This window comes from Lygodium microphyllum, chromosome 2, assembly GCF_053477565.2.
Source record: "Lygodium microphyllum isolate KBCC chromosome 2, Lygodium_microphyllum_v1.1.10, whole genome shotgun sequence".
Lineage (NCBI taxonomy): Eukaryota > Viridiplantae > Streptophyta > Polypodiopsida > Schizaeales > Lygodiaceae > Lygodium > Lygodium microphyllum.
In genome coordinates this window covers 129,377,085-129,449,173 of record NC_141136.1, presented here as the reverse complement: position 1 = coordinate 129,449,173, position 72,089 = coordinate 129,377,085, and the positions used below count along the sequence as shown (strand labels likewise).

Here is a 72,089-nt window from a genome sequence, read left to right as displayed (position 1 = left end):
ATTGATTTCCTGGTCATCATCTCTCATCTTCTATCTTTCTCTCTCTTCTGCTCATTCTCCTCTCTCCTCTTAGTCTTATTCATTATAATAATGCCAAGTGGAGATGGATGGAGCCAAGTTTAGGCTATATTTAACTATTGTACATGAGTTTACATCCAAGAAAACTCATGTAACATGAGGAAAAATGAACTCTCTTTAGATGAGAAAGGGGAGAGTTGGTACAAGAAGGGAAAGTGGAGTAGCAAAAGACAAAGTGGCACAAAACAAGCATCTCACCACATCATGAGATGTGACAAGTGGTGGGACACTTGGAAGCTTGGTTGACAAGTGTCTTGATAATTGTCTATTCTCTATAGCCTTCCTTTTTAGGCTAAAAATAAGAATATAAATAATTAAATTTAGTAAGCACTTTCAAAACACAAAACTTACTATTCTTAGAATGTCATCCTACTTTTTAGGACCAACATTTTTAGGCTAATTCAAGGCCCCTCCTTGGGATTAAGATAAGAAGCTAAAGTGATCATGGTTGATTGTGAATTAAATTGTATACTACAAGAGCAAGTGTAGTAACACATCTACGGCTCTCTAGTGATTTAAACCTATCATTGTTTTCCTTGGATGCATGAAAAGGTAATATAATCTATTTAAATATTTTGAGTTTGGCTAGATCCAATGCAAAATACAAGAGAATGGGCTATTGTAAATGACTACAAAACATTCCCAAAACTCAGTCAAAAACAAGGGCAAAATAGGAGAGAGTACCAAAGTATACAACTATCCTAACCACAAGTATACAAAATAGGAGAGAGTACCAAAGTATACAACTATCCTAACTACAAGTAATAGATTGCCATAGCAATATGACCAAGACCACTATGGACAAATAATCAAAACATACAAAACTTCCACTACCAGGAATATTTGGGTAACAATTGGGATATCTAAAAGAAACTAGCAATGAATAGGCATGCAATCGAAACTAAAGTTTGTCATAAACTCAAAAGAGTTAGTAACCAATACATCCCATCGGCATAGACATCATGAATGTACGAGATCTCAAGATCAAGTACAAAGATCCATCAAATACAGAATTGACTGAGTAAAGAGTAATGAATCTCAATACATAACCAAGACGCATGAATACATCATTGAATCCTGTTGATAGATGTAAGTGCCGATGTCCAAAGCATGTAAATCAAATCAACCCACTAGTAGTTGTAACTACATCCAAGAGCATCCAAGAGATCATGTACATAAGGCAAGAGTCCCACTATCTCAATAGACCAAGCTTAACTACATAGACGATCCAGAGCTCTAATGCAAGATATCCAAGTAAATGCAAATATCTCAAAGTGCATCAACTAAAGTGTATCCAAAGTGTAAAAGAGCAATGTAAGGCATGAAATGCCCAAACAACCTCTTTGAAGTCCCCGAATACACATTGGAAGCCTTTGAGAAGACAAAGACTCAATGCATACCTTGGGATGAATAAGATATGGTTGCCATGAAACATTGAGCTAAAGCTTTATCACAAGCTAAAGTGAATGATGAAGGAGCTCCTCAAATGGTAGGCTGCTCTAATATTAGTTGAAGGCTGAAGCCCAAGTGGAAGCACGAGCAAGGGAAGCAAGAGAGATATAACCTATGGTGGATGGAGTAAGAGAGGAAGAGAAAGAGAGAGACAAGATGTGGAAACTCTAATAATCACAATGTACGACTGGCCTTCCTGTAGAGGCGAGCATAAGCTCAACTGCTAAGACCCAGAGACCGCTTATTGTTCAAGTGTTTCAAGGGAGCACTAATGGCTACCTCTCACATAGCTGACGCGCTATCCTTCTTAACGAGTGTAGTGAGCTCACCTTGATGCCCGATCGAGTTTCTTTCTCTTTCATGCACTCCGATAGCTCCAGGATTCTCTTGCATTGTTCCAAATGAGCTTCTTCATTCACTTTTTTATAGGGGCTACCTCATTGTGCATTGCTTTGTTTCATCGGCATGGTGACATTGTCGCATAAGATGGGGAGTGCATTGCATGCATGATGGGGTCTCCAAGGCTGGTGGTTGGGGCTTTGTTTGTACCTGAAAAGAAAAGAAGGTGCACTACCTAGGAGTATGTTCCATTGTCATGTGGTGCATTGTGTGCATGCTAGTGGGACTGGGAGCAAGCATGGGCGTCACCGCTCACATGAGGACTTAGTTTGTGCATAAGGGAGGTGCGGTGCATGTAGCTTAGAATGACATGTCTAACCATAGGCGAGTGTTACTTTTCTAGGTGTGTCCTGCCCTTGATGTGCCCTAAGCGTGAAGTGGGGGATCAAAATGAGGCTAGGGGGTTAGGGACGGAGCCGACTGACCGAAGCCACTAGACGCTCCTAACTTGAGGACCCCTAGGTGCAGTGACTGTGTCGATGTGCAACTTGCGGTGGCGACATGTAATATCTTTTTTTTTCTTTTTTTTGGAATAATAATAAATTTACATAGTTGTGACAGAAGTTTAATCTTCGTCATCGCAGTGAGGTGAATAAGGGGGCTTAATAGATTTATTTAGGAATCGATGGCTTTGGAGAAACCCCTTGAGTTTTAGGTGGACTTGAAGGGTGATGGTGGAGAGGAATGGATGGCTGCAATGGGTGAAGCGGCTATCATTCATGTCCTCTAGTAGGGCTAAGAAAAATGAAGGAAATAGAGTAGCTCGCATCATTAGTCGGACCATTGCACAACTATATATAGCATTGGGATCAAAATGGAGTACTGGCAGGCTGTGCTCCTAAGGGGTGGGATCTTGCCTAAGGAGTATCCTAAGCAATCTAAGGTAATTACAAGTAGTAATAAAGGTCAGGTCAGGACATAAAGAGAAGTCATTAGTGAATTGGATCAGGGTATCATACAAGTTTTCTGGTGTGAAGACGAGGGCATCTTCATATGTAGTACAATGAGGGTTATAGATCATAGGGAAGTCATAGCGGCCCTGGACACTGGAGTCAAAATCCACTCTGACCCTTCGAGGGTAGGACATGAAGATTGGGTCATTCCACTCAAAGGGTTGAGTGTTGCAAAAGGCCATCCAAGTGTCCAGATTGGTGTCACATACTCTTCTTCTCCATGTAGGTTGGCATCCGTAGCCACGCATAGACCTTGATACTTCAAAAACTTTATTTTGCCAAAATTTGGCATCTTCAGTGGCCCAAAATGTGGGGTTTTGCGCTCTCTCCTCTAGCCACTTCTGCCCAAGCCTGCCTCTGATGTTAATCACCTCTTCCACCACCTTGATGGGTAAAACCCTATGCAAGGCGATAGGGAATTGAAAGTTAAGGTCAAAGGGACTCCTAGCCATTTCTTGCCTCTCCCAGATTACAAGGTCAGTGTGGAAGTTTGCTGGGGTGTCATCCTCACATGGTGGGATAGGTGCCTGGGGTGCCTTTGCTCCCTTGGCATTCCATTTTTTCATTGTCTCCTCCACCAATTGTTTTCTTTTTTCCCTCAGTGCTGCCTTTCTTTTTGCAAAAGTGTCCACGTGTTGCTGCTCTTCAGGCCGTGGGGAAGGAAATGGCGGGACAAGATCTTCTTTGTGTGATCCCATTTCAAAGGCCACATCCACCTCCCTCTCTAGGCTTGGCTCCTGTTGCTCTTCTTCGAGGAATCCAAGAGCATCCACTTCCTGTGGGATTAGGCATGCCTGTAAGAGATAGTGGCATTGCTCTTCCAGGTGTGAGCCAACTCACTAGGTTGTGGCGGCATCTGCAGTCCTTCTTTCAGGGCTCTACAAGCCATTCCTAGTTTCTTCTTCACGGCCACCATGGACTCTCCCTTCTCTTCCTGGGTGATGTCTAGTAGGGTATTCAAGAAGGCGCATTGTTGCATTTGGAAGCTAATCTGGGCGGCCTCTCTCTGCTTTCCGCAAGTGTTTTGTCTTTCCCTTCTTGAGCCAGGCAGCGTGCCATGGCTCTTACCCTCTCTTTAGTGTGGATTGTCCACTCTGCAGCCCTCTTCATCATCTCCTTGGAGCTCTCCCCCTGCTTGCGTGCTAGGGACGTTATGATCAACTCCCGTTCTTTCCCCATGTGAGTGAGCTCCTCCTTCTCAAGTGTTCAATCTCTCTCTCCAACCTCTCCTGCTCATCTATTTCTAGGAATACTCTGACTATAGGTCTTTGACCTCTCGGTGATGCTCCTCTTGTTCCTATTTCCTCTCTGCTTTTCTTTTGGCCAATTCTTCCATGCCTGACTGGACTCTTTGTAGTTGGGCTTCCGAATCCCGGTGTTGCAGTATTAAGGTTTTATATTCATGTTGTAGCACCACTAGTTCTTGGCTTTCATCTTCAAGTTGCTGCCTCCAGGTTTTCTCATTTTCTTCCTTGGCGCTGAGGTTGGCCTTTAGCTCACTTATCTCTTTTTTGTATGTGGTGACCTGTCGAGTTTTTTCCAGTTGGAAGGCCGCCACTTCTTCTCGGCTTCCAAATCAACGACTGCTATTCTTTTTTCCTCCTTGGCCTTTTCTAGTTGGGAGAGTAGCTCTACGACGTAGTCATCGTAGTTAGCGGGTGGCGTCACATTTGTGGGGATGGGAGTCATGGAGGCCGCACCCTTTGCCACTTAGGGCCCTCCCTTGATTTGGCATCTGCTGCTGTTGTCGCTCTCTTCTGCCCTACAGTGGGGCTTCTGTGCTCTTTGACTGAGCTAGCTCTTTGTTGACAAAATATTACACCAAAGCCATAAGGTTAGTGGCATCTACCATGGGTGGGGTGCTTTGTGTAGGCGTTGTTGTTGCGGGGGTAGGCACCGTGAGGGGCGCAAATGGAATCGATGGGGGCTTTTCCTTTGCCTTTCTGCACCATAGTTGGAGTGCCTTCAAACACCTGAATACTGGGGCTTGGGCCCTCCTCCCTCCTTGGGCTCAAGGTGTCCATCTCGCCCTGCTTGTTCTACTGTTACATTGATCTTTGCTTGGCTAGCTCAATGTCTTTCTCTTCCTTCTTCCTAAACTCCTCTTGTTCTGCGGCTTTTCTATTCCTCTGCTCTTCTTAACTCAATCAGAGGTTTTCACAAGTCAAATTTCTCCTTTATCTTCCCCTCTTCCTCTTGCTTTTTCTTTGCCGTGTTCTTTTTAGGCGTCCTTGCCTTCCTCTTGCTGGCTTGAGCTTTTTGCTCACCCTCTTCTTCATTGACCATCCTCTCACTTGATTGTTCTTTGTCTTGTCGAGGATATGACCTATCAAGTGTTTCATCCAATCTCTCTTCTCCGTCTTGCACCTCTTTCATCGCGTCTTGGATAAGGGTAGTCAAGACTCCTCCCCATACCCTATAAATGAGGCCTTGGCTGAGGGCTTTTTCCTGTCAGTTTCCTTCGATGCTGGGGATTCTCCACCTACCACTCTACTTCCAAGGGCTAGTGTCCTGGCTAATTGATCTATGGTTTTTTTGACATAACCATTCCAATCCACTTCATGCAGTGAATGAGCCACCATGCTCTCCAACACGGGTAAGCTGATCCTATGCATGATCAAATTGTATCTTAGGCTAGAGAAGAGGGTGTGGATCACCTTTGCTTGCAATCTGACCTCCGCATCGGGAATGTCTTGGATGCTTATGCCATCATTTGTTAAGACACTTTCCTTCTTCATCCCCAACATAGCATAGATGTCTCTTTTATGCCTCCTCTCCACCTTTGGTTCCAACCCCAATGCCTTCTCCACTAAGATCTTACTGAGCGGGACCTGTACCTCCTTGATTCCTTCCCTACTTGCCCCTACTTGCCAAGGACACTATCCCACTCTCCTTATCAGGGTCCTCAGGAATTCCACACACCTAGTCTGGTCAGGCTCTTGTCCAAACTTTTTGATATACGTGGCAAGGTTGCATTGATCCACGATCCTCTTGATGGCCTCCTCGCTAGTCATTACCCCTTCGATGTTGTGGATGCTCCTAAACCTGAGCTGGTTGTACGCCCGATTTTCAAGGGATAGGCCATACTTCACTATTTTCTCTTCCGTGAAGGGTAGGCGATGGGCTCGGTATTGCTGCAACATCTTCAACTCCTGTCATAAGCCATGGTCTGCTATTAGTGCTCTTCCAATTAGTTACTCACTGAAAGAAAAGACTTCATGCTTGGCAGTTTAACTTAGTTTTAGTACAGAATCAAAATTTTTCCTCCAAGTAGTCTAAGTCTATTGCTTTCAAATTTTATTGCCAATTCCTCAGTCACAAGTTGCTTCGTCCTACCATTGAGGCCCCTCATGTGTGATTTTTCTTTATGGTTTTTCTTATGTGTTTGGTTTGTTTCACCTTACCTCCCCCGCTTTGAATTGAGAAGAATCCTTCCTAGGATTAAAGGGTTATAGGATGACAGACATTCTGTACATAATCCGCATACTTTACCTTTGCATGAGCCAAGTGTAGACATTCTGATTATACTCGAGATTAGCATAGCTATCCATGTCAAAAGGGCGGATGCCTACATGCATAATGTAAGTGAGGACGTCAAGCAAGAAGTCCATTCGTAATCGACCCCTAGAAGAACACATTGAGGGCTTTTTCCTGTCAGCAAGAAGTCCATTCAACTAATGACATGCAACTCTTCCTCAGTGAGGATGCAATCTAAATATGGATGTCCCTCAATGTGTTCTTCTAGGGGTCGATTACGAATGGAATTCAACACCCTATAGGAAGTTGGTGCAACATAGGTTGGGTCATATTCAGATGCCTTGATTGTGTGTCGCTGTTCAACATTGGTCATTATTTGGCATCCCTCTTGCTCCCATTGCATATGTAAATTGTACCATTTCTACAAGAAGGAGAAGTCGTGGTCGATAAGCTGTTTCAACTTCTCAATTTCTTGGTTTGTGGCCATGATTATATTCTTGCTAAATGAGGAAATGAGACGCCACTTGATTTTCTACTCTTGGGATATCTCAATTGCAATTAACTCCTGAGCTTATTTGGAATCCTTAATGAATACAAATTTTAATTTCTCCCAAGAGCAAGGGAGTATTCATACTTCTGTTGCTATAGGTTCTTCCAAGAGGCCTAAGTCTAGTCGATTGTAGCTTTTGGCCAAGGCCATGAAAGTAGCGTCCAAGTGTCAAAGGCAAGCAAGCAAGTCGTCCCCCATATTCTCAGCTAAGTCTGCGATCAAGGTTAGAATTGATCGTCACTCATAAGAGGGTCGAAGGCCACTTGGTGGTTGAGGCTTAACAGGACTAGAGAGTTTAGCAGTTAATAGTCACAGTTTGGGTTTCTCTTTAGGTTGGAGCTTGGCCTCACATTCGATGGGTTTGGTGGTAGTTGTGATTGTCGTGCTACTAGATGCATTTGATATTTGCAGTGTATCATTAGTGCTAGAGCTGGGCATTTTGCTAGTAGCAGGCTACGATTTTGGATGATAGATTGGTTCTATGGACTTAGCGGCCTGATTCTCTTGTGGTTTGAGTGTCTTTGGCATGATGTTACATGTGGTCAAGCTTGAGGGTGGCGCTTGAGTAGGGCCTTTGGTTGCTTTGGCTTTAGGCAGCCAAATCCAGGTGTTACCTGTATAGTAGCCTTGCGCTCGCAATAAGGCCTTGGGGACCCATCATGGCTTGACTGTACATTGATGTTTATACTTTCGACTTGGCTTCCTAGGTTTTGGGTTTGGATTATTAGCCTAGTGAGGCTGTGAGTTTCTATTCCTAGATTGCACTCTCTGTTTAGGTACCCACTTGAGTTGGGGTTCATGGGCATCAACGTTGGTTCCGATGGGTTGCTGTCATTGATGCTTGGTAGGTTGTGACAAGTCCTGACCTCCCTCCATAGTCTTGATGGTGGGTTCCTCTACCGGTGGCTTCTCAGTCTTGGAAAGAGTGGCACCGCCCTTGTTGAAAGTTGTAACAATGCGAACGTTGCCCATGGCTAGGTGGATACACTGCACAACTGATAGTCGACATTGCAACGAGTTTGCTTCTTGAAAGTTTGTTGTCCTAATAGTGATTTCATGCTTGCATTCTTAGTGTTGGGCAACACATAAAATATTATCGGCACGCTTTCAGAATTGATAGAAACTACAACCTTGCAATTTCCTAACAGCGTGTAGGGTTGGCCTCCATATAAGGTCTGAGATTAGCATTAAAATCAGCTACCTCATCGATCAATGCATTGACAGTGCATGTGTGTTTAGAAGTGATCGTCGTCATGTGTAGGTAAGCTAGGTGTAGTGCTTCCTCATCCTCACCATCCACCTCAGTGATAGTGGCTACTCGTACATGGACAAGGGGTGCTAGAATTGGGGGATCATGCAATGGGTGTGTGGGAGGGAAATACTTCTTTATGTGACTGCCATTAAAGAAGCCTATGCCCTCACCCTCTAGGGTTTCTAGTTCAACATTGCCAGTTTGGCTGATGGTTCAAACCTTAAAAGGTCCTAGCCCCCAAAACTTCAACTTTTGCTTATGTCCTTTGACTGAGTATAGTAGTACTAAGTCATCCTTGTCCGATTTCTCCTCATTCTCTTGGTTTTAACAATCCTCCTCTTGTTGGTCAAGGATTATAGTCCAATTGTATCTCAAGTTTAACTCGTGTATCATGGACCATCACCATTCAAACTCGTCCAAGAGGTCTTGAAGTGGCTTAAGATTCGTTGCTGGATTGCCAGTCGACTTGTCGGTCAAGTACCCTAGAATCTCTAGGAGCTCGCGTCTATTTGTTGGACTTGGAATGCAACACAATTGGGTCTCTCATGTAGGCTCTCGGTCATCATGTAGACTAGCACACTAAAGTGTGTCCTTGAGCTTACTAATTGCCTTGATGGTGTGTTCATATTCCTCAGTGTCTGAGAATGGCAGATCGATGGTAGCAAGAACATGCATCCAGCCTCACTCCTCCTCAGAGCACGAGATATACTTAGTGAGGGCCCCATAGGATCCCCTAGTCTGGTGTCTATCACCCTTCAGCATGGTGGAGATAGCATCTAGATTGACTGGCGTAGTCTTCCAAGTGTCCATCTCTACTCTTACAACCTCTTCTCGATTTCCTAAGAAGACGAGACCATTGTTCCAGTCTTCTATGACTCTCACATTGCACATCTAGGGTCAGCCTAGCAGGATGACCTAGTCCACTCCCTTCATGACTATTCAATCAACAGAGAATTGGATTCCTGCAATCTTCATTGGAAAATCTTTCAACACTCCGAACGGTTTCACTTTCATTCCATTTGCCAGTGTGACATTAAACCTAGCAGTCCCGACCGGCCCGGTTACCCCAAGTTTGGAGTACCGCATGGCTTAGCACACTCACTCTTGCCCCTGTGTCCATGATCTCCTCTCTGGTGACATCCCCCAGTGCTAAGACTGGTAGGATTGCATGCATTTCTGTGCCTTCCCAAAAGGCATTGACGTGCAAGGATTTAGGCATAGTCTGCAGCGTCAGACTTAGTATTTGGGTTTCTACATCATGCTCAAGCAAGTTTGTGGAGATTGGCTCATTTGATTCTTCAATCCACTGCTTTAGCTCCATCCATAGCATTGGGTGTTCCCTAAGCAGGTCGCCTAAGCTCAGAGTTACCGGGGTGGTCACCAGTGTATTGAGGAGGTTGCTGGTCACTTACCTCTCTCCTAGGTTTGTGGTTCTTGGCCAATGGCCTTGGCTAGTCTGCTGGCCCGGAGCATCTAGACTTTGTCTAGGTGGCCCAACTTGTGGTGTCATTGCCTCCCTTGCTTTTGGTTGCAGAAGAGAGATTGGGGTTGCTTATGCTTGAGAGATCATCGATCTTGTCTTCCAATATAGGCTAGGCGTCTTTTAGGTGCTCTGGGCCTCCTTCACCCATTCCTTCACCTTCCTGATGGTTTTGAGTTGGCACTTCGGGTTAACGTACTCCCTAACCTTAGCATTTCCCTTTTTAGCCATCCAAGGATCCAACGTCTCTTCTTCTACATCAATGCCTTTCCCTCCAACCGGTAGTGTCGTGGCACTTTTGGTTTTGAGAGTGGCCTTAACATCCGGTCTCTTCTACCTTCATCTCCGACTCTTCTTTCGAACCGAGGTTGCGTCAAGGTTGCTAGGCCCTCGCAATGATATGCAGGCCTGCTTCGTCTGTGCATGGGTCATGACATGCAATGGGATAGGTGTGGCCTCCTCATCGAGTGTCTCCACACCTAACAATCCTAATGGAACTGACGGCTCATTTGCTGAACTAGAGGATGGCCTCCGCCTAGGAATTTTGACAAAGAGATGAGTGATTCCACACTCAGCGCATCTCAAGTCCGCCTTATCTCTATTTGCTTGCTCCCTCTTGGGGCAGTGCAAAGAAATATATCAAGGTGACCTCAAGTCCAGCACACGACTGGTTCTTAGGTTTGCTCCCCTAGGCCTTTGCCTCTCCCTCTACCTAACGCCATCACCAGTTCTAGTCGATCGTCCATGAGGATAATGTTGCCTTCCTCATCGTACAACACATATGGGTTTACATAAGGCTCATCGCCGCTACTAGTCTCGTCCACATAGTGAAGTGGAGTATCACTTGGTGGATGGGTCACGTAGGGTCCATGCAGTCTAGGGATACCTGTAGGATTAATTTCCATCCTAGGGATGGTCCGTTTAGCATCATTAGGTGTCAGGAGAGCCAATAGGGCTCCCCTTCCAAAGAAGTTCGGTGGCCTGTTTGCAAGGTAGGGTTGACCGTAAGGCTGTGGGTATGGGAGCCTTCGAGGTAATCGATAATGCATGGTGTAATGGCCAAACCTATCGCAATTAGCACAAGGTCATGACCTAGGGTTCTGACACTTAGCTGGCAAGTGGTTTCTGTCGCAATGCACACATTGGACATGTGGACGTGTTGGTTGTCTCATCATCTCCTATAGCTTGGCTATGTCCATCCTTATCTCTAATAGCTCTTGTCCTGACTCAGTGCCCTTCCCTTTATCCTGAGTGCTTGGGTCTACTCTCTCACTCGGCATTGAGGCCCTCTCGAAACTCATGGTGCTAGACTCTTCTTGATTTGAGCCTCTAGAGGCTCTTTCCTTGAGCTAGTAATCCACTCTAATGGCTTCTTCAAAGACCCTCACCAGTGCATCTTGCTGCAAGATGGAGTTGCCAACCAGGGCTTTGTAGAGCTCTTCGCTTCATATTTCGTTGATGAACACCGTGGATATTTCCCTTTCGATTGGTCTCTCACTCATGGGAATTCTCTTGAAGAGGCTCCTCACATGGGTCACATAATCTGGAATATCCTCTTTCTCTTTCTGCTTGACGTTCATAAGTCGCACTAACAGGTTATTGGAGTATCCAGGTTCGAAATATCTCTTAATGAAGAAATCGGCATGCTCTGCAGTATCTAGACTTGTGTACCAGGTCCTGACCCTTGTCGCCTAAGCACACTCCAAAGGCTTGGGAGTGTTGAGCAGGATCAGTGAGGACGTTGGCCTCGCAGGCCTCCTCAAACTACTCTACAAAGCTATATGGGTCATCAGTTACTTGGTAATTGTCCAGCTGCTTTGCTACAACAGGGATTTTTGATTAACTCTTAGAGCCTTGGTTGACTCCCAATCTTGTCAATAGTGATGTTTCCAATGCTACAGCACTTTTTTCTATGGTCGTGTTATCTAGCAGCCTCTTTGATAGGAGCTCACTCAGCGTGATATCTCCTTTTAGCGCTCTCTCACTCTGTGACTGATTCCTACCTGCTAAGGCTAGCACTCTCTAGATCTCTCGCATTTCTAAGCTCTGGCCTAAGTTTCTTGTTTGCTGATCTTGGTTGTACGCAGCTAGGCCTTGCAGAGCCCTGCGGGCCAGTTTTTTTTTCTCCTCTAGGTTTGCTATGATGTCCTTTATCGGTCTTCCGTGGAGTTCTAGCCGGGTTTGAGCATCATATTTGTTCACTAACTGTTGGACAACCTCAGGAAAGTCTCCTAGGTTAAGCTCCTCATTGCTTCTATGGCCTAAGCTACCCTCCTCTGTGTCTAGGACTTCCTGTTCTACCAAGTTGTCAATCAAGTCGATGATGCTGGGTAGGTCCACATCTATGGTATTGTCTATCCTGGTTGTGTTTAGATTTCTAGCCGTGTTCTCTGCTTAGTCCTATTTTTGGGGATTCGATCTCCCTTCTATGTCTTTGGGTCTTCTCTTATTGGTGGGTTTCTTCAAGTTCTTAAGTCCGGGTGTGTTCCTTGTTAATTACAAATAGTCCTCAACTTACCCTCACTCTATGCATGTGTGCGTGTGTGTGTTCTTTTTTGTGCACTGTGTGAAATCAAGGTTTTAGCTTTTCTCAATTGTGATTTGAGGGTTGGAATTCAGAGTGAATGAGAAGACAAGTGCCTAGATGACTCTATCACTCTCATCGTGGGTTTAGCCAGATAGGCTTGGATTCCCAATTTTTGGCTTGTCCCCACTGATTTATAGGGTTCTCTGCTATTCCCTCCCCTCCGTCATGATTCATTAGCACTCTAAGACTCCCGTTGATGCTATTGTCGGGTTGAATTGCTAGATGGTTAGCTAGTGTCATCTCTATGCCCAAGTCTCGTTGATCCCTTTGCTCCTTGTGCCAAAAAGGCTTCTCGAGTGTCTGTATGGTCTTCGGATGTTCGAATAGTCGGTGTCTAGGTGGTCTCGTTCAATTTTCAAAAAATTTTGGGAAAATCAAACTCGGCCCAATAGGTCCGAGTTGCAAGGGCCAAATGTCTAATTCGGCCCGTCCGAATGGCCAAGGGCCCGAACCAGAAAGGGTTGAATGCAACTGGCCTGAATGTAAACTTTGGCCAGTCCGAATGTGGTTGTCCAAGGGCCGAATGGCCAAACGTTGAGGGCCGAATGGACACGATCGAGGGACGAATTTTCAAGTGTCTGAGTAAGATGGGCCGAATGCCAAGTTAGTCCGAATGGTTGATTCGAATGGGCCAAGTAGTGGGCATCCGAGTCAAGTGGGCTGAATGGCCAAATATAGGAGGGTCAAGGGCCAATTTTAGAATGGGCCGAGGGCTGAACTTTGACGTGTCTGAGTCGATTGGGCTGAATGGCCGAACGGGAGTGGGCCCAAAGCCGATTCTGGGACTTGGCCTAGAATCATTGTTGCTCTCGGATGGGGCTAAACACTTCGTGTTTTCTCCGAGCTAACACAAAATTCACCATGCCGAGTGATTGTGGCCTTCACACTAGTCGAGCACCTCCAAATCCTACCTACACATGAAGGAGAAGGTGTGGGTATACCTATAGTGGGCAATGAACTTGTCAACAATGCAATTGAAGCAAGTCCACACAATGAAGATCTCTCTCACTCTCACACTCTCTCTCTCAAGAGCCTTCTCTATAAAATTTCAAAGACCTTAGATTCAACCTATACTTTTGCCCTTCACTCCATCAAAGCTTGAAATTTTGATTAGCTTCTAGCTCCTTTTATCTTCTCATAATTAGAAAAGCATATAAATAGAAAGTGTTGGGAGCCTTCGGGTGGTTGGCCAAAATTCTTCTCTTTGGCTCTTGATGAGCTCTTGACATGGTGAGAAGGTTAAGCACAAAGGTCTTGTCACCCAAAAAAGTTCTTACAAAGAAGAAGTCATTGCTCTAATACTAATGCAAATGCTAGAAAGAATATGAGAATGACAATACTTTGAACTTAACCAACTTGATCGGTTATCACCATAAAAATTAGAAGATGGAGGAATTGAGAGAGAGATTAATAAAGAAAAAGAAAGAGAGATGGCATCACATTGAGGAGAACTGGCCCCCTCCTCTTTATAGGATTTTATTGAATCAAACCATCGCCACCAATTGCCTAAACCATGTGCAATGGGCTGACTTGTTGTAATTTTGAAAAGTAGAGTTTTGAGTTTCTAATTTCAGCATAAACTAGACAGAGCAAGCCGATTTCCTTCTCTTGTGCTTTGATGTGTTCAAGTTGAGTAGAAAGAGATTCTTAAATCAGTACTAGATAAGCATGTGTCTAAAACATCAATGCTAGAGCTTGTTCAAAATGAAGGCATAGACCTACAATATATAGATGTGGGACTTGGGTGCTCAAAAGTGAAAAGTAGAGACTACAAATGACAAATGTTTGCTGAAAATGATAATGTTGAGAAAAATGACAAGTGTAGGGACATTTTCCTCTTGCAAAATGACAAGTGTATGACATTTTTCTCTTTTAAAATGTCACATGTGCTATTCTAGATGTCACATATCTCTCAAACAGTCTAGAATTTGAGTATTGAAGATAAAATTATTTCTTGCAAGATTCTAGATTCTTTAACATGAATAAATTTCCATTTGAGTCAATTCCTAAATTGGTAACCTCCTAACTATTAGGAGTCATTTATTTTAGATCTGGAGAGCTTAATCGTACAGGTTCATTGGTTCATGGTTTGTTTCTTTGATCATGAGCATTTGATTTTGGAGTCCCTGAAACCACTCATTATGTAGGCTTCTAATCAATGTGACCACTCGAGTTAAAAAATATTTAGTCATCCATGCTTTCTAGTCACTCTAACTACCGACTAAACTTTTGTTTCTTCTTGGTCGTCTCATCAATGACAATCCAAATATATTTACAAGACCTTCTAACCATTGGCCACCCTCCTTGAATGAAAATATGAGTATCTAATGTGTTTTTAAAATACTCAAGTAATATACAAATCACATTTTAAGGTCTATGAACAACAAAATATTTTGAATCATTGAGCCAATACATCATGAGAATAGTTGATATACAAAAGATTGGTTACATGCTAGCACAAAAGAAGGAAAATGGGACTCTTAGAAGCACATTTTTTGTGGCCTATTTGCTTTGGGGTCTAAAGTCACTTCATATTGTTGTCATTAGAGGTATGATCTCTGATAAGTTTTCCTTGTCATAAGGACTAGCTCTTCCTACCCCATCTACACTTTCCTCTCCCTAGGAATTCATGATGCCTCTCCATTTGATAGATGAGGATCCCCTCTCAATTTAAGCATTAATAACTTTCTAGTCTCCTAGCTTCTTCTATATATGATCACCATCTCTTCCCATTCTAGGGAAGTAGTTATCAAATTGTTATAATATCACTTTGAGAGATTTTGGGATCACTTAGATCCCTCCACCATCAAAAGGACCTTGATATTTATTAAGGGTTGTGGCTCACCAAAGGCTATGCTAATCCTTGATTAAAGGTTTTTTTCATAGCCTAAAACCAACCTTCTTGCTTAGGAAGGGTGGTAAATAACTTGATTTAACATTAATTACAGCAAGCATAATATTACATAAATAGAAAATGCAAATGCTACCACTTAATCTTGAAAATGCAAATGCAAAGGTTATCCCCGAAACCGGTGCCCCTCGTGGTATTTATTTCACTTGTATTGTTAAAGGTTGAAGTACACTAAGATCCAACTTGATCTTCTTCAATCTTCAACACACCTTGCTATCCATAGCAACCAACAAACCAATTTTCCCCTTGGCTTGGTTGTGGATTGGCCTTCAATGTTGCTCCTTAGATGGCAAATTCTACCCTAAACTTAATGTTGATGGCTGGCCTCTTGAAATTCTCTAAAATTCCCAACTTTTAGCTACTAAATTTCAAGCACTAGGCCCCAATTTTTTAGCACTCTTCCCCCACGATGATTGGTAAACCAAATTAGGGTTTAGCAATATAAAATCTTCAATTCGTCCTCTTAGGATTGAATTTCTCTGAGATCTCTGAGGAAAGATGTGAATTGGCTAAGAGAATAGAGAGGAAGCTGTAGAGAGGGAAATTTTAGAGTTTCATTTTGCCAAAATTGGTTGAAATTCAATGCTACCCTACTATGAATGGCTATTTGACTATAATCCACCATCAATAGGAGCCCCACATGTAATTAACTGCACTTGTGGGTCCAAAATTGATGTCACATGCTTCTAGATAGCCTACATATGGGCTTTCACCTACCTCTAATGGTCTCTTGACTAGCTACTAGGGGCAACTCTCTAACAGTTTCCAATGGTTAGGTTGATCACTAATGGCTTGAAAATTGCAGCAACAACTCTCTCTTCTCATGTTCCAAATCTCCACATGCTAGAATGAGGGTCCGCCAATCTCAAATAGCCTTTTGCTCACTTGCATGAGCAAGTTTTCCAAGTGGTAGCCTTCGAAATGTATTTTTCAACAAATTTCAATCCAAATAAATCAATTTTTAGAATATTGATTCTAAAATTAATTTTATTATTAAATTTTCCTTTAAAAATAGCTATACCAACCAACAATTATGCGAATTTATTATCCAAGAAATCCTAAGCATTTATTAGCCCCTCAACTAGAATTAAGTAGTTAATGCCTAGTTCCTAATGTTACCACTGGCACTAATGGCTAGTAAAATCTCTTAGAAGGACAAAATTGACACTTAGTACCATCTAGTATTTATCTAACATAACTTACAAATTTTGTATTTGACATGGTCGTTAGCTTCAAGAGGCCTATAAGGATCCAACATGTTATCTAAGATAACTTGTTGCAACTTTTGTCTTTGGCATGGTCGTTAGCTTCAAGAGGCCTATAAGGATCCAACTCTTGTCCATTTTTCACATTCCCAACTTGTTGCTCATGCTGAGCCCCTTGTCCAAGAGTAGGCATTGCATTTCCTTCTTCCCCTTGTGAATTTTCAAACTGAGAGGCATCACCACTATCCCATCTCACTATATGAAGACATCCTTGCGAATGGTCAAACTGAGAAGCACCATCACTACTTGATCCCATGGCGTTGTATAAAGGCATCACTTCTTGATCCCATCTCACTAGAGCAAAGCTTTTGACTTCTAATCAAGTGCCATGGGCGCACAGATTCAAGGGAGTTGTTGATATCCCAGCAATGGAACCATGAAACCAGCATTTCTTCTTGGCAAGGGTGGTAAGTAACATGATTTAACACTAATTATAGCAAGTATAAAGTTCACCTAAATAGAAAATGCAAATGTTAGCACTTAATCTTGGACATTGGATACTCAGTTGGCCCCAAAATCAGCTGTCCATGCATGTTTTTAGCGGTCCATTGAGAGACGAGTCTAAGCGATGCCACCCGACACTCCCATGGAATGTCATGAGGTTTGTCGCCTAGGGTTTCCCGAGTCCGCCTCACAATGGAACGTCCGTGGCTCGAGCCTATGGCCGAACCCACTAGGATCGACCTGAAATTTGGGTTCCTAGTGGAGAAGGTCTCCTAACAACATCCCAGCGTCGAGTACTGGACATCCTACTTTACACAGAGATACCCAATCCGAAGCAAATCCATATAGCACTTGGTTCAAAGAGAATGGGAAACGAGAGGGATGTGCCGCTCAACCTCTCTGCCCGTAGGGCATAGTCCCATTCCGGTCCCCTAAAACGGCATGAATCGAGTTTTAACTTAACAATACCTAAAGGTCAAACAACGGTAAAATATTGTGAGAAGCCTCCCAGTTCTCTGGGACCACCCTACCATAGGACGGACCTGACGAGAGTTCAGCCCACCCGCTTCCCTTGATAGCTTTAGTTATCTAATTAGGTCCTATCACGTTTATGTGTGACATTCAGAATCAACTTCCTTAATTAGGCATTTTAGGGAACATGGTTCGTTCACGTAATTTATGGCACAGATACGAATACAGAGTAAGCAATCCTTTGACAAACAAGTTCAAACAAATTCCTTAACTTATCTTCACATTAATCTTTGTCTCTTGTGCCCATACATGAGAAATTATGTATCCCTTCTATCCAACAGAAGTTCCCAGTCCAAATCACATGGCATCATAATTTCCATCCAATATCTAGAATAGGATCTTCCAATGGGCTAGACGTTGGACTCACGGTAGTCTACAACTCCGTTCCGGACTAGGCAAGGGGTGTCCAGAGCTCCAGTGATCCCAAGTGACCTAGGAGTGAGACACAACTTCCATGGTTGGCCTTTTCACCGCTCGACCTTCGGCCCGTGAATTGAGCAGTGCCCTCTTGGATTCAAACACAGTGTGACCTTGGAGATGATCCACCCACGCAAAATATATTTCCTTAATTAATCCAATTAACAATCAAGCACAATCAAGGTAATCAGCTTAATATCATCTTCCAAGAAAACATTCCTTTATTCCCCCATGGAACCTTGTCATTATTTAACCCCTGCCATGCATTTACCATCAAACACAAACACTTGGAATAATCATCCAAATCACATCCCAACAATCAATTTTAATGCAAAGCATTTACGACGTTATTTGATTAATCACAAAAACAATGGTCCTCTTTTCCAAACATTGCAAGAATAGTCATGATATCCCTTCTATCGCATATTCGCTCTCCCCCTTGGGATCTAAATGATTCTATGCAAAATTTACTTAACACTTCGGCTAAGACACATGCCAAGGTCTCATACAACTATGCAAGAATGTAAATTCTATTGAGCACTTATATTGATCGATAACCTAACTATCTTCTCAGCAAGTACAAAAGCATCAGTCTTTCTTTTGCCTCGGGTTTTCCTAACCCCTTGAGCTCTATACTTGCCTTTGAGAGTCGGAGTTATTGGTATCTAGCCCAATTCCCAAATTTGGATTGATAAATGTAGTGATTATCGGGCGGATCTCAAGGCATCGTAGTTTTAATCCTAGTGATTGTTGTTTGTACTAGCTACACACTTCAAGATCCCGATGAACTAATAGCTTGTGATATTAGCAAGACTTTAATGCAAGATCAATTTGTGTACCATCGATGTATGTTTCATATAATCTTTCCTGTGCATGCACCCTCCATGTGCATAACCCTTAAGTAGCCTTATATCCTCTTTATGCTACGTATGATTTTTTCGCATAGCACTGGGATGCAATGATTATATTTGGCTACAAGGTTTTGTGCAAACCTCAATGCGTCATATGCATAAATCTACACAAGGTCATCTATGGTTATGGAAAGGATTATCCTAAAATCCCTTACGAGTTCATTAACTATTGAGAAATAATTTCGGGTTACTTATTAAAATGAACTCATGTGCATGCCAATGTGATATAACCTATGTCTCAATGAATAGCGAAGAGGACAATTAGCACCTAGATATTTATATATGAATTATCCATACCCGACGTTATATTCATATTAGCAGTAATGCCCTCGCTGGTGGCTCCATTGTTATATGTGGGATAACTGTTGGTGTGTATCTCCCTTCGTTTGGGGGCCATACTTTTGGCTTATAAATCTCTCTCTCTCTCTCTCTCTCTCTCTCTCTCTCTCTCTCTCTCTCTCTCTCTCTCTCTCTCTCTCTCTCTCTCTCTCTCTCTCTCTCTCTCTCGTCAAAAAGGTAGCGTGCCGACTCCCGAGGTGATTCTCCTCTATCATGAAGGGGGTTTAACTAACAAGGAAAGGGGGAAAACAACGCGTTTGGTCACCCTCTAAGAAGGGGAAGGGAGGAATCTTCCAAAACCCTCTCTCTCTCTTCTTCATCTTCTTCTCATTCTTCTCTCTCTTCTCACCTCTCTTTCTTCTTCTTCTTCTCCCACCCTCTTTCTCTCCCTCTCTCTCTTTGTGCTCGTGCAGCAGTAGGTCGAGGCCTTCTCCAAGGCTTCCCTATCCCCTTCTTGCGATTTGGGGGGGGGGGGGGGGGGTGTGATAAACCTGCACTTGTTACGCACTCAACACGGCACAGAAAGGTAACACGATATGAGCTCAAGGTATACTCTTGTATTATTCAATCCAAAAGCGGGACAACATAGACACATCCCAGGACTACACCCTCGTGACGCCGCACATAAGAGGGTTCACCACTGGGCATAGGGAATCACACGTAGAGTGGAAACAAGGCAGGGCTTTGAGTCACTACTACTCCCTATATAGGTGCAATCGGTAGCAACGGCATGGTATAGCTACAAAGCCCTTACACTCACCCCCGCTTACTGGATTGCTGACCTCAGCAATCTAAGGGTAGCGTTTGTTATTTGACTTATCCGAGGTCTTAACGCAGCTTTTCCTAGCAAGCTGGTCAGTGTCTACCGGTCTAAAGGGACCGCGGGGTCTTAACACGGTCTATACTATCAGACTGGCCAGTGTCTGCCGCACTAAGACATTGGGGCTTTTTGTGATGATTGCTACCATGTGAGTCCACCCTCGACTCGATTACATTTGAGGAGTGGAGGCACATTTGAGATCTATGATTGAGAACCGCATTATTTGTTGGAGTGTTGGGGCGGCTCAAGGGTCGGTAGAAGGAGCAGGGGGTTCTCCTCGAGCCAAAGGGCGAAGGCATCCTTTCCGCGTTCACGGGCCTCTGCTTCTGAGATCCAAGTGGCCTCCTTGAGTGGACGCCCGTGCCACTTGGTGAGGTATTCGGGGAAGCCTCTTTGTTCCCGGCATCGGAGGAATGCTTCTACTTCGAAGGGACCATTGGAATGGAGCATTGGTACGCGCCGTCCCCATTGGTTGTCAGGATAGAACCTGCGCAGAAGACGAGCATGAAATGCATTATGAACACAAACATTGTCTGGCAGGTCCAACTTGTAAGTGACTTCGTTCAGCACTTGAGTGATTCGGTAGGGTCCATAGTAGCGGTGATTGAACTTTGGGGTCATGTTTTTGGGAAGTGACATATTCTTAGAGCTCACTAGGACCATGTCTCCTTTGGCGAATAGTACAGCCTTTCTCTTCTTGTTCGCTTGCTCTGTCATTGTTATCTTGCTCCGCTCGAGACTTTGCTTAGCTGCTGCATTGCGATCTCTCCATTTCTTCAAGAATTCTTCTGCATCTTGATCCTCTGCTTTGGCCGCTCCGGATGCTAAGGCCAGTGGTGTGATGACTTCTTTTCCTGTGGCTAACTCAAAGGGAGTGTACCCTGTAGCCGAGTGGATGGAGCTATTGTAGTGAAATTCCAAGACATCAAGGTACAAGGCCCAATCTTTCTGATCCACTCTAGCATAGCTGCGGAGGTAATCTTCGATGCCTTGGTTGACTCGTTTTGTCTGTCCATCTGTCTCCGGGTGGAAGGATGATGAGAATCTCAGTTGGGTTTCCAGAGTCTTGAAGAGTTCCTTCCACATGTCGCTCATGAATCTTCCATCTCTATCTGATACAATGGCCAGTGGTAAGCCATGCAATTTGAATACATGTGTGAAAAAGAGGCGTGCTACCTCCTTGGCATTCAGTGGTGGTTTGGCCGAGATGAAGTGGGCATGTTTGGAAAAATAGTCCACCACTACAAAGATGATTGTGTACCCATGGGACTCCGGTAGTTCCACAATGAAGTCCATGCTGATGACATCCCATGGGCGGTTGGGTACTCGTAAAGGTTGTAGTAGTCCGGCTGGTCTTGATCTGGGTGCTTTGACCATTTGGCAAGTGGGGCAAGTTTTGATGTACTTCTTCCTTCATGTTCGGCCAAAAGAACTGCTTCCTAAGGGCCTCCAAGGTTTTGCTTTGCCCTTTGTGGCCTCCAATCTTGCCGTCATGTATCTCATGTAGGATGAGTTTCTTTAATTCCACATTGTTGGGGATATACAATCTTTTGCCTAAAAATAGGATACCCTCTTCTAAAGTGTACATTCCATGGGGGGTCTCTCTGCTTCCACATCTTTGATTATCTTGTGCATGTCTTGATCTTGTTCTAGGGCCTCTTTGACAAGTTCTATAAAGTTGCTGCTGACAACACTGGCAGCTTTCAGGTCACCTTTCCGGCTCAAGGCATCTGCTATTTTGTTAGTAGAGCCGGGCTTGTGCTTAATTTCCAGGTCAAATTCCGCTAGGAAGTCTAGCCATCGGGCTTGCTTTGCTGATAACTTGGGTTGGGATTGGAAGTATTTGAGGGAGATACTGTCGGTGAAGACTATTGTGTGCTTGTCTTGAACATAGTGCTTCCATTTTCTAAGGCAGTGGATGACTGCCAACATTTCCTTCTCATGTGTGCTCCACCTTGTTTTAGCATCAGTAAATTTCTTTGAGTCATACGCAATGGGGTGCCCCTCTTGGACCAGTACACCCCTATGCCATATTCAGATGCATCTGTAGAGATTTCAAAGGGTTTGGTGAAGTTCGCCACCCTTAGGACGGGAGTTTGGCTCATGCACTTCTTCATCTGCTCAAAGGCTTCCTATTGCGCGTTCCCCCATGTAAATGAATGGTCTTATTTGGTGAGGTGGGAGAGGGGGGCAGTGATGAGGCTGTAATCTTTGATGAATCTTCGACAAAATGCTGTGAAGCCTAGGAACTCCTGCACTTCTCTTACAGTTTTCAGTACAGGCCATTTTTGGACAGCTTCCACTTTCTTAGGGTCCACTTTGATTCCATCTGCTCCTACAATAAAGCCTAGGAACTCCAATTCTTTCACTGCGAATTCACATTTTTCCGGCTTTGCATATAACTGATGTTGCCGCAGTTTCTCAAAAACTTGGCGTAAGTGTTGCTTATGCTCTTCTAAGGTCTTGCTGTAGACTAGGAGGTCATCTATGTAGATAATGACAAAGATATCTATCTCCGGTCTAAAAATTCCATCCATGAGGCCACAAAATGTGCATGGCCCATTGCTTAGGCCGAACCCTAATACTAACCACTCAAAACTACCATATCGGGTGCGGAAGGCTGTTTTTGGGATATCTTCTTCGGCTATGCGGATTTGGTGGTATCCTGATCTAAGGTCAATCCAACTGAAGTGCTTGGCCCCATGCAATCTATCTAAGAGGTCTTCCACTAGGGGCATAGGGTATTTGTTCTTTATGGTGATTTTGTTAAGAGCCCTATAATCTACACAGAGTCTAAGTCCCCCATCCTTCTTCTTTACAAACAACACTGGAGCACCAAAGGGGGATTTGCTAGGGCGGATAAATCCTTGTTCTTCTAGTTCATGTAGTTGCTTCTTCAATTCCATGAGCTCAGTGTGGTTCATGCGATAGGGAGCTCGGGCCGGTGGAGAAGACCCTGGAATCAACTCAATCTTGTGATCCACATCTCGTCTGGGTGGTAGACACTTGGGTAGTTCGGCTGGCATTACATCTTTGAATTCTTCGAGTATTTCTGCCACTTCTGTGTTCCTCTTCTGTTGTTTTGGTTTCTTGCCATCTTCTTCTTCTTCTATTGGTCGGATCATACACAGATAGACCATCTCTCCTTGTTTGACTGATTTCTCGACTTACTTTGCACTGCATGTCATGATACGTGGCCTGATGACGATCCCTTGGACCGGTGCTTTTTGGGTCTGGCCCTTTGGTTGGTTTGCAGCTGGTTTTACTGTTTGGCATGATACTCCTGGCTTGTTCTCCTTCATTTGCACCTTGATTGGGGTCCTACCAGGTAGCTGCATTCTTTCGCATGGTACTCTGACGCCTTCTCCTTGCATATCTAGCATCATTTCGTTCACACCCTTACCAAACATTGCAATGACATACTTGTCATAGAATTCTAAGCCTAATATCACTTCAAAATCATCCATGGGGATTACTAAGAAGTTGAGTTTTGCTTTCCACTTGTCGGCTTCCACTTGGACTGCAAAGACTTGTTTTACTTCCTCGGCTTCTCCTTGCGCGAATGTTACTGTTAATCCTTCTGGGGCTTTGGATAGTTTCAATCCATGCTTTGCTGCACACTGTGGTGTCATGAAGTTGTGGGTTGCTCCTGTGTCCACCATGATAGGTTGGTTTCCTTCGCCCACTCGACCTTTGATGTATAGATGGTGGACTGCCGCTACTCTGGCTGCCATGCATTGGGGTCGGGCACTAACTGTCCCTACCCTTGGGTGGTCCATGCTCTCTTCACTCCCATTTGGAATTTCCTAGATACGCGGTGGTTGTGGTTCTTCTCCTCCATATGCACAAGCTGCATTCACCCTTGATCCACTCGATGAAGCTGTGTCTTCTATTGGGCATCGGTTTTGGTAGTGTGGACCCCCGCATTTGAAGCATCTGATGCCGGTGGAAGGGCTTGGGGGTCTCCACCATGATGTGTTTGATCCTGCGGGCCCATATGATGTGCTAGGGGTAGGCCTGTAGTGATTGTTTCCCCATCTCCCTGCTGCTCCTCTTGGTACTAATGCGGTTTGGGATACGGCCGTGGTGTTAGTGGTGTTTTGACTCCTTGTATCTGTGAATGCCCCTCTAGGAGCATTGGGCCTTTGGTTCTAGGAGTTGCTGTTGTTGAAGGTGTTGTTGAAGTTGTTGTTGAACCTGTTTTGATTCCCTTATGCTGTTCTTCTGCCTTCCAGGTCCACCAGTCGTTCGGCCATTCTCATGGCTTCTGCTAAGCTTGTTGGCTCCTGTCTCTCCACATCTCTTCTAGCCCATTCTTGCATTCCAAACAAAAATCCATGTAGCTTAGTGTCGGTATCCATGTTTGGTAGCTGCAGCATGATTTGCCTATATTTGCTGACATATTCTTTCATCTTTCCCTGTGCTTGCTTGAGGTTCCTCCATTCATCTCTCACTTTGAATTTCTCCAGCTTTGGAATAAAGTAGTCCTTCAGCTCTTCCTGGAGTTCTTCCCACGAATAGATTGTGTGGCCCTGCTCCTGTTCTAACAGGTACCAACTGGCAGCGTCCTCCTCCAAGTAAATGGCTGCCACTTCCGCCTTCCTGTCTTCGGTGATTCTTGAATATTTTAAGTACCTATCCACCTCTGCGATCCATTTCTTCAGAACCAACCCATCTCTCTCTCCCTTGTACTTGGCGGGTTGGGGCATCTTGAATTTTCCATAATCATCTTCTGAACTACCGCTATCTTCCTCTTCTTTGCGGTGGTGTTTCTTCTCCTTCTTCTTCTCCTTCTTCTTGTCTTTCTTTTTGCTTCCTAATTCTACTACTTTCTCCTTCTCCTTCCTTGTATCTTGCGCCCTCCTAGATGACTCCTCTCTACCCGTTCTATCCATCTCCTCTTGTATTCGGTGTCTCCTCTCCTCTTCTTGTTGTTGACTCACCCATTCTCTATAGCCCTGCTCTACTTCTAGTTTTTTCCTCCTTTCTTCTTCTTCCTCTTTCATCTGCATGTTCCTCCATATTGACTCTAGCATGCCTGACATACCATCTAATTGTCTTTCTAGTCCGACCACCTTCTCCTCTTGGGCCACTCTCCATTCTTGTCCCCTACTCTTCTTCCTCTCCTCCAATGTCGGGAGGGTGATGTTCTCCCTTTCTTCCTCCATGTGGTTGGTGGTGGTGTCGACGTGGGGAAGCCCCGATTTGCCTGTGGTGGTGTGGGTCGTGCCGCGGGGAAGCCGCGTCACGTCTTCAGACGGTGGGATGTCGAGGTTGGGGCGTCACGCCGGGGCGACGCGTCGGGGGGGCGTCGCGACGTGGGGCGACGCGACGTGGGTCGACACGACGTGGGGCGACGCGACGTGGGGCGTCGCGACGTGGGGCGACACGACGTGGGGCGTCGCGCTGTGGGTCGTTACGACTTCGATCTCTTCGGGGCACTGGATCTTTCCTCCTGCTTCCGTGAGCACTCCTTCACTCCGAGCAAGAGTTGCTCTGATACCAAGTGTGATAAACCTGCACTCGTTACGCACTCAACACGGCACATAAAGGTAACACGATATGAGCTCAAGGTATACTCTTGTATTATTCAATCCAAAAGCGGGACAACATAGACACATCCCAGGACTACACCCTCGTGACGCCGCACATAAGAGGGTTCACCACTGGGCATAGGGAATCACACGTAGAGTGGAAACAAGGCAGGGCTTTGAGTCACTACTACTCCCTATATAGGTGCAATCGGTAGCAACGGCATGGTATAGCTACAAAGCCCTTACAGGGGGGGGGGGGGGTTGGGGTTATATAATAGGTGGGAGGGTTATTATTGGGGGTTCTCCCCACCTCCATGTGGGCGGGCAAGAATGCCCTACCATTTTCTACATGGCAGTGGGGCCAGTCGGGCTGCATGGTTTGGTCAAGACGGCTAGTGGAGGGGTGGTAGGCCCGTGGCCTCCCCCTCGACACCATCACCATCATCATCCCGTCTTCTCCCAGTCGTCTTCTACTTCACCTACTCCTGCCCGTCGCCATCATCCTCACACTGTCTTTGACTTCATCCTCTTCGTCGTTTTCCCTCCCTGCTACGTCAACTTCTTCCCCCTCGCCACCTATCGGCGACGGTAGGGGGGAGAAGGAATAATTTTTTTTCCCCTTAACTACGGGGGGGGGGGGGGGGGGGGTTGGGGTTTATGGGCTGCGCGAGGATGTTACACACTAGTTGTTCTCTCTTCTCAACTTGATTTGGGTGCTCATCTCCACTATGTTCCCAATGTTACCAAGAGAGTGTTGAGATGTTGTATCCAATTCCATTTTTGTGACCCTCAATTTTATCATGGTTGCCCTATTTTTGGCACATTGATGCACCTTGAGTGATGCACCTTATAGGACAATATTGTAGAAATTTTAAAACTGCCATATCATTAGTGATTCTTCTTTCACTTGTACATTTTGTTCAATGAGTGCAATTGAAAGATTGTTGTTCTCAGTTTTCTTTGAGGAGCCTATTGTTGAGCTAAAGAAATTGCATTGACATTAAACCTTTCATGAATCCCAAAACTCAAATACATGAGGGTGCTTCCAGTCTCCCATAAGAAAACTTGTAAACTTTGGTTGGTTCCCTCTTCTATAAATATAAAGTGTGCTAAGCCACTTGCATCTCACTCAAGTGAGCCTTCAATTGTTGTTGCCATTGACCATCATCATCATCTTCTACCTCCATGACTGCTTCGACAATTGTTAGGACACTCTCTAATTCCTACCATCATCATCCATGATTGTTGATTACTATATTTGTTGGTTGAATATGCCAACTTGTTGTTGATGAGCTCCTAGTGGACATTTACTGCTATGTTCGCATCATCTTGGTGCCACTTGGCCAGCTAGTTATTCCTACTACATGTTGCCATCATCATAGTAGGCTACATTTGCAATTTTCAACCCTTCCTCATTATCATTGAGCTGTTGGATTGCTTCTAGAGGCTACAAATCATGCCGCCTTGATTACCGCATCATCATCCATGTTGCTAGCTACAACATTTTGAGTTTCCTACACCTTCCTTCATCAAGCTTTGCTTCGACTGATGGTTTCTGACCCTAGAATCCATCTTTGGTCAACATGTGATAGCTTGCAGAAACATCTGGCATACAAAGTGACTCAACCACTTTTTATTTTCCCTTTTATAGTGCATTTTCAACACTTGTAGGAGTGTTATTTGCACGCAACTTGCCACTCCATGATCTCTTAGTAGACTTAGTAGAAGAGGACTCTTTTGGTTCACTCAATGTCTGTGATTGTGAACCCTCATTTTTTGCAACCACCTTTTCTTTTTCATCATCTGCAAAACAATCTGTTTTTTAGCAGCATATTAACTACTCATCTCATCAAATATATCATCTTTGCTCACCTATAACTTGCATGTAATTGGACTATAAGACCTATTACAACCCTTTCGCTCAAAGGAATAGCCAACAAATATGCACTTTTCAATTTTCATATCCAACTTTTTTCTTAGTGGATGAGGTTGTATGACACTCTACCTCATCAGCGCGGTCTCATAAGAGTAATTGGCTATTGGATTGCTTTGCCGTTCAGCATTGTGTACATTCATTCATTCACTCGCTCATTATTCAACATTCGTTCTTTCAATCAAATTCTACTCTTCTTTCCTATTTTTGCGTCTTACGTTTTTATTTGAGCTTGTGTTCGTACGTTTTGTGTATTCTTAGTGCAAACTCTAGCATATGTTCACATGATATTACAATCGGTGCTCTACATTCTACTCAAGATTATTTTACGACTATCTTTGAAGGCTTTGGCTTGTACGAGTGAGACGCGCAACATTTGTCCATACCATGGAGACCATGGTTGCTATCAGTATATCAAAGTCCTTAGAGAGGAGGCTCTAGAGGCAGATGTACGTCTTCAACTATACCTGTTACATTACCTCTGGCAGTGTCATATGAGCATGTTGATGGCGCTAATCAATCACAATTGCTTCCTGTCCCTACCTCTTCCTATGCTTCTTTGGGATCTATCTCTTTTGCTTTCAGTGGCTTAAGCACAGTAGTCCAGCTGGAGCAGGACTATGGACTACAGCCCAGATAGAGTTCAAAAGTGCAAAAATAGTTTTAGCTGGCCTACAACAAGCATCTAAGACCTTGGGATGTAAAAGGTTAATTCTTTCCCGGTGATTCCTCTCTTCCATTCCTGCCTCTTATTTGCCTCAGCCTGATCGCTATGACTCAGCTTTTGAGTTAGTCTAGTCCACTTGTCTGTGCGCATGCCTTCTGAGCCCTGTGCAGCAACGCTGCTTGTACCCTCTCCCTGTATGCATTCGGTAGAATTGAAAGTACAGTGTATAGGGGATTTGAAACCATGTGTCAAGAAGCGTTGGTGATGGCACGGTAATTGCATACGAGGAAAAATAGTGGAGAAGGACAATTCGGGCTTGTTGTGCATATAGATATGGCAAAAGGACCTTCTTGGTTTCTAGATTAGTTGAGATATGTCAATTTGGCATTGTAGAAAACGCAAATACAAACTATCAGGAGGTGCAGATGCTGATGTACAGGCCCCACTATAAGCAGTCAAGTTATCTTTGTGATGAAACCAAATGTAGTAATAAGAGGGCTCAACAATCCATATTGTCAGTAAAATGCTGTTCAAAAGTCTAGGAGTATGTAATCTTTTACTTGGTGCAACTATGGCGAGTAAGGAATGTTGTGCACAGGGGTGGCAAAAGGAGGACTTGGCTCCTAGACTGGTTGAGGCAAGTGGAGTGGAGGATGATAAAACAACATTATTGAGAAGTTGTGATGATGTTGGAGGTGCGCAGGTCACACTATAAGCAGTCAAGTTGTTACCAACAGCAAGAATTTAATCAGTGGGCTAAAATAGCAAAGCTTTTTATTGGAAAACTATTTTGCTCTGTGGGGGTTGCAATCTTAGTTGAGGAATGTAGACTAGACGTTTTCATTCCTGTCCTTCTTGCAGGAGTTTGAGGAATTGTAATTTGAGTGGAACGATCCCAGACTTACTGGAACTTGATAATCTGGAATATCTGTAAGTTGATCAATGGTTGTGGAGAATGGTTCAAACATTTTTAATGTAACTAGGCAGAGAATAAATAGTGGTTGAGGCGATGAAGTATTTTGTCACGTTATATCTGTTTACATTCTAACCTTTGCTTCTTGTGGGATTGCTCAAAAGGGATCTAAGTCATAACAACTTGATCGGTTCCCTTCCATCTGGCAACCGTTCTCAACGTATGACAGCCATGTAAACTTCCAGATATTGCACTTCAATGTTTATTTCTCTCTATCTTGCTCTATTGGGTGTGATATAATCAATGGATGTACTGTATTGTATATCTGTATACACTCAACTCAATGTTTTGTTACTCTCTCTCTGCTCTTTTAGATGTCGCTTGTACACACTTTCAAGTCTACCGTTAGGCACCAGATGGTGGCTGAGCGTTTTCAGCTTAATGCGATTGCTGTACTCAGCAACCTGTGGGGAATTTTGTTTGCAGTGACGTATCGTTCAATAACTTTGACGGGGAAGTGCCATCTGTTTATTATCGATTATTACAACTGGAACTGTTGTGAGTATACAAAATCTGGGTCACGAGAGATGATCCGCTATATTTCCTGTCAATGTGCCTTTACTCCTTGTTTAGCTATTTGTGAAAGTGGCTTTAACTTGAAGCAATTCATAACTATTCTTGCGAGTATTTTTGACCGTCTTAGTTCTGATCACAGATAGCAAACATGTTCCTCTTTTAATCGAGCTACATCTAGTACTAGAAAACTCTTTTTGATTACAGGTCTCTGCGCAATAACTCTTTGAATGGAATCATTTGGGCAGATCAACTAGTGCATCATGCATTTTCATCTGCCGATTCAATACTTATCCTGTAAGTGTTGTTTTGCTCACTATTTTGTTTGGTGAAAGAACGACCATACAGAAAATAGAAACTGCTGCCATGTGTTGATGCTTTGAGAAATAATTGTCATTTCTTTTGCTTGTCTGCATCAAAAGTAGGCTATGGAGGATATTGAGCAATTGCAGGTTCCCTAGGATATGGTGGTTACTCAGCCTTAGTTGATTTTAAATTGGACTACTCTGATCCCTGTTGCCCACCAGAAATTCTTTCAGATATGGTCACTGCTGCCGGTCAATATTGTTTTGATTCAATTACAACTCAAGTGACTCTGTAAATGACTGTTACTTTAAAGGAATTTGAGTATGCTTGTCACATCTTCCTCATAGAAAGATTTTGAGATGGCATGGTGATGGACCTAAAAACGGGCCGGCACTGGCTCATGCACTAGCCGGACCTCGTCACTATGCGCAAGACAACCCCCTCGGCCTCGCGGCCAGGAGCGTCTATCAAAATCTCTGCCTTCCTAAACATTGCGTTTGTAATACGTTGTAGTCCAACTGATCCTAACCCAATATTGCTCCTCAGAGGGAGTCCCTTTCACATAGCCAAAAGGCTCGAATCACATACACATGGGGTTCCTCCTACGGCTGAATGCTGTCAACCCTCTGCGACTCTCCTACACCTTGGGGATTGGCCCCTCGATGCGCCGCTCAACATTTAGACATTTCGCACAAACGTCGCTCAAGGTACCAAATAAACGTATCCAGGAATGTACCATTCCCTCACTTGCTGTCCCCTATAACCCTCGTCTATCCTACAGCATAGGAACCTCACACTCTCAACGGTGGGTCACAGGCCTACTGAAAACAATTGCTATGCATATCCAGGAGCTAACTCTGATACTTTTAATTTCCTCTAAATGATCATGCAAAGAGGTGGATGCCTAGTGCTCAAACATTTTAAAAACCAGCAGCGTGCAAGTGCAAAACATCTCTTTCATGCTTTTCTTTCTAACCGCTTTGTGCTTCGCTGCAACACCTAGCACCGAAGTGATCTTCGTGCTACTAGGTTTTAATTTTTATCATTATTATTCCGTCCTAGATGCAATGCATATAAAATCAGCAAATTATTCCTCATGCTCAGCGGCATTTAACCATTTTTCCACAACTCTACCCTTCCCCATTGATAGTGCATCATTGCATTCATTTCTTTTAGGGTTTCCTTGTCATTTTTATGTGGAGAAAGGAAGGAAACACACACTACAACATATAAACAAGGCTGAACTGAAGCACAACTTCATGCCCCAGCCTTGCTACACATCAACAAACATAAATCCTATTTTTCTGTATTTTTCGTAGCCCCAAATGTATTTTTCCCCTATTTTTCATGGTGTTTTTATCATTTTTCCCCATTTTCTTCATTTTCTTGTATTTTTTAAATTTCTGAAAATGAAAACCAGTTTATGGGCTGTGGCCCTTAGTTCATTTGCAACAAAATTGAAAGATTAGTTGATGTGTATCGACGGTTTTCCCCATTTATATGCCCAAAACCCTTGTTTTTCCCCATTTTTCATGCATTTCCGGGTTTCTTGACATTATTTCGGGCCATGAAATGCATGTTTTTCATAATTTCTGGTTATAAACAGTAAGAACTCAGAAGAATCAGCAGCATAATCAAATCTTAGTCCATATGAACGGCATTCCATCAATCAAAAGCATAAAACACTAAATTTTCTTTGTAATTTTTAGTTTACCGCTTAAACGCGTGTTTCGGGTTTTGTGTCTATGGCTGTAGATTTGGAAAACAGCAACACTTCATGTCCAGCAACATCACAAATCACCATTCTCAGCCCGTGTAGCAATCCGGTCCATGCCGGACAAGCCTCCATCATTCTTTCTTCATTGCTCCTTCTTCCCACATGAACTGCCTCTTAGAAGAGAGAGAGGGAGGAGAGAGAAAGACTGAAATCAGAATTCTTCATAGAGACCACCATTTCTCGGGCGAGAGGCGGCGATAGAGTCCACAGACAGAGGGGAATGAAGCCCCATAATCCATTGGGGGGGTTGTTTGCAGCAGCCATGATGCCCTCTCATCCATTCATGGCGCATTTTTCGGGCGCCATCTTCTTCCACGTTTTTTCATGCCTCTTCATTCTCTCTCCACGTTTTTTGCTTCATAAGGTGCATAAATTTTTTGGGGGGGGTCCAAACTCAAAAGGCATGCTCAAATTTGGCCTCCCAAGTGTCCACCTTTTCATATCTTGACCGTTTCCTTGGCCATTTTCCTGTCCGGACTCCGAATTGAGCTCTGAAAAATCCTGGGCGTCCGGCTTAGCATCCCGCATTGGCCAGTAGCTTGTGTCAACCCGCACGACTGTCTGAAAAATTATGAAAAATCACCAAGTGTCGCTCGGGCGCCGTTAAAGCACTTTGGCGCTTAAAATCGTCCTAGATCGAGCCGCCGCCTTTGACGGTGAATATTTTTCCCTTGATATTCATAATTTTTAGCTATTTTTAAGCACTTCCCGTCTCCTAAATTCCGCTCTCACATGGGCTACACAAGGAGCTACTGTATGCATATGGATGGCTTAAGACACCTGTTGCATATTTACTAAGAACTATGGAAAACTAGTGTGATGCTTGTTGATTGGAAGCTTGCACTTCTTATTAATTATCTACGATATTACATGATTTTAAGGATTGGAGGCCTATTACCTGGATGGGGTCATTGTAAAAAATCTCTAAGATTTTGGAGAAGATACTTTTTAAATATACTTCGATAGCTTGTTGTATAAAATAGTATGGTTTTATGAAGGGCAAGAAATTTTTTATTACATCCTAAATATATGGTACTTGGAAAACTTATCTGAGGTAGTATGGTATCCATCTGAGGTAGTATGGTCTTATGAACAAGCTCACACTTATCGCCAAATGTCTCTTCCACCTCAAGGGCCACCATAATGCGAGACATATCCCAGCAGAAGGCAGCCTCTAGGAGCAGTATGACAGCAAGGTGGCTGATCAGGCTGGAAATGTAGCTGTTGCTTGCCAAGGCTGAATAGACAGGGCAGCAGCTAGGAACAACTAGTTAGGAGCTGGAGTAGTTGAGGAAGTTAAAACATGGTGCTAGTGCGAATGCCCCAAACAATGTAGTATGCACAACAATTACAATATTTGTTTGTTTTCAAGACTTAATATTTCAAGAAATGGAGAGAACAAATACTTAAAGCTAAATATAACAATTTACAGCCATGTAAATGTAAAAGTAATGGAGACAAGATTGAGGATTGAAGATAGGCAACTCCCCAAAGGAATTGATTTTTTATCAACCTGCAATTACAATCAACCAAAGAGTGAGTAGTAGTAGTTCTTTCTCACAAGATAATGAAAAGATGCATATATAAACATGCATCACTTATTATACAATTAAAAAATGAGTTTTCTTTACAAAATGTGAGTAGAAAGAGGGAGAATCATCCATTCTCCATCGTTAATTAAACCTATATTTATATGGCTTGGTTCTTGTTTTTGAAATGGAAGAAGAGCTCGAAGAGAAAGGGTTGTAATAAAATTTTAGATTTTGTGTCTTGTAAAATAACCATGAGAGAATGAAATATGGGGGTATTTGGTGGAGGGGTGGAGGATTTTGATATAGATGGATAGGGCCAACTTTAGGCTGTCTTTAGCTTATTGTATAAGAGTTTACAACCGAGAGAATTGATGTAAAATGAAGAGAAACGAGCTCTCTTTATAGAGGAAAGGGTAGAGCAAGTGCAAAAAGAGAAAATGGAGTAGCATAAGTTAAGTGTCTCCGGCTACATGTCATGAGGTGTGACAAGTGAAAGGATACTCGGAAGCTTGTGTGACGAGTGCCTTGGCACTCATCTCTTCTCTATAGCCTTCCTTTTTTAGCTGAGTATTGTTAAGAATAGAAACAACCAAATTTAGTAAGCATTGTAAGAACGCAAAACTTCCTATTTTTAGAATGTCATCCCTTTTTTAGGACTAGTAGTTTTAGAGCAATACGAGGCTCCTAAAATTTAGAGATCGCCAATATGGATATCATGTGAAAGCTCTTTACAAGTACTTTATAAAAACAATGCTAAAATCTTCATACGAGTTTTCCATGTAAAGATATGTGTAGTTTAAGCTTTCAACCTACACATACGCAAAGTACAAATATTTCATAATCATGCCATCTTGTTGAATATAGCTGTCTGTTCTAGAAAATTTAGCCCACACTTCAAGGTATTAATCCTTTCTATGTGCAAGCTTGATCTTGATATGCTTGAGTTTTGGTCATAGATGGCCAACTGGGTCGTATAGATGGAAGTGTCTACCAAAGCCCAATGCATGGATCTACTATAATCTATGACCACTTATCAATGGCTAGCTCTTGTCAGAGTGCAGCGATGCGGAAGCGTGGGACCAAGACTGAGAGAGAGAGTGAACATAGAGAGAAGAGAGAGAGAGAAAGAGACAGTGGAAGATGAAGATCTACTGTATAAGGTGTGCTGTATACAAAGATATGCAGATATATACACGGGCGCAGTGCGCGGGACTGCGTGTCTTCACCTCAACGATGCAACCTGCTGTCCACCTCGAAGTACGCTGCAGTCTGCACGAATCTCCAGCCTGAAATCTGCAATCACAAGTGGAAACAATGTGCAGACTGCCGGCTATAAATAGCCTGAAATAATGCAAAAAATATGGCAGGTCGGCTGCATTAAATGCAGCCAACTGGTACAGATTTGTCCGACTGTACCAGACTGCCACGTGGCTGCCTGCTCCGCCAGGGGATGACTGACAATCGCTAACACCCCCTCTCAGAGCCTGGACGGGGCAAAAGCCTGAGGGATCTGGCATGTCTCCGAAGTAGAGCCTGGGGAAGCGCCTTCCGTCTTGCAGTACTGCACAGCTATGGTCTCATCCAGAAGCTTCTCTCTGATGAAGTGGTACTAGATCTCTATGTGCTTCGTCCGGGCATGGAAAACAGGATTCCGTGCCAAGGCAATGCAACTCTCATTGTCGCATCGCAGAAAAGTAGGGCGAGTCTGGGGGTATCCAAGCTCCTCCAACAAGCGCCGAAGCCACACAGCCTCACATGTGGTGGAAGACGCGGCCCGATACTCCGCCTCAGTAGACAAAAGGGCTACCGTGGGTTGCTTCTTGCTACTCCATGAGATAACACCTGCACCCAAGGTAAAACAGTAGCCTGTAGTAGACCGCCGGTGGTCCACATCGCCAGCCCAATCCGAGTCGCTCCAACCTACAAGTACAAGATCTGAACCACCTGTGCCTGCTGGATAATGAATCCCTAAGTCAGAGGTCCCTCTCAAATACCGAAGTATCCTCTGAGCAGCCTGCCAATGCACCGTCCGAGGATCACTCATGAACCCCACCAAGAGACCTACAGCAAAACAAAGATCAACACGAGTGTTGAGGAGCCAAATCAATGATCCAATCAACTGACGGTAGTGGGAAGCATCCGCCAAAGGAGAATCTGAATGTGAAGTGGCCTTCCAGTTTGGATCCATAGGAGTAGAAATGGGCCAACAATCCTCCATCGCAAAAGAAACCAAGAGCTCCTGTACATATCTCTACTGAGAGATGAAAATCCCCCTCTGAGACTGATAAATCTCATGGCCTAAGAAGAAGTGGAGTAGACCCAAGTCCGTCATCTCGAACGTCTGATGTAAAGCTGCCTTCGTCTCTTTGACCTTTTGTGCATGATCACCTGTGACAATCAAATCGTCAACATACAACACAAAAAGCACACAACCAGCCTCGAAAGTATGTACATAAACCTGCGGATCGGCCTTGGAGCGCTGATATCCCAATTGTGTGACTGAAGGAACGAGTCAATCTTCTCGTTCCATGCACGCGGAGCCTGCTTGAGGCCATACAAGGCCTTCTTTAACCTGTGGACTTGCCCATCGGAAGATCCAAAGCCAGGAGGTTGCTCGACATAGATCTCCTCCTTCAAATCACCATTGAGGAAGGCCGACTTCACATCCAATTGGTAGACAGGCCATCTCCTATGGCCAGCCAAGGCAAGAACAGCTCGAATAGTCGCCATACGAGCAGTGGGGGCAAAAATATCATGACAGTCAATCCCGGGGCGCTGTGTGAAACCTTTAGCAACAAGGAGAGCCTTGTGCTTGTCCAAAGAATCATCGCTAAGGAACTTGGTCTTGAAGACCCATTTGACGCCAATCACCTTCTTATGAGAGGGGCGAGGCACGAGGTACCAAGTGCCATTCCTCTCAATAGCCTCCAACTCGGCTTCCATAGCTTTCTTCCATGGTGCGGACTATAAAGCCTCCGTCACGGAGGTGGGCTCTCGATCCTGTATAACACGAGTCATCAAACAATAGTTAGAGCAAACAAGCTCCGTAGAATGTGCCTGGTGCCTTCGTGACCGCCGTGGACCATCCTGCGGTCCCCACTCCTCAGGGACCCCCTCGATCCCTGAATCTCGGAGTGTGTCACGGGCCCAACGAGGAGGAGGCCAGACCTCTCCTCGTTGCTCTCCATCAGCTGAAGACTCTGGGATATCCACCGGTGGTAACGCCTCGGGGATGACCGGTGGAATAGTAGACTCTGGCTCGAAAACAGAATCGGAATCAAAAGGCGCTGGCTCCAAAGAAACTGCCTCAGGAGCCCAAGTCTCCCCTGGATCTCCAAGAATGGAATGCTCCTCACCCGCTGCTATGGCCGGAACCTCCACGAACCGCACATCTTGACTGGTGTACACATCCCGCTTTATGGGATCATAGAAGCGATAGCCTTGGGACTGAGAGCTATAGCCAACGAACACCTGTTTTCGGGAAGCCGCTGTAAATTTATCACGATGAGGCTTGGGAATGTGGACATAGGCATCACACCCAAAAACCCTAAAATAAGAAACATCGGGCTTAGTCCCAAAGTAAGCCTCAAAAGGTGTCATCCCATCAACGGTTGAAGTGGGGGATCTGTTGAGGATGTGGACTGCAGTAGCCACAGCCTCGGCCCACAGAAACTGAGGTGTCTGTCGGTGCTCCATCTTGGTGCCCGCCATCTCGATCACACTTCGGTTCTTCCGTTCAAGAATGCCATTTTCTTGAGGAGTGTTGGTGTTAGCAAACTCCTGGTGAATGCCTCTATCTGCACAAAAACGAGCAAACTCATGAGAAACAAATTTACCACCCTTGTCGGAGCGCAAGGTCTTCAATCGCCGGCCCGACCGGTTCTGCTCAAAGAGAAGCCAATCCTTGAAGTGGGAGAAAGCCTCCGACTTCAACACCAAGAAGTAGGCCCAAGTCATCCTGCTGTAGTCATCTACGATCAACATGAAGTACGAGCTTTCTTTGGAGGACTTGTTCCTCATAGGGCCACAAAGATCCGTAGATACAAGCTCCATCGGTGAAGTAGACCGCCGCGAAGCTTTGTTGGGAATCGCATCCCTATGTTGCTTTCCACGAATGTAGGAGACGCATGGCTGCTGGCTCACCACTATGTCCGGCAACCCTCGAACAAGCTGTCCACGTGACGCCCTCCGAAGATAATCATAGTTGAGGTGACCAAACCGAGCATGCCAGAGCTCTGACTGTATCTGAGAGGTAAGAAGAAGAGTAGGGAGAGTGGTAGAAGACGTCAATTTGTAGATGCCGTTCTCCTCATATCCGGATGAGAGAACCTTCCGAGATCCACGATCAAGGACTCATACCGAATCACTATCAAACTCCACCAAAAGTCAAAGTGAACAAATCTTATGAACCGAAAGTAGATGATACCCTAAACCTGGCACATGCAACACCTCTGAGGTATGGATATCACCACGTCCATTTGGAATAAGCTGCATCTCACCTCGTTCTGAAATAGACACCGAAGAGCTATCTTCGATGAGAATCTGCCCATGCGAAGGTCGCAACTGGGCAACACCAATTGATGAAGGAGTCATGTGCCGGGAGGCACCACTGTCTACGATCCACTCTCGAGCTTGGGGGGCTGTCATCGCAGCATCAGAAGCCTTCGGTGTAGAGTCCTCAATGACTGCTAGATGAAGAAACGCAGCTGATGAGGGTGCAGCCACCGCTCCAGAATCCTTCGAGTCCTTCTTGTTGGTGTCCTTCTTGTCTTTGTCGAGGCAATCCTTCTTCCAATGGCCAGTCTTACCACAAATATGGCATGTGGATTCTTTTTCCTTGTCCTTCTTTGACTTGTTGTCCTCCTTCTTCTTCTTTTGGTCCTTCCCCTTCTTCTGAGAGGCTTGACCTGTCAAAGCTTTCGACTTGGAAGCATGCTGTCCCTTCAATTGTTCCTCTTGGTCCAAGACCATAGGAACCATCTCTTCCCACCGAAGAGTAGACTCGTGCCTCGAAGCAATAAGGGCGGAGTAGAAGGCACCGAATCGTGGCGGCAACTGGGACAAGAGTGTGATCGCCATGTCTTCGGAGGAAATCGGCTTCCCTGCATTCTGAACCTGTATCTGAAGCTGTCTAAGCTTGTTGATGTGTTTCCGCAACAAACAAGACTTGTTCACGGACAAGGTCCACATTTGCACCTCCAAAGAAACCCTTTTCATAAGGGTCATCCGGTTATACATTTGGTCAAGCTCAAGCCATATTTCCTGAGCCACCGTCAAGTGCTCGATGTGGGCAATCACGGCTGTAGTACAAGACAGAAAAAGAAAAGAACGAATCCGAGCATTCAGTTTGTCCCAGTGAGACTGGGCCTTGGCCAACTCCGCACGAGCATCGGAAGAGAGTTTGGACTCATCTCTCACCGAGGGCCGGTCGATCTCCTCCTGTACAAGCTCTGCCAAATCGTAAGACTCAAGGATGGCCAACATCATCACGCGCTAGATGCGGTAATTGTCGCCATCGAGCTTTTGATTTGAGGGAAGAGCCGGTAAAACAAGCACCTTCCGATCCATGATCGTCTGGAACTCCAAGTCAATCTCTGTAGACATCTTCACCTGTAATGCCGGCGCAAACGCAAAAGCAGCCCCCTCTGACTGTGAAAACGCAGCCTGCTAGGGCTCTTTCTTCCGCGTCCCGAACCTTCTTCAACCGCCGGAGGCGATGAAAAAGTAAAACCTGCACTTGAAAGCTGAAAACACAGCCTTCCTCCTCTTCAAACAGCAGCAAACAGCAACAAATTCACCAACTGGACTCCTTTCCCGCTCGTCCACGCTCGCTTCAACCTTGTTCCGATGCGCAGCCCTCCCGCTCGCCCTCGAACGCTGGAAACACAGCCTTGTGTCACGATGGAATCTCCTCTTCAGGTAGGTTCTTCACTCAGTCAGCCCTTCTTCACTGCTCTGATACCATGTCAGAGTGCAGCGATGCGGAAGCGTGGGACCAAGACTGAGAGAGAGAGTGAACACAGAGAGAAGAGAGAGAGAGAAAGAGACAATGGAAGATGAAAATCTGCTGTATAAGGTGTGCTGTATACAAAGATATGCAGATATATACACGGGCGCAGTGCGCGGGATTGCGTGTCTCCACCTCGACGATGCAACCTGCTATCCACCTCGAAGTACGCTGCAGTCTGCACGAATCTCCAGCCTGAAATCTGCAATCACAAGTGGGAACAATGTACAGATTGCCGGCTATAAATAGACTGAAATAATGCGAAAAATATGGCAGGTCCCGGCTGCATTAAATGCAGCTGACTGGTACAAATCTGTCTGACTGTACCAGACTGCCATGTGGCTGCCTGCTCCGCCAGGGGATGGCTGACAATCGCTAACAGCTCTAGTGTACTTCTGCTTATATCTAGTAAGTGCAAAGAAATTTTTTTAATAAACAATTAAATATACAAAATAATAAAAATGATATAATTTTTTTCTCTATCGTATTATGATAGCCGAATCGTAGAAGATAGGTGATAGCAGTTGGTGTGATAGAACTGGCAGCTACTGAGTGTTGGAGATGGGATGGGATAAACTCAACTAAATGAATTGGGATACAAGGTGATTGAGCACATCATCTATTTCTAGATGAGGAACTGACTAAGTTATGGGGTTTTGCTTATGGGATACAGAAACTCTTTTTAGTATTAAAGTTTGAGTTTTGGGGTTGTTTAAATTACCTAATTAAGATTTGATGTAAAATGTCCCCCCCCCTTTTTTAGGTGAACACCCCCTCTTAGGCCCAAAACTAGAACCAAGAAGGCCTACAACCGTAGGTCACCCCATGTGTACCCCAAGAGATTTCACCCTAAAGCAGCTAGGGCGTTGGTCAATGGATGCATGTTGGCTATTGAAGAACCTACGAAGACTATAGAGGTGATGGTTGGCTATCTTTCCTTAGGAGTCCAAAGGGTCACCCAAAGAGGTCAAGACATTGGAGAAAGGGTGCTCATCATTTGCCTAGTGGCCTACTAGGATGTGCAAAGGCGATGTAAAATCACTTTGAACAGTGTTTTTGTCTTTTTTTAAAAATGAGTTTGTTCCTAAGGAGGAAAAAGAAAGGTATCGATGATGAAGAAAAAGGGCGTAGAGGTGTATACCACAGGTGCAGACAGCTCCAGATCCAAAGTGAGTAGTATGCTCAAGGGTGCTTTGCATAATGAGATGCATAGATGAATGCTTCATGATGAGAATGCAGATGTAGCAATGTGCCACTTGGACAATGTCCCTTGTGGGAAAATTATTCACTTGCCCAAGCACTCTTTTTACAAAGATGATGATGTTTATGAAATGCAAAGGGCTAGTACATAGAGAAGGGATATTCATGTGTTGAGGACAAGAAGAGAATGCTGAAACTTGTAGATACCAAGCGAAGGGTAGGAACCCCCTGTCAACCATGGATGTCGATGCCAGGAGAAAGAGGAACCTAATGTTGGACTTTGTGTGGTGCCAAGAACTATATGGAGGATGAAGATGAAGCACCCCCCATTGGAAGAGCTAGGGAGAAGTAGCTACCATGATAGCATCGAGAGATGCTTGAAGATCTACCTTGAGGGGAATCCTCCATGCCCATAGAGAAACAAGGTTCAAAGCAAAATGGAACCTCAAAGGAATAGCTAGTAACTCATGTCTCCAACCTAGGAAGGGCTGGTGCAAACCTACATGGTATACCCTAAGTGAAATACAAAACCCAAAGTACCAAAAGAGACCATAACCTGCATACGATTGCTTCATAGTGAGATGCTTTAGTGATAAACAAAACAAAAGGAAAGAAAAGCTAAATTTAATGAATAATCGAGTAAATAAGTGTGTGTAGTAGAAGACAAAACAAAAAATCCTAGAGCAAAATAGCGTAAGAAACTAGTAGCCTATAGGTCTAACTCATCAACCTAATGAACTAAGAGTATTAAGTAATGCTAGACTAGCCTAGTATACCCTAAGGGACCTAGAAAGTGCCAACCTAAGGGTGTGGCTTCTATCACCCAAGTCAATCAGCAAGTCTCTGCCAATGAATCACACAGCTAGATGAAGAAGTAGAACTAAGTGGGTTGCATTACGAGACCTTGGAATAGTAGCTAAACGTACTTGCAATGAGAAATCTAAGGGTGTAGGTGTGGCAAACCAATGACTCAAACCTTCAAGGGTCTTGAAAGCCGGGGGTGCAGGGGGTTGTCCATATACCACATGTCGAGTGGTACACCACTAAGATGGTTGTGTACTGGAAGGTGTAGGAGTAGTAGGTGCAACAATAGAGAACCTCTGCTTGATTGTATAGGGAAAGTAATGCCCATGGATGCAAGCATGATGTGTTGTGAAGTTTTAGGAGACACAGGGCCTTAGTATGACACTCCTCATCTACATAGCCCGAGCATTGGCAGTGTGTGCAAGACCTATTTTTTAAAGGGAGTTGTTGCTAGATGGGTTTAGGTTCTTTAGCTCCATCTGAGGAAGAGGCGTCACCTTCTTATTTCTTGCCTTCCTCTCTTGAGAGTTCTCACCACCTTCAGATTTCCCTTTTGAAGAAGAGAATACAAAAGTTGTTGAGAAACCTAGTCATTAAGTGCATTTCTTTACTTCCCTTTTGGTTTCACACTTATAATCCCAAAAAGGCTGGTGCCCATATTTTGGGGTGCTGCCCGAGACTGTCCAAGGCCTATAAATAGGGCACACACTTCATTCATTTGACATCCTTCAGATCACGCTCTCTTCATCAGACACTCTTCTATCATTCTCCCCTTCATTCCTCAGCCTCTACATTGCTGCCTACACCCCAACATGGAGGACATTGCATTTCATGCAGGATTCTATAGTGCTGTCTGCTGCAGCTGGCACCCTATTCCATCGTCCAGCTGCTGTTCCACCTCCAGCTGATTGGTGTTCCTCTTCTCCATGCTGGTGACCATTCTCTAGGCTAACAGATTTGCATTTTTCTGTCTAGCTTCTCCCTGGCATCACCCGTGGCTCTAGAAGCAGTCTACACCTTGGGCATACCTGCATTTTAATGATGCAGACACTGCTGCAGTTACGTTTGCTGTCAAAGCAGGCTGCCCTGCTATTCTTCACCTCCCAAAGCACACAGTTACTGCTGTTGATCATCTTCTCCACTCCGACAGCCTCTAAGGACTGTGTTTCGCTCCCTATACAGCTGGCTGTCCTTGCTTCTACAGCATCTAAGGACTCTGTTTCGCTCCCTTCACAATGCAGATTCCTTGTGCTGCCGCTTGATCAGCCAGGACAGTGCACTCTCCTTAGAGCTTTGCTCCATTGTATTAGGATCATTTAGTGTTCATTATTCTTCACTCTTCTTCTTCTTTTGTGTTTCTAAGTTTTTTTGTCATAGTGTTTGCCGTATACTATGTTTCTCTCTGCAAACCCTACAATTTCTTCACATGGTAACAAAACAAAGGTGCTCAGAGAGCTAAAGATCCTCAGGCAAAGAAAGATTGTAGGATTGGCAACACTCTCAGATTCTAGAAACTTTATTTTCCACTGCCCCATTGGAGGGGCACCATTATCTTCTCCCTCCTATCCTCCCTTTATAGATTTGACACACTGATATTGTGGCCTCTCCATAAACAGAGGGATAGACCATTGGTGCTCCTCTTGTAGCAAGCACAGTCATACCACGAAAGTTTGTTGTCATCAACCTTTGCTCCTCCCTACCCCACCAGAGTATCTGCATCTACCCCTTGACACTCCTTATATCACCCCACCATTTTGCCATGGAGTTCCTTTTACGTTGTGTTGAATGGTGATGTTGAGAAACTTGGTCATTAAGTGCATTTCTTTAATTCCCTTTTGGTTTCACACTTACAAACCCAAAAATGTGGGCATCCATATCTGAGGCACTACTTGAGATTGTGTAGTGCCTATAAATAGGGCACACAATTCATTCATTAGACCACACTTTCTTTATCAGACACTCTCCTCTTCTTCTATCATTCTACCCTTGATTCCTCACCCTCTCCACTACTGCCTACAAGGGTAATGAAATGACTTGCTGCATAAAATGTAAGTATTTAGGAGGTAGCTTATTGAAGAATAATATGATCTAATTGTCAAGGAGATGACTCCAACGATTGAATGCTAGGGGGAAATGCTGTAACTGTGAGTGAAACTCACAAAGTAACCCTTGCATTAACTCAACATTTATTGTGGCATTGTGAGCCCTCCATTGATGGATATGATGAGGGTGGGCCTTCAAGCACTTGTTGCATAAGGTTGGACCAAGTTGTGAATTTGTCCCATTAAAACAAGTCTTATCCATAAAGACATTCTTGGCAATAGCAATTGGAGTATTTTCTGTGTTGAGTGAGGGATCGGATGGGTAGACTAGGGGACTTGAGTCCAATGGGGGTTTTTACCCCAAAGTGCCACCATGCATGCGGGTGTATGCACAATGGATCTAAATGTGTATATAGACTGGCTCACCATAAGCATAGTAACCATATGAGTAGCCCAAGGGAGATGGATAGTCATGCTGTAGGCAAAAGATGGAAATCTTCATATCAGAGTGGCCCATGGAGGGCAAAGGATGGAAATCCCTGCATCAAAGTGGCCTATGGATTGTGTGATGGTGCACCGTAATGAAAGGACGGATATCCCTAAGTTTGAGTGGCCGATGCAATATTTGGAGGCACATCATAAGCAGATGGAAACCATTTTGTCAGAGTGGCTATAGGTGTATGCCAAGGGGAGTGAGGAGGATACCCAAAACAACCATCCCAAGATAGAAAAATGTGCTCACTTGTGGGCATGTGTAAGGTACGGTGTGTATGGATGACATTCCAGGGTGCAAAGTGGCATTCACCTACGGGTAGCTAGCATGCAGAACCAAAAAAGAGAATGTACTAGGAATCCAAACAGGAGATCCCAATTCTATTGTGATTGATGAAAGAGTGGAACTTAAACCTAAGGTACTAAAAGGAAAGGAAAGAGTGGAACTTAAACCTAAGGTACTAAAAGGAAAGGAAAGAGAATCTAAGTTATCAACAAAAGAGGAATGGACAGGAGGGAATGGTAATTGATTAACACTGGCAATATGCTCATATGAAATAGAAGGTATTGCATGAGGTACATTTATAGACGTACACCTACCTCTAGAGCCTCCTCTATGGACATTAACATACTCATGCTAGACATGGTCTCCATGGTGACTTAGATTCAGATCTTGCACACCATGAAGAGTAACATTAGACTACAATAAAATACATTAGAAATTCCCTAGTCCATGATGTGTATTGGTTGCTCAAATAAAAGTTAAATTTTGTTATAAAAGTTCTATTACTAGAGAAGTAGAAGAAGAAAGAAAGCTTGATGTGGTATCTGCACATCCCAATAAGTCTCTCATGTGGTGTCATAGTTTGTTCTTTTTGTGTGTTTCTTTTTTTTTTTTGGGGGGGGGGGTGCAAGGGGTGGGCACGCGTGGGTGTTATATTCTTGCTTGACTCAATGCTATAGCTTTATCCAAGGAAACTGTTCCTGATGATGACCTGCTGCATGATGGGTTGGTAGCAAGGGTGTTGCAAGGGGCTGCAGGAACTGGGGATGGGGATCTGTTGTGCTGCCTTTGAGGAAGTCTGTTTTTTTCTTTTCCTTTTTTCGGGTGGGGTGGGGGAGAGAGAAAGAAAGTTATATAAATGTTTGCAAAAGTCTAGGATGGCCCATGATTTCCAAGTGTGTAATACAGGGGTGACGAGATCTCACCATAAGGTATACAAAAGCTCAAAACAGTTCATATTTAAATGGCATTATGAAACTCTGTAAAGCTATGATAAGAAAATGAAAACTAAAGCTATGGACCAAAGCAATCACTGATGAGTAAAAGGATCTAATATTATCCTCTCTCAAGGATTACATATACTGTCTGCAGTGACTTCCAATACAACAATTTCACTGGATTTATGCTGGGAATAGCATCTTCTATTTACAACATCACTTTCAGGTATGATCACCTCCCGGTTTCTCAATTGTCCTCATCTAAGCTACTTAAGTCCCGAAATCTGGACTGATGTTTATCAGATGACTTGCAGGCTGTATGGAAATCCACTTTGCACTGATCAACGCTGGGTTTCTACTTACTTCTGTGTAGATCAGACCACTGGTGTCACAGATTTTGCAAATAACTCTGCATCAAAGCCCTTGTCCATTCAATGCTCTGTTGATACTTGTGATAGAAGTCATAATCAAGAAGTTGTTTATGGATTGATGGCTCTTGGTCAATGCCATTGTGCTTATCCACTCATAGTAGGCTATCAACTTAAAAGTCCAAGCTTTATCAATTTTCCACCTTATGAGGGAGGATTACTGCAACATTTTTCATCTGGGCTACACTTGTTTGAATATCAAGTCAACATGTCAAATTTTAAGTGGGAACCTGGTCCACGGTTGAGCATGACCATTAAATTGTTTCCAAGCAATGTTACAAGTCAGTTTAATCAATCAGAGGTGTTAACTCTTTATGACATATTTGCAACATGGAAGTTTCGGAGTAATGATACTTTTGGTCCATATGAATTAATATCATTCACCATAGGTTACCCTTATAATGGTAAGTTGTGCTGAACATTTATGTTGAAATCCCAATGCCTGTCATTTGGACTCATTTTCTGTATGAAGGGTGTTGCCCATTTTGGTCAGTGAAGGATGTTAGTACTGATATGCAGAGTTTTTTCCAACTGGATCTACATACAAATTAAGTGGAGGTGCGATTGCAGTTATGGTGATTGGTGCAGTTACACTTGCTGTGGTGATTGTTGTTATCATCGCCCTCTTTATTCGAAAGCGTCACCACCCTCATTCTAGCCTCTTAAAGCCAGGTAAGCTGACTAAAAAGAGCTTTCTTGACATCAGACTGGAGCAGGGTACACAACAAACTCAAAGTGGACTCCTCTTAACTCTTAAACATGAACATGTTAAGCGGACCTACAGGGTTGAAAAGGGGGCCATGCAAATCATTGTCTACTTTGAGTTTTTTTTGTTTTTGTTAAGAAGACAAAGGTACTTACAATATGGTGCCACTGCGGAAGGCGTTTCTATGTCGTTGCAATGTCAGACAGGAATAGTGGTCAGGGACCCTCTTTGTTGTTTTAACAGATCTTTGTCATGCTGAATTGTGACAGCTTTAACTATCTTGGCCTCATGCAGCTAAATCACAGAATGAATGTATCAAGGTAGCTGGTGTCAAGATATTCACATATGATGAAATATCAAAGGCAACTGATAATTTTGGTAGCTCTATGGAGATTGGAAATGGTGGATATGGAAAAGTTTACAAAGGTATATTGGAAGATGGCTCTGCTGTTGCTATAAAACGTGCACGGGAGGGATCATTGCAAGGCTCAAAAGAATTTTACACAGAAATTGAACTTCTTTCTCGTGTCCATCATTGCAACCTTGTCTCATTGATTGGATATTGTGATGATGAAGATGAACAAGTATGTACATATGGGTGATATCAATATAGAAAAGGTTCTACAATTCCCAATTTAAGCAGTTGTGAAAAACATAACTGCTGATCCTTCTTTATTGCAGATTTTGGTTTATGAGTTTATGGCGAATGGTACATTGCGTGATCACCTGTCTCGTAAGTGCTTGTAACTCAATATGAAAGTTGTCTTCCTCCATTTTCTTTCTTCCTTCTGCAGTTGTATCGTTTGTAACTGGAAACTGAATGCAGATATTACCAAGTAGCTCTTAGAATACTAGGTTTTCTCAAGGGATGGAGCTTTGCCAATGGGCTTTTCCTGTAGCACTTCAGTGGGACTTCCAGGACTTCATTAGCTCCCAATTTGGCTTGTTCAGGATGCATGTTTTGATGCAGCTAGTTGCTGCATCTGATGACACGAGTGCTTTCTGTAGAAAGTAAATTTAACCAACCCTGAGGCCTGAATGAATAACCTTAGAAAGAATAGTTTGAACATTAGCTCAAAGAAAACATATAGTTGTTGATTGGGTAAGGGAACTGGTATTGTAGTTGAGTAGGAGAATGGTAAACCTGGAGCAGTTGATCTAGGAGAAAGGCTGAGCTACTTCTGGTGTAATTGAGATCGTTCAGGGAGAACATACAAACTCTCGTTAGCTAAGATTGAAATGGAAAGGTAATCCCTTGAAGCATTTTTGTAAGGTTGGTGCAAAGAGACTGAAGAGACACCAGGACGTGGTTCAGGAAAAAAGTTTTGGTTTTTAAGGTCCTAGAATGTCTATGAGCAGTTCCATAATATGCTTCTAATAGGAGATTTAATGAGCAAATATTTGGAGCAGCTGACCAGACAATAACTGAATATTTTCATAAAATAATAGTATTCTTTTCCATTACACTCCAGCAATTTGCACTAGTTTATAGCATTACAAGTTTTATGCGAAGGCAGTACAAATTTCAATGTCATTATGTTACTACTGGTTTCAATGTTTTGTGCATGTACACTCAGTCTACCTCGTTAGTGTTAATACTTATCCTTTGAATTGGAAGAAAACACCTGATCAGAAAGCAACAGCCGAAAGTATGTGCATACTGATAGCCCATTATTTGAAAAATGTCTGCAGTTAGTTCAAAAAGAAACCTTGATTTTTCAACCCGTCTTCAGATAGCCCTAGGGTCAGCAAAGGGAATATTATACCTTCACACTGAGGCAAATCCTCCAATATATCATCGTGATATCAAAGCCACCAACATATTACTTGATGAGAAGAGGAAAGCAAAGGTTGCAGATTTTGGGCTATCTAAGCTTGCCCCAGCTCCTGAGCTAGAAGGTGATGCAGGTGGTTTTGTTTCAACAGTAGTCAAGGGTACTTCGGTGAGTTTTCACATTTTATGTTTTCAAAAAACGATTCGATATGGGTTTAGGGGAGACTAACTGTATACTTTTCGTCCAAAATTTAAGTTTACTATGAGGTTGTAAGGTATAACCAACTGCATCCCCTTTGCTTTTAAAGTTGAGTGGTTTTTGAAGGTTGAAAGGATTATACCCTTTGGCAACCTGAATTAATCCCAAGTACCAAAGATGATACATGATATACTAATTTTAGTTGTACATTGTTCTTAATCAGCTTTTGCATTGACAGCTTCCTTTGAGCATCAATGGAATAGAAAGTGTATCCTTAAAACCTGCTCCTCTTCCCCTACAAACCACTCAACTAGCAATATTACAGATGGCAACACTATAGATATTTTAGGAGCTACCTGCCACAGTAATAATCTCCTCATGCAACCCAATATAACTATGAATGCCAAAGAAAAGGCATAGGAGTCAGTTTAGCGAGTTATATTCACTAGGAATGCATGTCAGAATGACTAGTTTGCTAGTTTGTAGAATTGTGAATTACATTTTGCCTCGCATCACATGAAATAGAATTAGCTTCAATGCTTCCTGAGGAAGGAAAAAGAGTTCAAACTTAACATGGCATGCAGCATACAATGACTTTAAATCTGAAACTTTCTATAAGATCACAAATGTTTAGAAATTCCTGTTTCTCTCTATAGAAAATATAGGATAATTAACTAAACAACACAATGACCATGAGAAACTTCTGGTACCACAATGTGCCAACAATAACAAGGCCATCAAAACCTCTCAATCAAGAGCTGAGGAACCTCGAGTGCTCAATGCCAAATCTGATGAAGAAGCTGATGCAGCAGTCATGACTGGATTGGATGCCAAAAAGAGCAGTTCCAAGGCAAGATGAGGGATGCAGTCTGAAGAGGCCAACCACAGCTGAGGAAGGATAGCTGGCAGGGATATGCAGCATCCAGAGGGCTGGGTGGCAGCAATGGAAGGCGTCAGGTTGCAAAGTGCGACCCAAAATGCAGATGTGAAGCAGCAGCACCTAGTCAAAATGCAGCTGGGGTAGGCTCTTGAAGACGATGACCTGCTGATGTTCATGATGGCTGCAGCAAGGACACCTCTAGATGATGGCAATGGTAGCAGCAAAGCATCACCCCCTAATGTTGAGTTGATGGAGAGCTCATGATGAAGTTGTGAAATAATTGGATTGAAGTGTGACAATGGCCATGATTTCCTTTTATACAACTCTCTAAGCCTAGTTCTCCTACCAAACCTCTAGAAATTGGAGCTTGGTTTAATTTAATCAGGAATTCTTATTGGGACTGTACAAGAGCTGAAGGAATTTAGCCAATAATATGATTTTATCTTTTAGGCTAGGTTTGAGGTATCTTGATAGCATCCATCATAGGGATCCATGAGAATGTTGCCTTCGCCGAGTAGATTGTGCTTGTTGTCACCACATGATCATTTTGTGCATCAAAATCATGCCATCAACGGTGCTTGCACATATGGCAGGTATCACCACTATCAACAACCCAATTAGCCTCTAAAAAGGGCAGATGCTATATAAGGCTGGTATGCCAGGCTATCTCCATGAGTGAATCTGCTTAGACTATTGTGGTAAGGAGGGTTATCTCACTTAGCTTGATAGGAACAGTCTTTGGCAATGAGCTGTCAATCTTGCAACAAGCTGCATGTCCACAATAGGACTATCCATGCATTAGAGATGATATTCGAGGATGTGGCCTCTCCAACTACAATAGCCACATGTGGATGGCCCCTTGCACTGGTCGGTATCACCATTGTTGTGATCGCCTCCTAGTTGCTGCCTTTGGCTGCATCCCTGACCAAAACCTCTCAACAACACAAGTGGCCCCGTAATTTTTTGAAGGGATATGGGCAGCAATCTCCTTGTGCAACAAAATGTAAAAGTTGTTAAGGGTTTGTAGCATCTCTTGAATATTGATATTGGTCTTGAAAGCATAGGAAGAATCTGGAAGCTTTTGCACAATGTATATGACATAACCAGCATATGTGAAGGTCTTGCCACCTTTCATAAGGTGATCCAATGAACCAATGAGCTTCTACACTCTTATTAAACTTGTTAGGCCCTTCAAGTTTGAAATGCACAAGCTGTTCCTCCGATTTCTAACTGTAGTGCATTAGTGAGACAACAAGTTTTTGATGTGGTAAATGGCAAAATAGGTAAGGCAAATCACTTTAGACAGCTGATGATGTGGTAGGTTAGTCAGTGCCAAATAGGTCAAACAAATCACTATAGACAGTTGATGATGTGGTAGGTTAGGCAATGCTGGTTGGATAGCACTTGTGCATGGGCCTATTTGAGGCAAAGGGACTAGCATCCTTCAAGGGTATGAGTCGGATGGATGCACATGGATCGAGTAGCGAGAGCAGCAAAACTGATGGGCATTCAAGGATTGTTTGGAGCTTATCATGAGTCCAGAGGGTATCATGTTGTTCTTTGAGAATTCGGAGTATGAAAGGGGTGAGCGAGAGACAGAGAGAAGAGCACAAGTGAAAGCAAGAGTAAGAACTATGGAGATTCGAACTCAAGAGAGCAAGACCGGTGTGTGGGAACCTCCAAGAGTCACAATGTGTAACCTGCCTTTCCTTTATTATTCTTATCATAGTAAAGAATAAGGATTAAAGATGATAGTGGTGGGCAAGCCCCACTTGTAGTGTAGAGGTATGCGGACACCGATTACAAAGTAAATATAAGTATCTAGGCATAAGCGACCTTTAACCCCCAATAACATTCCACTTAAAAGTGAATGTGCCTAATATGAAGAGAAAAGTACAATGTGTATATATGAGTATAGCTAGATGAGGGAAGATATCATCTCATCCTATGCCCATTAACTTTCTAAGGAAGGTATAGTGTTCATTGGGAGATTTCTAGTGAGCAAATCAGTAGGATTCTCATTTGTAGAGATCTTGATAAGCTTTATGTGCTTGTTTTCAATCGCCTCTTTGATGAAGTGATAATAGACCTCAATATGCTTGGTTTTCACATGAAAGACCAGCCAATTAGATGGCACTCATAGAATCTGAATGCAAGGTAGGAGTCAAAGAAATAAAACCAAGGTCTACAACAAGACGGCCTAACCATAGGACCTCCTTGCAAGTCTTAGCAGTTGCAATATACTCAACCTCGGTATAGACAAGTCAGTGCATTTCTACATTCTAGACATCCAAGAAACAACACCTCTAGAAAAGGTCAAGATAACTAGAGGTGGACTTCCTACTATCTACATGTCCTACATAATTCGAGTCGATGTAACCCACGACTCTAGTATCCTAGCTACCATAGCAAAGGCATAATTTTGCAGTGCCCTTAAGGGATCTCATGATACCCTTCACACCATCCCAATGTCACCAACAAGGTGTCACCATATAATGAGCCAGAACTTCCACTGCAAATGCTATGTCAAGTCTAGTGGCTATCATAGGATATATCAAGCTATCGACTGCGGATGCATATGGAATCTTAGTCACCTCGGCCTTCTCATCATGTGGCTAGGAACATTCTTCTTGACTAACTTTAATATGAGAAGATAAATGTGTACCAATGGATCCACCACCTTGCATATGGAACCGATCAAGTATCTTGTGACTGTACTTCTACGACAAGTAAAAGAGTCCCTTAGAGAGATTGCATATAATATATATACCAAGTATATGAGAAGCATATTCCATGTTTTTATTCTCAAAGCTTCTCTAGAGCTAATTCTTTAAAGCATCCAACTCATCATGACTACTCCCAATAATTAGCATATCATCAGTATAGGGTACCAAAATAATAAGACTCCATCACAAGTATTCTTTGTGTGGAGACATGGATCCATAGCACTATGGGAATAAGATTGTGAATGTATAAAGACATCAAACTTATGATACCATTTCCTAGGTGCTTGCTTAAGTCCATAGAGACTCTCTCTCAACTTGCACACTAGGTGTTCCCTCCCTTTTCCATAAAGCCCTTAGGCTGCAGTATATAAATATCCTCATGCAGATCCCCATGTAGAAAAACTATATTAACATCCATCTAATGCAAGTCCAAATCTAAGTGTGCAACCAATGTCAAAACCAAGTGAAGGGTAGTCATTTCTATGAGAGAGAATATCTCATTAAAGTCAACTCCCTTTTCTTGTCTCAAACTCAGACTGCATAGTTTTCTCCCAAGAAGAACTATCATTTGTGCACATAGCCTCCTCAAAAGTAAGGGATTCAGTAGAATTTGTCTTCATGGCATAGTCCATAGAGAGCTCATGACGATCATGAGGATGCAAGGCTCTAATAGAGCTCACAAAATTGACAGTGGAGCTTGTACATCATGTTCTCTCTGTCCAATATCAATATGATTTTGCATAATAGGCAGATCTTGGGCCATTGGAACATTAACAATAATTGTAGGCCATCTAACTGGGGTTGGCTCTTTAGTAATAGTAGGTTCCTCCTAAAAGATCACTCTACGTACCTTAATTATCTGTGCAGGTTTCTTATGCATCTTATTCTCATAGAACAAAACATCATGGCTACGGATAACTTTCCTAGCTAGCAGATTCCGAAGATGATAGTCCATCTCACTTGCATCACCATATCCAAGAAAGATGCATTTGATAGACTTCGGATTCAACTTGTTGGATTTATCTTTGGGAGTAGAATACCTCATATCCAAAGACTCTTAAGTGTGTATATGAAGGAGGTTTACCAGTCTATACGTCCTTTGTAACTCTACCACCAAGATTAGTGCACAAGGATCTATTAATAAAATGAATTATAATAGTAATTGCCTCGGCCCAAATGTATGGAGTAAGCCTATACGATTGAGCATACTATGAATTCTCTCTTGAATGGTCCTATTCATGTGCTCGAGAACACCATTCTGGGATGGAGTATAGAGAGCGGTCAACTAATGCTTAATGTCTTGATTATCATAAAACTACTCAAAAGCACAAGATACATATTGACCTCCATTATTTGATCTTAGACATTTCAACCTATGCCCAGACTCAACCAAAGCAACAAAGCACTGAAAAGTAGCTAGAATATCCAATTTTTGCTTTATGGAATAGGCCTAGACTTTATGTGAAAAATCATCAATGAATGTAACAAAATACTTAGCACCATTCAAAGATTGATAGGGCATGAGACCATAAATATCAAAATGAATAGGAGCCAACAGCTCACCCGTGCACGTGGAGCCAAACTTCTTATGAGTATTATGAGTCTACCTGCCATATAAGCAATGATCACAATAATCAAAACAAGAATAGTCTAGAGGTGGGAGATATTGCAAATAAGTCAAAACTTCCGTTCCTTTAAGTGACATGTGTCCAAGGCGGCGAGACCATAGAGATATATAAGGAAGATCGCCGATAGCCAATACATGATCCATAGACCCAAAGACAAGAAAGGGATAAAGACTACCAACTTTGGCACCTCTAGCAAAAATGGGGTTGCTACAAGTAATCTTTCAAGAGGAATCACCAAAAGGGACATGATAATGAGCATCATCTAGCTATCCAACAAAAATAGGGCTTTTCGTCAAAGTTGGGACATGACGTACATCATGCAAAACAAAAGAAGTACCTATAGGAAACTGCAAATGAACATTACCGATGCCATTGATGTCACATACATGATCATCTCCCAATTATATAGAATGTATAATGGTACAGCAAGTGTAAAACCAATTGTGATGTGGGTGTCAAAATGACTAAGTGACCAGAGAGACAATAGGGTTTGCGAGGGAAAACACAGTGTGTGTACGGCAAACACTGAGAGAGAAAAGTAACACAGAAGATGATGAAAGATGAATCATGCTGATGAAGTGAATCTAATACAAGGGTGTCGTAGCATAGAGGAAGCCTTAGAGTGTAGGAAGACTACCGAAGAAGCCTCTGAGTCTGCAAACGCAGGATGAGGAGGTGTCATCTAGAGCAGGGAGACTGCCGTCGAAGGGTGAGAAGCCTCTGAATCTGCAAATGCAGGGATGAAGAGTGGTACCTACGAGCAACCAACGAGCAGGGAGACAGCCCATGAAGCCTCTGTCTGCAAACACAAGCCTAATGAGGTGACGCCAGCTGCTAGGAGTGATGCCAGGTGGTGAGGATGAGCCAAATGCTGAAAACACAGATGAAGACAGCCTCTGGGAGTGAAACGCCAGCTGTGAAGGGATGTTAGAAGTGTGGGAAGTAGCCATTAACCAAACACAAGGTACAACTGCCTCTGATGAAGATGACACCTACTGGAGAGAGACGCCACATGGTGAGGAATCTCCTTGGCAGCCTAACATAAGAAGGTGGAGCCGCTAGAAGGGTGGAGGATGACACCAGATATGGTGGATGCTGACGTCAAGAGAGTGTGGACTCCAAACGCAAGGTGTAGGAGAACAGAAGGTGTTGTTGCCAACAATGGAGGATGGACGTCAGCTGAAGAAGAGCACACTGCCACCATAAACACAACCAACTGGAGATGAAGCCTAGCATCAGGAGAGTGTGGAGATGGTGGTAGGAGAGGAGAGAGAGAGATTATGGAAGAGAGAGAGTGTCAGAAGACCGACGAAGAGAGTGGGAGTGACAGACTAAAGGATCAGCCGTAAGGAATGAATGAGAGAGTGGCCTATAAATAGGCACAGTCAGTCTAGGGTGGCACCCCCTTTTTGGGGGATGGAAATCCTAAATACAAACGCAAAAACACAAACTACGGGTGAAGGGTTTCTCAACAATGGGGTTACATGAAACTTGAAAGGAAGCCCCTAAATCAAGTAACCAACACTAAAAGAATGAAGAGAACATTAGCTAATTGTGTGGTAGCAAGTAAACAAGTAGCTAATGTGTAATCATTTGAATTGCACTCCAACACATTAATCTATTCAATCTTGATAGTGGATTTAGTGATGCGTTGAACATCCGATGATTTTCCATTATTCTACGTTTTTCCTTTACCTTTAGTACACCTATCTTAGCATATCTTATAGCACAATAGCCATATATATTCATGTTGCCTATAATAATGACATGTAAGTGAAGACTTATGGCTGCAAGATTTATTCGGGGCCTATCCACAAGATCTAGACTTAGAGCTATTCCGGTGTGGATCTTCTATCATAATAGCCATTATTGCCTCTAGCATCATTCTTGCCTCGAAATGTGAGAGCATGAGAGTCATTGGTTGCATTAACATTCTTCATGTTAACCTTTTCAATGAGTAAAGCTCCCTCTACATTTGAGCATATAAAGCCACTCTCAAGAGCCTTAGTGCTTATGGTAGTATGAAATATGTTCCATGACTCAAGGAGAGTGACAAGCAAAAACGTATACTTAATATTGTCATCAAAGATAATCTTTTGCGATATAACTTGGTTGCAAAATAGAATGGAACTCATTCAAATGAGTAGACATAGTTGTTTTTTCTTTCATTGACGGTCCACAGGCTTCTTGAGATAGTACAACTACAAAGCCAGGCTCTGTTTATCATAAAGATCACATATCTTGTCCCATAATTGCCATCCATCATTAGTATTTTCAACGACATTAAAATAAACCTGCTTAGACAAGGACAAAATGATCGTAGACTTACATAGCTCATTAAGTTCCTCCCAAATGTCAATGTCAAGGTCTTCAAGCTTTAGGTCTTTGCAGTCCATGGCTTAATCTGCTTCTTTTGGACCAAGACTTAACAAATCTATGTCTTCCAGTAGTTAAAATTATTGCCATCTAACTTGTCAATGTTAAAGGTAGCACTATCACCATAAGCACTAGGAATCACTTGCCGTACGAACTGTAGAATAAAGAGAATATGGGCTGCTGTAATTTCAGCAAAATAGCCCCAAAACTGAGCCAAAAGTATATGCAAAGGAGGACTACAAAGCAATGTATTGCTATCCATGAAATAGAAGTACTAAAGCGCCCGAAATAAGTGTCTATCCTCAATAAAATAGCTCAAAGATGAACTACCATAGTGATGTCTATAAAATTGTAGTAAATGAGAACTCAACTATAGGCAAATGTCCAAAACAAAATGCTCCCATTGCTAGGAAAGTTCGGATAGCAATTGGACTTACAATGCAACTAGCAGTGACAAATGAGGAGCATATAACTCCAACTATCAAATACTATCAGAGAACCAGAGAAGTGTCAAATATATAGATGCATCCCGAACCAAGGGGTAATGAAGTACACGAGCGAACTGTGCATGAAAGATCTCCAAGCAACAGAGAGATCCACCAAGCTGCAATCAACTCACTGCTTGTCAACAATGAAGCTCAATACATAACAAAGTATATATCCATAATTGACAACTTGTTTGACAAGAGAAAGTACCAGTAACCAAAAAATCAAATGAAAATAAGCCCACAGTGGTTAGTAACTGCAGAGACAATGTTTGCACAAACCAGTGAGCATATATATGAGACTCCCACGGTCTCTAAAAGCCAAGCTTTACAGTAAAATCTTGAAGTTCTGCCCCTCGAAGCAAACCAAAGTATCCAAGAGCAAACCAAGCTCAACACATGTATGTCATAACATCCAAAAGCCTAAAGATACTAAATAATACATGCAGGAGCATGTAAATGACGTAAGCATCGAAGCCCCTAAATAAGAAATCATTGGACCATGACCATGCAACCTCTGCAAATATGGATGGAATAGAGCTTAGAATCAATGCTCAAGTCTCCAAGGAGAGCATATCCATACATGACCAGCAGTATCAAAGCATACATACGGCCAAAGAGTATTCCCGGATGGCATGTAAGCATAGATTGCATTGACATTCAAAGCATATGCTTGCTGTCCATTGTCTATAATAGCAAAGATCCTTCCAATGCCTAAGCAAAATGAGCTCTAATCAATTCGTAGAGCATCCCCAAGCATCAATACATCATCCTACCATTAAAATCTCAATAAATAAGCATCGATGAAGCATAAATATTCAAATGCTTGCTGTCCCAAACTGTGAACAGCAGGTCTGTTCATAAATGACAGTCAATGGCTAATAATTTCTTCCTTGAATGATGCCAAAGATGGAGCCAAAAGTGTTGGAAGAAGTGGCTAATAATTGAGCAAAGACTAGGAGGAAGTGTTGGAGCAAAATAATTGATGCAGGAGGAGTAGGATAGGCCCCTAAAAATGCACCAAAATTTGCAGACTGCCATCCAGGGTCTTCTCTTGCTGCTATTGACCCTCATGGGTCACTTGTCATTGACAATAGCTCCTCCGGAAGCTAAGGAACAAGTTGGGGAAGGTGGGGAGCAAATCTTTACCTCAAATGATTGAAGACATGGCTACCATGGAAGCTAAGGTCAAAGCTCTCTTTCTCAGGCTGAAGTAGAATGGCTGAAGCTCCTTCAATGCCCACTCTAATACTGGTTAAAAGAGGTGAGCAAGAGTGAGAGAGAAGAGCACAAGTGAAAGCAAGAGTAAGAGCTATGGAGAGTTGAACTCAAGAGAGCAAGATTGGTATGTGGGAACTTCCGATAGTTACAATGCGTGACCTACCTTCCCTTTATTATTCATAGTAAAGAATAAGGAATAAAGATAACAGTGATGGTCGATTGCTACCTGCAATGTACAAGTGTTTGGTCATTGAGTACAAGGTAAATATAGACGACCAGGTACATGCAGTGTTTAACCCCCAATAGAGTATGTGAGGGTGCAATATTGCATTTGGAATTGGAGTGCAATATGGATTTATCCTTTTTGGTATGCATGAATGTGGAAAAAGCTGAAAATATCAAGTTGGGGGTGATGCTAATAGCTTTTGGCATCAATCCTGGCATTAACTTGAGGGATTGAGGCAGACGGAGGAGTTGACAGTATATTGTAATAGGATGGCAGCTTTCTAGGCAAATGTGGCAGCCAGGACAGCAAGTGTGGCTGTTTTGCATGCATTGCCAGCATCTTCTCTCTCTTTTGTAGCTTGTCAGATGGCTACTTTGTATTCAATTTGAGCGGCTCTAATAATCTTAAAGAAATACCACAAGGGGGCACCAAGATTTGGGGCCAATAATATTGGTCAATTTGTGTCTTTTCTTCCTATGCAGGAGCATTCTAGCTCCCCATGAGTGAAGTGATTGTTTTACTGAAATTGTTAACAAGTTAAGTTAATTACTGCCCTTTGCCATTGTGAAGGTCAGTTTCATTATACTTGCATGAGGGTAGATGTGACAAAAGGGTCACAAGTAGGTCCTTTGACTGAATGGTCTTCCCAAGGGATGTCAACCCATCCCAAATCTACTCCATTTTTTTCATGTGATCCTTGATGGTGAGGGGAATCAGAGAAAATAAATGGCCAAGTTCCTGGAGAAAATGCACCGACCTGTGGCAGTAAATGCACCACCAGCTGGAACAGTGCCGCATGGCAAATGTGTAGCGAATGGATAGATCAGAGTGGCCAAACCGGGCTGGACCAGTGTGCCCACTAAAATGGTACGTCTCCATCTAATGTGCCTGGGATGTACACTGCTTCTGAGAGGAGCAGAGGACTGATGGACATGACAAGTGCAAGGGCTCCAAATGTCCTTTTTCTGACTCAAACTGAGGCTCACAATTAGCAGATGGACATGGAGGAAAACAGGAAATGATAGGACTGCTAATACAATGCTGGGGGGCAGCTGGGACTGCTCTGATCTTCCTCATCTGGATCATCTTCCCAGTCCGATAAAGTATCCAAAAAGGAAATGTCTCAAGGTCTGTCTACCAAGAGATCACTCCATACCCACTCCCCTGCATGCCATCATAGTCCCTGTAGTAGCCTCCTTTTTATAGGCCCAATGCCTCCATTCATCCATCATGCAAGTAATCATGTTCAGGTCTATGCATCATCTCCTATCAGAGTGAGCTACTACTCCGATCCTCTGATAAGAGCAGTGTATGAGCTCTGACTGATCCAAATCCTCCACATAAGTCTTGTCCAACCCCATGGGAGCATAAGGATTCTCAATGTACCAGTTGCAATCACTCCAAGAAGGATCTCTCTTCTGGAAAACAGATTGATCAAAGTCTGAGAGATGTCTGTAGTCTCCTCCACTTGGGGGGGCACATGCTCCATCACTATGTCTACCAGGGTACTGGCCTGAAGGCCCTGAAGCTTTGTGACAAGTAAGGATTTCTCAGCAGCCAATGAGGAAAATAGTCTAGTTGACATATGTTCAACAGGAGAAAGTGTTTAAATTGGAAAAACAATAAAACATATCTTTTAATCAGAAAAGCTCTTGTTCATATAGATTGCTGCACCTTTTCAGCCACTATCAATCAAGATGTGATGAAACCAAAGCTCAATTTGCTTAAACTATAAAAACCTACACATCCCACTTTTACAGCCAGCAATTGATTATCCAAAATGTCAGAAATCTACACAATGCTCAGATCAAACTCCAAATAAACATGTAGATATAGGCAATGACAACAAAGACTCTAGGAAAGTCACCAGCACACTGCATGGCTATAAATGCTATATATAACTAGTGTGCTAATGTAACTATGCCAAGAAAATCAACAATGCCTTTATCATTGACTTATTGGTTGCTTCTCTAGTATCTCTTAATACCATCCATCCACTAGCTGCTTTAGTGCCTGATTTGGCAGGCCAAAAACACCTACACATCCCAATTTTGCAGCATAATATTTTACTATCCAAAATGTCAGAAATCTACACAACGCTCCGATCAAGATTCAAACATCACTTTCCATGCCACAAGAATAAATACTGATACAAGCAAACATGTAAATATATGCAATGACTAAAAAGACTCTAGGAAAATCCCCAGCACACTGTATGACTATGAATGTCAAATATAACTAGTGTGCTAATGTAACTATGCCAAGAAAATCAGCATGCCTGTACCATTGGCCTATTGGTTGCTTTTCTATTATCTGTTAATATCATTGATCCACTAGCTTTAGTACCTGATCTGGTAGGCCAAAAGAACCTACACATCCCACTTTTGCAGCACAACAATTGAGTATCCAAAATGTTAGAAATTGACTTAAGGTTCAGATTAAACTTGAAACCTCACTTCCCATGCCACAAGAATCAATACTGTTACAAGTAACCATGTAGATATATGCGATGACAAAAGAGACTCAGTCCCCAGCCCACTGTATGATTATGAATGCTAAATATAACTAGTGTGCCAATGTAACTATGCCAAGGAAATCAGCAATGCCTGTACCATTGACCTATTGGTTGCTTTTCTATTATCTCTTAATGCCATTGATCGACTACTAGCTGCTCTAATGCCTGATTTGGCAAGCCAACAATGTCAATGACAAATTGCTGATGTAGGCTGTGGTGTCTACAATTTAAGTTCTGCACATAGTTTACATCTTGTTTTTAAATGTAGAATCTGTTTTATTAGGACATCATGCATTTGTCCCGGGCTACACATCTGGTTTATAGTGTGTTTCATTTTCCTTTGCTCTGAAAACTGATTGTTTCACTGTGATGGTTGACTTAGTTTGCTTAATCTACAGCGACAGGAACTAATTGATCTGTGATCTCTTCATGACAGGGTTATCTTGATCCAGAGTACTTTCTGACGTACAAACTCACTGACAAAAGTGACGTGTATAGTTTTGGAGTGGTCTTGTTAGAGCTTTTAACAGGAAGGCAGCCAATTTTTCACGGGAAAAACCTTGTGAGAGAGGTAGGATAAAGCTACAACTTTCCTGACATAGCTGATAATGGAGCATGGCATTCAAATAATTGGTTTTGTGATTTATGCAGGTCAGTCTTGCATACGATGCTGGCATGATCCTCTCATTGGTAGATGAAAGAATGGGTTCATATCCATCAGAATGTCTTCAGCCTCTGGTGCGATTAGGTCTGTCATGCTGTAATGATGACCCTGAATGTCGTCCTTCTATCGCCCAGGTGACCAGAGAACTTGAAGCCATATGGAATTTGCATGGTGGCATATCATCCTTTGAAAGTTCAGGGAGCACGAGCATCAACCAAGGCATGCATTCATATATGTATGATCTTTGCATATCGTCAGCTGCATCTGGAAGTGAAGTATTGAGAAGAACTGTTCCTAAGATAGGTCCACGCTGAAGTGGCATTGCACAGGATTGGGTCAGATTACTCCTTTGTATCCATTCCTTTTCCGTAGAGCAAACCATATTTTCAGAACAAGGACTATGGTGGCTTGATGTCCTTCAGCTTCCTCTGCAACCTAAATATTGCTGAATTCATAACCTTGAAGCATTGACATATTTTGTAACCTATCTGTTTATCAATGAGCTGCTTGTGCTATGGCATACTGCAGATGTCAGGCCTTTGTATAATCCAGGAGTCTTACAGAACAAAGCACTTTTAGATGTTTCCTAACGTATGCATTATCAAGGGATCATAGCTTACCCTCATAGGAAATCCTCAATCAAAGGAAACAAGTTCATGTTGTAATGAATAATATGGTCCTGCCTTTGTACTAATCGAGTTATATGAGTTTTAATTAAGCGCATAATAAGATTGTACATGTTAAAACATCATTGCAGAATTCAACTTTTAGAACCATGAACTTTGGATAATTGTTACCATTCATAATGGTTAAGTATGTAAAGAAAGTTAAGTTGATGCATACTCAACATAAATTTACTAAATTACAAAAAATTAAAACTAGCTTACATTAATTCTACTCATGTAGCATTATTGAAAAATATGAAATTTCTTTCTATTGGCTGACAATTATTTTCGAGTTCTATTAAGATATACATTGTCAAGAAGATCCACTAGTTTGCCTACTGGTATGAAATCATATCCATATGGAGTAGTTTGTAACAAGCTAATGTTATACAAAGTCACCGAATGAATCAATCATGACATCTTTGCCATTATTAGTTATCAACTTGATGGATCATTGATATTTATTGGATGCACTTTTCATAATGACCACGTGTCTTGGTAGTTTGTATCATCTTATACATTTTCAATTATTAAAGCATAGTCATATGAGTGCATCAAGAAGTTACAATTGTGCTTAGAAAAATGTCTAGATATATCGAAGATAAAATTATATTGAAATAATGTGTATAGTCACATGCTCAACCTTTTTTGAGCTAGTAAACTTTTTAGATGTACATCGGTGGAGATTCATAATAGCCACTCTTTAGAAAGAAAAAAAAAGGGAAAGAAAGAAAATACATAATCAACATTCTAAAATCAATTTAGAAAGTTTAGGACATCTTGACTTTTGTTCACAATCTTTGGACAATGCATCTAAGAACTATGGTCCTTCTCTAGACAGTAGGACCAACAACAATTACAACTTGTCAATTGACATGTACTTGCCATCATCGTAAAATACCAACAATAGCATGTGATGATACTTGCCAAAAAAGGATGTTATACAAGTGGTAATTGTGGTTCTTCTCTCCATTAACATGTTGAAAAATAAAGGTATTTTATGTAGTTCCTAATACTAAAGGATGTCAAAGAGTAACTTGAATTGTGTTTAGGCATCCAATAGGTCTACATCAATGAGTCTTTTAATATATAGAGGGTAGATGAAGCATAGCCCACCCAATATTCTCCATTCCCAATTGGCCAACTTTCTACCTTAGTTCTCCGTATGAATAGATTTGCTTTGAATGGCGATGATTGAATGCCAACCTTGAAAGAGCATTGCCTTCCACCATCAAGAAGATGGTTTATGTAAACTCTATGTCTTGATGGCCTTATTTTTTCAACAATTTTTGCCAATTAGTATATGATAAGTTTCCATTTACAAAAGTGTTGAAAACCAGAGTTGTAGCATTGGAATGTGTGCACAAGAGGGAGAAGAGAGCTCAAAGTACAAGAACAAAATCTTGCTTACTAAGTTGCTTAGAGTACAACTTGGGTACACTCTCCCACACTTAATAGTGACCCATAGGCTATTTATATAGCCTTTGCCAAGCTAGGGTTAGGGTTTCCCCTGCCCCTAGGGATACTCCCTTGCTTATAGTGGGTTCTTATGCCTGCCTTCTAACACCCCCCCTCAATGCCAGGGTGGCATTGGATTACAAAGCATGTAAGAGGTTCCCCCCCTTCTTGGGATGCCTTTATAAATCAGGCTTACAAGGTTGTTTTAGGTAGATGATTTAAATAGTCAAAACAGTCTATCTTCAGATGGATTGGAGGCATAGTTAGCCACCAATTCTTTGGGTATATCAGGAGTGTTGGGGCATTTACTAGTGATATGCCCTGTCTTCTTGCACTTGTTACATTTCATCTTCTCGGGATACTTCTTCCAGTAGTTGTTTACAAGATGTCCTTTTTTCTTACTAGAAAGAACATCTAGTGAGAGCTGTATGAACCAATACTTGATCATGGGAATTTGAAGTTGCCTGACTGTTGCTGCTTTCTTTGTGGTTCCTCTTTTCTTCATCCAAACAGGATTGAATGGTACTTGCCAAAGTAGGATCTGGAATGTTGGTGAGAGTGGTTACAAGAGTAGGAAACACCCGTTTTACAGCTTTTAGGAGAATAGCAATAGCATCTTCTTCATGTATTGGAGCTTGTACAGAGGCAAGCTGTGCCATAAGTCCCTTCATATAAGAGATGAATTTTCCCAAATCTTCTCTTGATCGATATTCCAAGCTAAAGAATTCAATTTTAAGGAAGATTTTAGTATCTTTGCCAGTGGCTCCATAGAGCTTTTCAAGCTCATCCCATTTTTCTTTAGGAGTGTTTAATTGATCAACATGATGAATCGGGGATTCATCTAAGTGTAACATTATGATTGCTTGAGCACTTTGGTCATCCTCTATATCAACCAGATTTGCAGAGTTTACAGCTCTACTGCCTTGAATGAGAGGCCAATACCCTCTCTCCATCATTTTGTATTTTATAAGTACCTGCCATGGGTGGAAATCTTTGCCATCAAACTTTCGAATTTGAGGACGGACATCAGCATATGTTGTGGTCATTGGGAAGGTCTTACCACTTGTTAGGACAAGGGTAGTGTCTAGTCCCTTACAAACTTTCCACTGAATGCAGAAGCAAATCAGACAATTTGAAATCAAAGTTGCAATGAAGAGAAAGGCTAAAACTCATATAAATGTAATAGTTCAAAGTATGACTATGGTGGCCCTTTCTTATGTGCAAACTTCTTCCGAGGTTTAATAGTCTTTTTAGGTTTTAATGAAGTAAACCTAGACTGGACTTCAGGCTCCTCCTTGTGGTATGGCTTAGTGGATGAAGCTTGTGTTGGACAAGGTTAGTCTATGATCTCATGCTTGTTGCTGATGATTTTGAGGAGAGTACAATGACACTCATGCTTTTGATTTCATTGACCAGTGTACTTGAAACAAAGTCACTCACGGTATGCAATACACTTCTAGTGTATGATGGTTTATGTGTTAATTGTACACATAACCTTACAACAATATACGAAGAGGAATAAAAAACTCACTGGATTTTAGTGAATGCCTAGCAAGCAAATGATTAGATGATTCATGATTAGTGTTTAGAAAACACTATTGTCAAGCTTAGTGAAGTGCTTGAATGGAACCCGGTTGGAAGTCGGCTTCCCAATGCTTGGTGATGTCTATTGAGCATGCCCAAGAGCTTTAGAATTTGGAATAGGCTTTAGAGACTATGCTTCAGTGATTAGAATCACTGTTAATGAAGCTCAGAGTGAAAAAATGACCAAATGTCAAGCTTAGAGCTTGTTGGCTATGGCTGCCTCAAAATACACAATTAGGGTTTGGCAGAGATCTCTCTTTGTGGGAGGAATTTCCAGGAACCCTTGTAGATGAGGATAGCCCACTAGGGGGGCTATCAAAGCCCCAAGATAGCTGCTGGGATCGCGTCGCCTACTGCGTGTACAACAGTACAAATTTCGCGCTGTCAGAAACTGCGCTTGTTTCTAGGAATCACGCAATGCCAGGCTTAGATGTGGACAATGTCGAGGGTAGACCTGATGAGGAGCTGCGCCCTGATGTGGGGAAGAGATATCCAGAAGAAAGCACAGGATGATATGGCCTCCTTTGTCCTCCCCAAGTCCTCCAATGGAGGTAGGTTGCAGGCAGCTATGGAGGAAAGAAGGATAAGATGAAGGAGGTAAAGGTTCATATGCACTTAGTGATAGCTGAGGCTGAGGGAAGCTGAGGAGAACAGAGATGTCTCTGATACCATGTTGAAAACCAGAGTTGCAGCATTGGAATGTGTGCACAAGAGGGAGAAGAGAGCTCAAAGTACAAGAACAAAATCTTGCTTACTAAGTTGCTTAGAGTACAACTTGGGTACACTCTCCCACACTAGATAGTGACCCATAGGCTGTTTATATAGCCTTTGCCAAGCTAGGGTTAGGGTTTCCCCTGCCCCTAGGGCTATTCACACTCATCTGCCCTTATACTCCCTTGCTTATAGTGGGTTCCTATGCATGCCTTCTAACAAAAAGTTGTACCAATATTAGTGTTGCCCTTGAGTAGTCAATCCATCCATGCTTGTATAGAATCCAAGTGGGGAATGACATAAAAGAATGTGATGTCATTCATCCTTGGAGGTTTCCTTGGTAGCCCTTGAGTACCTAATCCATATGTATGGATCTATGTGGAGTATGGGATATCCAATGCATATACAAATTCCTTTCTTCCAAGTAGCAAAACATAAAATAATACCCATTCCTACCATGTGATTGAATTGACATGCATTAGATTCTTATCTCACCATGTAATCACTTGGATGTTGCAAAGACTTTTGACTAAAATGAGTTTATATCTTGATACTTTTGTGTTAATTCTCATGAACACAATTATGGAAGTTCTTATCACATCTAAAATCACACACTTGGTAGCTTGGAGGTTGGGAATTAAGAGTTTTCAATGCACAATAAGAGCATCCTACCAAGGAAATCTCCATATGTGTCCCTCCCACACGCACACGCACACACACACACACACACACACACACACACACTCTCTCTCTCTCTCTCTCTCTCTCTCTCTCTTTAGAAGACGTTAATATAACTTTCTTTCTTTCTTTCTTTTCTCTCTCTCTCTCTCGTCTGTTGACTTAAAAACACTTTGACAAGTGGTCATTTGAAGAATATATAAAGTCGTATACATGATTATGAAAATAGACAAAATAGTTAGAGGCTACTTGAACTTGCAAAAGCTACACTAAAAGTGTTTAAGACCATATAAAGTGTACAAGAACCAATGATGGAGTCATGCAACTAATCTCCATCCATGGGGCTTTAGTTCTCAAAGGGCAGCAATCCTAGATATTGTATAGCCAAAACCAAAAGGATCCACTCTTAATATAGGGGAGAGTTCATTTTCATGTAGGAACCTCTTATAAGCATACAAAGATTCTAAGAAATGGGAAAGCAACAATTGGCATCAAGCAATACTTCTTCCAAAATTCACACATGAGTAGTTGTAGGTCGTGTTGTAGAAGTTACCTTGACAAAAAAAGAACAGAAAATAGAAAGACAAGGGAAAGTCTTATCACATATACAAAAATCACAATGTCCATAGACACTTTCATGGCATTGCAATGTATTATCAATATCTTGCAAATCATGAGAACCCTCCAAATGATGTCTCTAACTTGCTAAGGACTTCACTGATACTTGAAGCAAGCTTTCTTACAATTGATCACTACCATCCTTACCTATGCTTTATTGGATTTCTCTATAATTCCGCATTTTTGTGGAAACCTCATTAGTAGTAGGCCCTTAAAAATCCTAGGATTAGCAAAAGCACACTTGAACCTCGGATTAAAAAAAGCAAATTGTATTTTTTTGTCCTCAAATCTTGTCTAAATTAATCTCAAAGTCTATAGGTATCCAAAAATATTGGTAGATATGATGAAAAGAGAAAACTCTCGAATTTCTATTAAGTACATCCGTGGTGCTCTCATGAGCAACACTATCTGATCTACTGACCACTTATTAATTCAAGCATTTCAAGCAATCCAACTATGGCTACCTCTCATATTGCCAATATGCACTCTCCAACCAAATGTAGTGAGCTTACCGACTGATCCATTCATTATAGTCTAGCCACACAAATCTACCAATAGCTCCACGATCCAAGGAATGCATTCAAGCAAACTGCATCTCCATGCTGCACCTATTGTGCTCATCATATGAAGAGAACAAAAGAGAAGAAGAACAAGACGGTTCCTCACTCTCACTCTCACACACACTCTCAATCCTTCTCTCCCTCTCACACACAATAAGATAGACACGACAAGAAGAGAGCCACAAGTTTGCACACTCTAAGAATGTGCTTATCCTCTTATTTTTTGGCTTATATACATGTCCTATTTTTTGGGTATCCACCCCCCTTTGGTCCAACAATGGCCCTTTCTCAATACTTTTCTTGTATTCTTTCTAAGCCTATGAAAGCACAAATTATTCTTTATGTTGTTTTGTGAACTTTCTGATTTTACAACTTGCACAAGAGGGAGCTTGGCGATCATACAACTTGAATTATTATCCTTGTTTGGTTCAATTCACACTCTTACTCTTGTACTGGCTTGTGCTTCAAAAAAAATTATTGCACTTTTTCTTTCTTTTGCTACATTCATCATGGAAGAGATTAACAGCACCCCCCTCCTAGCCAAGTGCTAGTCCCATGACACTCTGAGGAGGTTCGATGGGATCCATATATAGTTGGTGCCAATTTGGAGGTTCAAAGAGTACAAGTAGTATCTGTGTGCTTTAGGCTAGTGCATGGTAGGAATGGAATTAGCTTTGGATTAGTCTTCAAGGATAGGCTTGCTATTGAGGTAGAAGAGGAAAGAATCAAGATGATGTGGGCCACCAATGTTGCTAGTTTCATCAAGCTACTCTTTAAACAATGTTCTCACCATAGAAGGGTGTGTGCACTACCTAGGGGTGTTTATCTCATTCTGCTGTGACTTTGACTCGTGCAAGTATAAGTGGGAGATGAGTTGAACCCCAAGAAGGCATGGAGTGTTGTCTCATATTAAGGACCTAGTTAGTGTTTGGGGGGGGGGGGAGTGTGGTGCAAAAATCAAGGACACAGGTCTACCAACACTCTCAAGATGTCTTGCCCTTAATGTGCCTTGTGTTAAGTAAAGTGGAGAAGGGCTAGGGGTTACAATCCCTATGTGTTGTGATCGTGTGTGATGCTCAGTTTTTTTCTTTCTTTTATCTTTTCTTTTATTTTCTTTGAAACATTGTATACAAGTGAATGAGGACTTCATTAGGGCCCTTTGTGGTCCCTAGGTGGTGGTCAAGGTAGTGGATACAACGATCTTTCTAGGCATACTTTGCTCATCATATAAGTCTTTAGTGCAGACCTTGCTGTGAAGGGTACTCTTTTTGAGCCCATGTGAAAAGTTAAAATCAAATTACATAGGAAATTCTTGAGCCTACCATTGTTCCCAAGTGATGAGCTCTCTATCCAACTGATTGATAAGTACTCCACTCTCTGCGAAAAGGGTATTTCTAGCATTGGTTGAGTAGTGGTAGTGAGCTTCCTTCTACTTCTTTCCACTCGTTCTCTTCTTCTCTACATGGCTTCCATAATATTTCCTAGAGAGGTGAGTACTCTTTGCATTTTGGTGGCGGTTTCTAGTTTGTTTCAAGCACAAGGGGTGATGATGATGGTGCTTCCATGGTTTGGGCAAGTTCTTTACTAATGGCTATTCCAATCATCTTTAGTTCATCTATGGAGAGCCCCATTTCCTTAAGCCTCTGCACGTGTTCTTCCTTCATCATGTTATACTCTCACTAGGGAATTGTCACCTCCAAACTATGCTTGAGTGCCTACCTAGTGAGTTGTAGCTTCTTCTTGGGGTTATCCATCGTGTCATCTTGACAAGGCTACCAGACCTCAAGTAATATGTTGATGAAGCCTTGCTTCTAAACATGCATCACTGCCTCAATTACCTTAGCTCTTTCTACTACCATGCTTCTTTCACATTCTACTTGTGCTAAACGAATTGCCATGTTCTACAATGCATCCACATTCTTTCCTTCTCACTAACTCACTTTTTCATTCACTATCTCTAGCTCTTGGTTTTGCCATTTAGCAAGGATTTCTAGTGTGGTTTGCTGTTCTCGCCAAGTTTGGACTTCATGGTCTAATTGCTTTTCGAGTTGGTAATAGTTATGTGTGTATATTTTCTATCTCAATTTCCAACTCCACTAGCTACCAACTATTTTGATAGAACTCCTCTTTGGCTCACTTTGCCTCCTCCATCTCCCTTGTTGTTCTTGGACTTGCTTCATCTCCTCCAATTTCGCTTCTAACTTAGCTTTGCCTTTCATAACTTGGGCATACTAGCCTTCAAGTTGCACAAAATTTTCTCTTTCCACTTCACATTGTTCCTAGAACTCTTCATATTCTTTTTCCTTGACATTGCCTTCCCTTGTTGTAGCTAGTTCTCTCTTTAGACTAAAAATCTCTCTTTTTTTCTATTGTCAGTAAGTACCGTGACTCTCTTTTCCTTTTCTAAAGCTTCCAAGGCTGACTTTCTCTCATGATGTAGTTGATCCCTTTGCCCAAGATGATTGGTGGCCTAGCTATAGAACCTATTACATTGGTGCCTACCTTTGAAGACCCTCCCAGGTTGAGGTTCATTAGAACTAGGTCTTCTACTCTTGAGGGTTGCTCTACTAATCTTCTAATCGCTAAGGCTATGTCTTCCTGCACTTGCTTTCTAAGGTGATCCTTCTCCTATTGTTTTTGCCTTCATTCCTCTTCCTCTCTCTTAGAGACTTCTATTGCTTTTTTGAGTTCTTTCTCCTCCTCTGTCATGCCCTTCTCTCATTTGATTGACACCTTGATGACAAAATTTCCCCCTTATTTTCTTCTGATGAATATGGATTGCGGATTTTGTTGTTGTCGCTAGGTTTCTAGCCTCCTGTACTATGAATCCTAGAACCTCTTGCTCCTCAACTTAGCTAGTCGCTCTAGCTCCATGACTTGAGCCGGAATATCAAATGTTATGTGCCCACACTAACTTGCTTCTTGTTCTCTAAGTGAGCTTGTTATGGGGGCTTCATTTGGAGCTCTTTTACTAGGTGCTTTCTCGGTTTGGAGCTTCTACTATGTGGGAACAAGTCTTCTTGCAGGCTCCTCTATGTGTGGCTTTGTCTCCTTGTCTTACCATACTCAAGGTCTAACAACATCTTATAGTGAGTTTTCAAAAAGTATCCAAAGCTTCACATCTCGGACTAACACAAAGAAATCTAAAATCTTTGTCTTAAGGCTTCGCTTCTCACACAAGGAAATTTTGCATATCGAAAAAGTCAAAAAATGATTCAAAAAGTGTTCAATTTATAGTCTAAGTTTATTCAAACCCCTCCTCCTCCCAATGGATTGCAATACTTTTAGGATTGCACACCATCGAGAGATATATCTAGAAGATGCCGCCCGGCACTCCCAATGGATTGCAATACTTTTAGGATTGCACACCATCGAGAGGTATATCTAGAAGACGCCGCCTGGCACTCCCAAGGAATGACACGGGGTTTGCCAACTAGGGTCTCTTGAGTCTGCCCCGCAACGGAACTAATCTGGCCATTCCCACTAGGATCGCCTGAAGTCCGGGTTCCTAGTCAACATTATCGACCTGAAGTCCGGGTTCCTAGTCAACATTATTGAAGGTCATAGACCGACTTTTTCTTAACATTTCCTATTAACATCTCCTTTGAGGAAAGCTCTCGGCTAACTGAGACCACCCTTCCGTAGGATAGACCCATTGGTCACATCCACCACGCTTCCCTCGAGGGTTGTTTTAGTTATCTAATTACCTACCACGTTATGCTTGACACATAAAAGCAGCTTCCTTAATTAACTCGTTAGTCACAGGTTCCTTCACGTGATTTAGGCCACAGACATGAAGACATGTTAAAACAAGATCAAACACTTCCTTAACTTATCTTTGGATTAATGTGTGTCTCCTGCCCATACAGGAGAATTAAGTGCTCCTTTCTGCCTTCGCAAAAAAATCCTTTCGTCTTTCGGCAATAAAACCCGAAGGTTTATCCTTCCAAGATTCCGCCTTGTCACTAGTGTCAAGGCCTCGAGATCCCATCCCGAGTCACGTAGAACACTTGTGTAGGGCCCGGAGGCATTGGGATTTACAGCCAGAGCCCCCACTAGCACCCAACTGTTCTCCTACGCCAAGTGATTTCCACGGAGAGACCTCTCGCAATGGCTTCGGTCCACATTCCCGACGTGGATTCACAACCCCCTTGGTTAGGGTTTGGTGGTTCGCGGGGGGTAGCTAGTGCCATCCTTCCTCAATTATTCCTTTAGGAAATCAACCACAGCTGAAGCAACTAGCATAATAACAATTTCTAGGGAAAACATCCCTTTCATTTCCAATCAATAAAATATCATTTTCTACATCAAGCAATCACTTTGCTTATAAACCACTTGTCCTTAGTAGGATCTCCTCTTACCAAGGCAACCAACCAATTTACTTAGAAATATCTTTTTCAAAACAACCAAGCATAAGCTTTGATCAACATTCCATTTAGAGTCAGCTTACTAGCCTAGCTTAAACTAGGAGGATATCCACTTCCAATAATCTAAGACAAGATCATTAAAAACAACTCACAAGCACATGTGTTTAATCACTCAACTTCTTTTGAATCTCTCTTCCCCTTGGGTTTTATCCTAGGGTTCCAAGTTGTGAATCCTCAATTCTTTGCACATCTTTTAACATACTTGGTAATATTTAAAACACATTAAATATATTGCAAGACTTGTCATACATTCTTTCCATCCTCTCTTAGTGCGATGCTATGTAGAATTTTGCCATCAAACTCATCTCACGTGCACAAGGGCTGTTTAATAAACTGACACAATCTACGATCCTTAACTCCCTTCACATTTAGTCGATGACTTTTTAATCCTAATATGCAAGCATTTGTGTGGCTTAAGTACATGAAAGCCTAAATTTCCATGCATTTGTGCATTTGCATGCTAAGAAAGGGAGCTATCATTTCATGTGTTTATTGTAATCACGGGCGCAAACCATGAACCCTAGATAACTATTCATGTACTAGATTGGTGGAAGCCTATTATTTTATGTGAAATATTGTAAAAAATATATCATTTCATGTGTGTAAACCTGGGCTTGATTCATGTGTGCTGCCTTGCTCGTTTCGCTCATCCCTCCAGCATTACCGGTGGCTTGGATGCCTACGCTTCCCGTG

At 42.7% G+C, this 72,089-nt stretch overlaps 1 protein-coding gene across 10 annotated transcripts; it reads left to right on the top strand.

Annotated features, from left to right (window-relative positions):
- Positions 1–27,637: 27,637 nt before the first annotated feature.
- Positions 27,638–61,412, top strand: LOC148040314 (putative LRR receptor-like serine/threonine-protein kinase At1g06840). Of its 10 annotated transcripts, none has more exons than XM_087698245.1 (14): positions 27,638–27,782; positions 28,599–28,695; positions 28,862–28,930; positions 29,078–29,146; positions 29,400–29,471; positions 29,694–29,783; positions 45,022–45,093; positions 45,182–45,699; positions 45,815–45,967; positions 46,296–46,585; positions 46,683–46,734; positions 47,694–47,944; positions 60,468–60,602; positions 60,683–61,412. In XM_087698245.1, exons 4-14 carry the CDS (start codon positions 29,136–29,138, stop codon positions 61,007–61,009), a joined length of 1,971 nt encoding a protein of 656 aa, XP_087554371.1. In that variant the 5' UTR covers positions 27,638–27,782; positions 28,599–28,695; positions 28,862–28,930; positions 29,078–29,135; the 3' UTR covers positions 61,010–61,412. The 10 variants fall into 10 exon arrangements, with proteins under 10 accessions (XP_087554371.1, XP_087554351.1, XP_087554356.1 ...); XM_087698242.1 differs by lacking the exon at positions 27,638–27,782 and adding an exon at positions 27,829–28,055; XM_087698238.1 differs by lacking the exon at positions 27,638–27,782 and adding an exon at positions 28,062–28,272.
- Positions 61,413–72,089: the final 10,677 nt, after the last annotated feature.

What these genes read in the sequence shown, in the direction of transcription:
- LOC148040314 (XM_087698220.1), top strand. Translation starts at nt 28,684, where the DNA reads ATGATGTTGGAGGTGCGCAG. An exon ending in ATGATGTTGGAGGTGCGCAG is followed by an intron (nt 28,704 to 28,861) that starts GTCACACTATAA and finishes TCCTTCTTGCAG; the next exon opens with GAGTTTGAGGAATTGTAATT. An exon ending in TTATTACAACTGGAACTGTT is followed by an intron (nt 29,472 to 29,693) that starts GTGAGTATACAA and finishes TTTTGATTACAG; the next exon opens with GTCTCTGCGCAATAACTCTT.